This window comes from Coregonus clupeaformis, unplaced genomic scaffold, assembly GCF_020615455.1.
Source record: "Coregonus clupeaformis isolate EN_2021a unplaced genomic scaffold, ASM2061545v1 scaf0263, whole genome shotgun sequence".
In the NCBI taxonomy this organism is placed as follows: domain Eukaryota; kingdom Metazoa; phylum Chordata; class Actinopteri; order Salmoniformes; family Salmonidae; genus Coregonus; species Coregonus clupeaformis.
Genome location: NW_025533718.1, coordinates 187,364 through 258,664, shown reverse-complemented (window position 1 = coordinate 258,664; position 71,301 = coordinate 187,364). Strand labels below are relative to the sequence as shown.

General features: G+C 44.8%; 4 protein-coding genes across 6 annotated transcripts in view; 2 read left to right on the top strand and 2 right to left on the bottom strand.

Annotated features, from left to right (window-relative positions):
• Positions 1-4,151, bottom strand: part of LOC121556141 (ubiquitin carboxyl-terminal hydrolase 7) — a 46,004-nt gene extending 41,853 nt beyond the window's left edge. For 2 of the 3 annotated variants that reach the window (XM_041870028.2, XM_041870029.2), the window contains exon 1: positions 2,921-4,151. In XM_041870028.2, the coding sequence (XP_041725962.2) occupies positions 2,921-3,002 (82 nt within the window). In that variant the 5' untranslated portion in view covers positions 3,003-4,151. Of the gene's footprint in view, positions 1-2,570; positions 2,661-2,920 lie in introns of those variants that run through there. The other variant, XM_041870030.2, reaches the window with a different exon arrangement.
• Positions 4,152-12,801: 8,650 nt separating this feature from the next.
• Positions 12,802-29,894, top strand: LOC121556131 (UPF0472 protein C16orf72 homolog). Its single transcript, XM_041870021.2, has 4 exons — positions 12,802-13,174; positions 14,474-14,557; positions 15,298-15,588; positions 24,983-29,894. The coding sequence occupies exons 1-4, from the start codon at positions 12,979-12,981 to the stop codon at positions 25,243-25,245; spliced, it is 834 nt and encodes a 277-aa protein (XP_041725955.1). The 5' UTR covers positions 12,802-12,978; the 3' UTR covers positions 25,246-29,894.
• A 3,443-nt stretch (positions 29,895-33,337) lies between these two features.
• LOC121556130 (enoyl-CoA delta isomerase 1, mitochondrial) lies at positions 33,338-47,588 on the top strand. Its single transcript, XM_041870020.2, has 7 exons — positions 33,338-33,441; positions 37,010-37,135; positions 38,904-39,031; positions 39,128-39,274; positions 39,414-39,535; positions 39,704-39,882; positions 47,342-47,588. The coding sequence occupies exons 1-7, from the start codon at positions 33,399-33,401 to the stop codon at positions 47,506-47,508; spliced, it is 912 nt and encodes a 303-aa protein (XP_041725954.1). The 5' UTR covers positions 33,338-33,398; the 3' UTR covers positions 47,509-47,588.
• A 1,813-nt stretch (positions 47,589-49,401) lies between these two features.
• Positions 49,402-66,423, bottom strand: dnase1 (deoxyribonuclease I). Its single transcript, XM_041870023.1, has 9 exons — positions 66,312-66,423; positions 59,257-59,398; positions 57,562-57,650; positions 57,340-57,426; positions 56,296-56,411; positions 55,651-55,763; positions 51,242-51,396; positions 50,971-51,064; positions 49,402-49,569 (listed from the first exon to the last, which is right to left on the bottom strand). Exons 2-9 carry the CDS (start codon positions 59,395-59,397, stop codon positions 49,504-49,506), a joined length of 861 nt encoding a protein of 286 aa, XP_041725957.1. The 5' UTR covers position 59,398; positions 66,312-66,423; the 3' UTR covers positions 49,402-49,503.
• Between the last annotated feature and the right edge of the window lie 4,878 nt (positions 66,424-71,301).

Genomic DNA, 71,301 nt, shown 5'->3' with positions numbered 1-71,301 from the left:
TTGAGAGGGGGTCAAATACTTCTTTCCCTCATTAAAATGCAAATCAATTTATAACATTTTTGACATGCGTTTTTCTGGATTTTTGTTGTTGTTATTCTGTCTCTCACTGTTCAAATAAACCTACCATTAAAATTATAGACTGATCATGTCTTTGTCAGTGGGCAAACGTACAAAATCAGCAGGGGATCAAATACTTTTTTCCCCTCACTGTATAAATGTGATCATAATTGACTATTTTTACTCACAAATGTAAGTGAAATGCTCACACTGTGGAGCCTTGACCTCCCGACAACGTGGCTGGTGAAATAGACATCTTACCTGCCAATGCCAAAATCTACCCGCATTTGGCAGGTGTTAATTTTAGGCCCTGGACGGGATGGACAGAGTAGCTGGGGGGGGCGTTCTATAACAGTTATGACTGAAAACACAATGTATAACGTATAAGTACTATCTATCTAGATGTAATGTATATCAAAATACTTTATTCTTGCTATGTAATTACTGAAAAAATAAAGTGCCATGTATGTAAAATGTGTGTAGAATGTACGTGACAACAAAATAAAAAACTGTAATAAAGTTTATATTGTCCTCCGAAAAGATTTTGTTTTTGCCATTTGGGACTCAGCCGTAGCTAGAGCTAGTAGACCACTTCCTGTCCCGCATCTCAGAGTAGGAATGCTGATCTAGGATCAGGTTGGCATGCATCTCAGAGTAGGAATGCTAACCACCGGTGTTAAGTTAAGTACATTTAGTAAGATGGATGCAATTAAAATGTTATACGAATGACAAGGTGCCAATGTAAACCACCTGGTTGTAATGTATGGCTATTACAGTGAAAGGCCTCTTGTCCATGCACCTCAGCTAGACTTGAATCTGCTGATCCAAACACCAGTTGTGTAAATAAATCAAACAAAGAATCTATCAATTGGTCTGATGCACCTGTGGTAATGATGAATTATGTGTAATCTCAATTTTATCATATGCATTACAATTTATCATAATGCTAAAGAGCATGCTATTGACGAAAATATTGCTAAACGGTCAGACATGTTGTTGACTGTCCCAACAAATGGGGATAATTAAAAATGGCGAGCCACGCGCGTTGTGTCTTCAAACAATGAAGCAGCAAATCCACGCGCGCTGGCTGTGTCGATGCAACATAAACCCTGCACTGCCACCAGCCTCGAGTTCCCATGTTGGCTAAATCCTAAACGTGGCTAAACACAACATAGCTAGCTGTGCTCCAATAAATATTTCCGGCCATCTTTTGGGCACTGGTGCTTATTTCACTAACTTTCGTTCGCTATCTAGCTTAGACTATAGTTGATGTGTGGCAAAACAAATTGACGCATCTGTGTTGATTAACTGAATTGTTAGCTAGCTAGTACCTCTTTGCTAGCTAATGAAATAGGTATTTGAGCTTGCTATCACCACTGCTAAATTAGTTATCCATCTAGTTAGCTACATTATTATTTCCTGTATCGCTAGCTCGTTTGATCATCACAGAAATGACATGCGAGTCTAAATAACGATGATGCAAACCCTTCCTTTATAAACCGTAAACAAACATGTAAGGCCTTGCTTCAAATTGATCGCTGCAAAATACTAGCTAGCTAAGTATCCACCATCTTGGAATATAATCGCCACACACCCCCGTCCACCGAGAGGCCTATGACGTTAGCTAAGATCTAGCTAACGCGAACAATTTTCAGTTAACAATGATAATAAAGTAAAACAATATTACCAATAAAAGTTATTAAATTATACATATATTGTTTACAACAAAACTGAGTTACGCGATTAATGTGGACCACTGACTGGTCTCATCTTGCTAGTTAGCTACTGTAGCATGGCTAACGTTAGCTGATTCGCGGCTAAGTAGAGCTGACGTTAGTTAGCTAATTACAAATACATTACCTACTCGGGTTGACTAGCTAGCAAGCAAAATAGTAAATGCACAGTAGCCATGAGAACTGTCAAATACCTAACTATCAATTGGTCAGTCGAAAGTGTAAGTAAATAGCAGCAACATTTGCCTAATACTGCTGGGTCATTAATTGTCATTGTTAAAACTGCATGCGTAGGCTCAAGAGTCAAGTGAAACAAGCTAACTTTAGCTAGGTGGGCTAGTGTTTACAAACATGAACGGGGGATGTAACATCCAGACTAAAATTGTGATAACGTAACCCTTGTGACCGTGCACAAACGATCGATTTTGTAGCGGGAGTGAGCTATTGAGTCGGTTTATTTGGCAACTAGCAGGTTGGCTAGCTAACCGAGATGAATGAATGATAAATGCTACTGCAAACTAGCCAACTGATCAAAATATAATCAATGTATCTTGTTAGCTTGTTAGGTGACAGTCAATATATGGCGGTCGTAAATATACTGTACAATATGTGGTGAATGTAATCTTTCACTCAAAAGTTGGATTACGTTAAACCAAAACGGATGTTTTGACCATCGGTAGCCACCAAGTTGACTGCGCCACGTTTATCACGCTAACTTGGCTAGCTAGCTAACGTCAGACAGTGAGAGTGCAATAAATCAGACATTGTTAATGCGCTAACCTGCCAGTTGCATGTGGGATGTAGCTAGCAAGCCTCAGCTAGTTACCGGGTTGTACAACGTTACCTAACTAGCTACATCAATGACGCTTGTAGTTGTCAACAACACTAGCTAGCTAACGTTGGCTACTGGCTAAACGAGCGAACGAGGTCAGCAGTACCGATGATGCTGCAATGGACGCATCATCAGCAAAATTACAGTTATGAACAGACTGGCAGGCCTTGATGTTTACAGTAACGATAGATCAATTCACGCTAGCTAGATTACCACGGCCATGCACTTTGCCAACTATATAAAAAAAAAAAAAAGATTAAATTGTTTTTTTCGTCTCTGCCCGTGGCTTTTTTCTTACCTTCCATCTCCATATCCTCGGGCTCGCTAAGTTGTTGCTCGCCGGCTTTCTGCTGCTGTTGCTGAGTGTGGTGGTGGTTCATGTTGGCAACTGTTGTGATGGGATGATGCCTGTTGTCTTTGTTCCCCTCGAACGTGTCTGTTGCTGGTTCCGTGGGGAGCCGGTTTCTGGGTTGTTGGTGAGGTGTTTGAAGGTGAGGAGGTGGGATAGACAGGTCGAGCCTTGGCGGCTGGGCCTGTTCTAAAACAACCTCGGCCTTTTCTCCCGTCAGCGCCGGGGATTGAGGGGGAGAGTTCGGAGGGGGCGCAGGCAGAGAAACGCGGACGTATTTGCTTGCTATTCGCCCAATCTCGGCGCCTTGATGGGTGCAAGTCGCTGACTGTGGTGGTGACTACGGCTCCAAAAAAGGGAGACCCGTTGAATTAAATAAATCCGACTTTACCCCAGGTAACTGTTAACATGGAGCAATTGGCGAAGTGAGAAAGACAACTCACGACCTAGAGCCGGAGAAACAAATACTGTTGCCCTGTTTTAAAGCCAACTGGCACAATGCAGCCAACTAACGAAATTAGGGAAAACAAAGGTTCATAAACTATCGATACACACTGAAATACAACTTTCTCTTAGATATTCCCAGTCCGTGTGTTCCTCCGATTGTCCCTCGTCTGGGGGAGAGTAGAGAAAAAAGCTATCCATTCAAACCTGCTTCTAATTTGGAATCGCACTAATTTAGAAGTTTAGGGTGATAGCGATGCCACAGCCCGATATCGACTTTCCAACACATTAAACCACCGTATTACTATTAGCAACAAAATTCTGCACCTTGTCGCATTTCAAACGTGTGTTCAATTAAGAAATGTGCCCGGTCACAGCCAGAGCTTCTCACCCGCTCCCTTGGTTTGTGATGTTGAGTTTGAGGTAAAACTCAAAATGGCGGTCGCGCTCTTCTCTGAAATGTCACATCCGCATGGAGATCTAAACACTCCGCACACAGCACAATGCTCTCTAGCTGGGTCGCTCGCTGATTGACTGTGGATATTCATTCATCGATATACTGCTCAGCAATCATAGGCTACAACTCATGGCAGCAAAAAATAGAATTCTAGCTAATATTATACGTTAGTTGGTATAACGGGTTATAGCAGAGGTGTCAAACTCTATTTGCTCCGGGAGCCGCATTCGGTCTTCAACGAGGTCGGGAGGGCCGCACTGAAAATTGGTTATATTTCCTCGCCATCAAAATGTGCAAAAAAATTGTCCTCTATCCATCGTTTTTGGAATTTTCGATGCTCCCTGACTGTCTAGCTTCCATTTAGCTGGACACAGTCAAGAAACTGTATGAATGTAGGTCCATTACAATTTACACAAAGTTTCGATTTGGTTTTAGTAATTTTAAAGTAAGCCTATATTGAGCCCCCCCCCCCCCAAAAAAAAAGCACACATAGGCCGGATTTTGACCCCCCATGGTTATAGCATTTGCCAGAAATAGGAGTGAACTGGACGCACTTAAAGGGACCATTTTATTTTCTAAAATGTGCAACAAGACACTGCAAACACAACATTAATTTTATTCTCCAGTGCTGTGGATATGAGTTGTGTAAATTGTATTATTTTCCCCAGCTTTGGAGTATATTCTGTTTTAAGGATATATGATGAGGCAATAACGCAGTGTAATACTGAGTGAAAGGGCCCAACATCATTTTTGTCTCTAAACTTCAATTTTCCAATCCAAAGAAATTCTCTGGTACATAACTGGACAACTGAACATTGCAACATTCTGACACAATAGGCTGATACAAAACTGGTGTTCGCTGCACCGTTTACTGCATTATTATGTGACTGTTGTAAAATGCAGTGAACTTGAAAGGTTCACAGGAATGAAATTATATCTCAAGCCTCGTAGTGGACCCACACACTCATACTGAATTTGTTTAGGAAGTTTTGAATACATAGCTATTATGTTTATTATTGTTGGAGCTATTAGCTACAATATGAAGAATATCCTTCCCTCCTATCATGGATGAAGCAAAATGAACTGAGTGATGAGAGATGTGCTGTTTGTAGGAAAATAGTGCCCTCTAGTGGAAAGATATGAGAAGGGCTTGTCCTGCGCTGAAAGTTGCTGTGGTTTGGTCCCACAGCTTTTCAGCTGACTCATCCGAAGCTATTGGAACGTCTTGTTCACCCCCCTCCACCCTCCACCCCGGCCGCCCCCACACATGAACACACACACACACACACTGGCCTAAACCAGTCTTGACCAACAAGCTGCCATGATTACCATAGACATCATACCAGACACATCACTGGTAATGTCCTGCTGTTTAAGGAAAGTGGCCTGTTAAATTACTCTATAGCCACGTTGTGAAGAAGTTCCTTAAACTTTTTCTTGTTAACATAGCTGAGCTCCTAAAGGTTTTAATTAATTCACTTAACACTCGGTCCATGTTGTTACACAAACTGGGGTTTCCTTTACTTGAGGACAGGTCCCCTAGCAGTTCCTGAGTGGCGCAGTGGTCTAAGGCACTGCATCGCAGTGCTAACTGTGCCACTAGAGATCCTGGTTCGAATCCAGGCTCTGTCGCAGCCGGCCGCGACCGGGAGACTCATGGGCGGCGCACAATTGGCCCAGCGTCGTCCAGGGTAGGGGAGGGAATGGCCGGCAGGGATGTAGCTCAGTTGATAGAGCATGGCGTTTGCAACGCCAGGGTTGTGGGTTCGATTCCCACGGGGGGCCAGTATAAAAAAAATGATGTATTCACTAACTGTAAGTTGCTCTGGATAAGAGCGTCTGCTAAATGACTAAAATGTAAATGTAGTAGCTCAATTGGTAGAGCATGGCGCTTGTAACGCCAGGGTAGTTGGTTCGATCCCTGGGACCACCATACGTAAAAATGTATGCACACATGACTGTAAGTCGCTTTGGATAAAAGCGTCTGCTAAATGGCATATTAACATATTATTCACACCTGTCTGTCTCCAGCCTTGAAGGTGGTCAATCAGCAATGAGCTCAGCCCTGGGTCATGTTCATTACACACCAAACAGAAGGAAACAGGGAGTGCAGAGAAAATGTTTTAACCCCTTAGGATTTTCACATTTCAAACCTAAAATGTTATTAGATCTTAATCTAATAATAGATAAAGATTTAACAAATTGCACAAAAACATGATACTTTTAAAACATTTATTTATCCACAAATAATTCAACGTTCAATATCCCTGTGTGAAAAAGTATGTGAACCTTTAGATTCAGTAACTGGTGGCACCCCCTAAGTGTTTCCTGTAACTGCTGGCTGGTGTGTTAACGGACATATTCAATCTCTCCCTTTCCCAGTCTGCTGTTCCCACATGCTTCAAGATGGCCACCATTGTTCCTGTACCCAAGAAAGCAAAGGTAACTGAACTAAATGACTATCGCCCCGTAGCACTCACCTCTGTCATCATGAAGTGCTTTGAGAGACTAGTCAAGGATCATATCACCTCTACCTTACCTGTCACCCTAGACCCACTTCAATTAGCTTACCGCCCCAATAGATCCACAGACGATGCAATTGCCATCACACTGCACACTGCCCTATCCCATCTGGACAAGAGGAATACCATGTAAGAATGCTGTTCATTGACTATAGCTCAGCATTCAACACCATAGTACCCTCCAAGCTCATCATTAAGCTTGAGGCCCTGGGTCTTAACCCCGCCCTGTGCAACTGGGTCCTGGACTTCCTGACGGGCCGCCCCCAGGTGGTGAAGGTAGGAAACAACATCTCCACTTCGCTGATCCTCAAGGGTGCGTGCTCAGCCCCCTTCTGTACTCCCTGTTCACCCATGACTGCGTGGCCAAGCACGCCTCCAACTCAATCATCAAGTTTGCAGATGACACAACAGTAGTAGGCTTGATTACCAACAATGACGAGACCGCCTACAGGGAGGAGGTGAGGGCTCTGGGAGTGTGGTGCCAGGAAAATAACCTCTCACTCAACGTCAACAAAACAAAGGAGATGATCGTGGACTTCAGGAAACAGCAGAGGGTGCACCCCCCTATCCACATCGACGGGACCGCAGTGGAGAAGATGGAAAGCTTCAAGTTTCTTGGCGTACACATCACTGACAAACTGAACACATCACTGAAATGGTCCACCCACACAGACAGTGTGGTGAAGAAGGCGCAACAGAGCCTCTTCAACCTCAGGAGGCTGAAGAAATTTGGCTTGGCACCTAAAACCCTCACAAACTTTTACAGATGCACAATTGAGAGCATCCTGTCGGGCTGTATCACCGCCTGGTACGGCAACTGCACCGCCCGCAACCGCAGGGCTCTCCAGAGGGTGGTGCGGTCTGCCGAACGCATTACTGGGGGCAAACTACCCGCCCTCCAAGACACCTACAGCACCTGATGTCACAGGAAGGCCAAAAAGATCATCAAGGACATCAACCACCCGAGCCACTGCATGTTCACCCCGCTATCATCCAGAAGGCGAGGTCAGTACAGGTGCATCAAAGCTGGGACCGAGAGAATGAAAAACAGCTTCTATCTAATTTTATTTGAACTGGTGGCACCTCCTAAGCGTTTCCTGTAACTGGTGGCAGCCCCTAAGAGTTTCCTGTAACTGGTGGCACCCCCTAAGCGTTTCCTGTAACTGTTGGCACCCCCAAAGCGTTTCCTGTAACTCGTGGCACGCCCTAAGCGTTTCCTGTAACTGGTGGCACCCCCTAAGTGTTTCCTGTAACAGGTGGCACCCCCTAAGTGTTTCCTGTAACTTGTGGCACCCCCTAAGTGTTTCCTGTAACTAGTGGCACCCCCTAAGCGTTTCCTGTAACTGTTGGCACCCCCAAAGCGTTTCCTGTAACTTGTGGCACCCCCTAAGCGTTTCCTGTAACTGGTGGCACCCCCTAAGCGTTTCCTCTAACTGGTGGCACCCCAAAAGCGTTTCCTGTAACTGGTGGCACCCCCTAAGCGTTCCCTGTAACTGTTGGCACCCCTTAAGCGTTTCCTGTAACTGTTGGCACCCCCTAAGCGTTTCCTGTAACTGGTGGCACCCCCTAAGTGTTTCCTGTAACTGGTGGCACCCCCTAAGCGTTTCCTGTAACAGGTGGCACCCCCTTAGAATTTCCTGTAACTGGTGGCACCCCCTAAGCGTTTCCTGTAACTGTTGGCACCCCCTAAGCGTTTCCTGTAACTGGTGGCACCCCCTAAGTGTTTCCTGTAACTGGTGGAACCCCCTAAGTGCTTCCTGTAACTGGTGGCACCCCCTTAGAATTTCCTGTAACTGGTGGCACCCCCTAAGCGTTTCCTGTAACTGTCAGTCACATCGGTTTTGAGGAATTTTGCCCCATTCCTCCTTACAGAACTGCTTCAACTCTGTGACATTTGGGGGCTTCCCTGCATGGATAGCTCGCTTCAGGTCAGGTCCTGCCACAACATTTCCATGGGGTTTAGGTCCAGACTTTGAATATAGGCCCTGATAGAGAAAACCTACAAGAGTTTGGAAATGAGGCCTACTTCTCGAGAGAAGCACACCTATATCGAGGAGTGATGTGCAGCAGATTCCTTCTATGAAAAACCTTTAGGAAATAAAAAGCAAAAGGTCGCAAAAGTGAGAATGAAGTTAGAGAGTGACTTTTAACTCAAATTGTTTTTGTTTTACATGCATTCAGTAGCAATGACTTGCAGTAGCATAGCAAAAATGGTGCCAGGTGTTTCTCTCTCTATCAAACTCCCAAAATAATTGTAATCATTATTTAAATCATTGTATTTTTGCTATGTTACACTACTATACTGAACTGGCACATCATTATATAGCTAGCTATGTGAATATGACTGCTTTGAACAGTAAGAGCTTGGTCGTCACTAGCTTCTATAGCCACAAAGTCACAATTATGGCTAAACCCCGCCTGTTTCTACAATTTATCTTATTAAAATGTGATTTTAAATCTAACCCTAACCTTACCCCTAACCTTAACCACACTGCTAACCTTATGCCTAACCCGAAACTTAAATTAAGACCAAAAAGCTAACTTTTGCTTTCATGAATTTTTAAGATATAGCCCATTTTTATGGAAGCCAATTCCCGCCACCCCAAATAAATGTCAATGTTGATACAATCTAAAAAAATTGAGATACTATCACTTTTTTTTTACATAGTAATAAATCAGCTGTAAAATAGTTTTATATGGGCTATGATGGGACCAGAGTTTTTCTAATCATGGTTAAACGAAAACTAGACAACAACTGTGATTGGACAATAGAACTAACAGGGCTGAGCTGGCTGTATGCAGGGTTGCATCATGTAGGCCTTTGCATCTGTAATTAAAAAGTCACTCACATTGTATGTCATCACTGTGTTGATTGATTAATTGATAAGGGATTGATAAGGTCTAGGTAGCCTACCCACCCGAAGTTTGAATATAATTTTTTTTCTCTTAACACAAATAAATAGGCCTATTTTAGGCTATAAATACATGACGTTACCGCTTTCTTTCCCCTGGCCACAGGGAATCAGAGCTCATAGGCTTCTCCAGGCTACCCGGAGCTGTGGTTGTAGCTTCTCTAACATCAGATATGTACAGTGCGGTGTCCATCCGGGCAGTTGCCTTGGGCCGTTACTCTTCTCAATTTTTACAAATGATTTAGAGCATGGCGCTTGCAACGCCAGGGTTGTGGGTTCGATTCCCACGGGGGGCCAGTATGAAGAAAAAAAATATGTATGCACTCACTAACTGGAAGTCGCTCTGGATAAGAGCGTCTGCTAAATGACTAAAATGTAAAATGTTGTTATCAGTAGGCTACAGTTGATCAGACTTTAGCACAGATTTATTGTGCACGAGTTGACAAATCATGAGGCAAATTAGTCTAAACAACAGTACTTTGTCCCTCTTTTCAACACTTTTCTGTTAATATTTTTTTATCCCATATTTTGGGGCAAAGGCCAGTTTACTACACATTTGCCAGCAGCCCTGCAGTGCTGATCTCTGCAACGTGGGTATATGGAAACCGCCATATAATGCTACAAATGAAGAAACATATCCTATATGTATGTTCTACTATCTCGAAATGTCGAGTTAGTATCTCGAATTATTTTGAGTTAGTATCTCGAAATGTTGACTTACGTATCTGGAAATGTTGACTTAGGTATCTAGAAATGTTGACTTAGTGTCTTTAAATTTTGAGATAGCATCAAAAAAAAAATTGATAGCATCGAAAGAAATGTAGCTAGTTTTTATTTAATTTTTTATTTTTCATTTATTTAACTAGGCAAGTCAGTTAAGAACATATTCTTATTTACAATGACGGCCTACACCGGCCAAACCCGGACGACGCTGGGCGAATTGTGCGCCGCCCTATGGGACTCCCAATCACAGCCGGTTGTGATACAGCCTGGTATCGAACCAGGGGGTCTGTAGTGACGCCTCAAGCACTGAGATGCAGTGCCTAGTAGCTCGAAATGTTTCGAAAGTATCAACATTTTAAAATGTTTTTGGTGGCGGGAATGGGCTTCCATAAATTTTGACTGGCTATAAATTCTAGTGGAAACCTAACATGCTGACCAAACTGCAAAATAAATGTACACATACATGTTTTTCAATCATTGTACCCACAGCGGTCGCGCACGTCATTGAGCGTCTGTGTAGCCAGGCGCTAAAATAGAACTTGGTTCTAAAAGAGGGAGATGGTTTGTTAAAGAAGAATGGTAGAAAGTATAAGCAGAGTGAGCTGAAGACAGGAGGAGAAATGGAAGTGAATGAGGGCGAATTATCGGAGGAGGTAGGTGTGGTAAAGTTCTTGGAGCCCGAGGCTAGCACCGAGGGTCAGGATAAAGATGAGTCTGTGACAGTTGGAGTGAAGTTTTTGGAAAAGGTGGAACCTTGTCTTTTGGCTGATCCATTTTTGGTTTCAGGGTGGGTGAAAACAGAGTTGGGTGCTGTGGAATCGTTGAGGGTAACCAGAAGTGGTCTTGTGATAATTGTTTGTGTTTCTACTCGTCAGAGGGAGCAGGCGCTCCGCTTTAAACGAATGGGGGCAAGACATGTGAATTGTTTTGCGCTCAAGAAAAGGCTGCCATTGAAAGGAGTGTTTACTGGGGTAGCAGTAAATGTAAAAGTTGACCAACTGAAGGGGAAGATTCCCGGTGTTTGTGATGCTCGTCGTTTGTTGCGACGCAGACAGGGCGGCGTGAGTGGTGAAACAGAAGAGTCATTGTCTGTTCTTTTGAGTTTTGATGTTGAGTCTTTGCCCGACAAAGTAATGTTAGGATATATAAGTTATCCTGTAAGAGCTTTTGTGCTGAATACATTACGTTGTTACAGGTGTCAAGCTTATGGGCATGTGGCAGCAGTGTGTAGGAGGGAGGTTCCTAGGTGTGAGAAGTACGCAGAAGGGCATGAGACAAAGGAATGTGTAGCATTGGTGAAAGTAGTGGTATGTGTTAATTGTAGGGGTGCCCATGGGGCTGGGGATCAGAAATGTCCTGTGTGAGAGAGGCAGGTTGAGGTTTACAGGGTAAGAGTAGTGCAGAAGTTGTCATATGCTGAGGCAGTGAAGAAAGTAGAGGAAGATGGGTCAAGGGGGAGGAGTGGTGTGAGTAGTAGATCTGTACCAGTACCAACAAACCAACAAGTGATATATGTTTCAGTAAGATTGGATGTTTAGCATTTATAGCAGTGGGTATCAACTGTACTGCAGGGATGGAACGTAAGTCGCAGCAAATTGAGGTTGTGGTGGCAGCTGCAGAGAGGTATTTGAGTGTGCGAGACTTGACATCATAAGAGTTACAGGGTGTGTAAGTGGTGGTGTCCCATCCTTTCAGGTTGTTGGCCTGAGGTAGGACTAAATAGATTTAAATAGTGGAGTAGGGTGGTGTTATTTCATTATTATTATTATGACTTTTTTTGTGAGTGTAGTGTTAGATGGTAGGGTATTTTTTTAGTAAAAGTATAAGGGAGTTTAGTGTCAAAGTATACCCCAAGGAACCTGAAGGACCCCAACCCCTCCAAGTTTCTCCCATATAACCTCAAGCATACCTCATCTCCCACCTTCCTCCTGGTAAAGAACACTGTTTGAGTTTTCTCTACAGAGAACCTGAAACCCCATATTAATGCCCACCGCTCTACCTCATCAATTGCTTCCTGTACCTTCCTGACTATGTATGGCACATTTCTTCCCCTCTTCCATAAGGCCCCATCATCTGCAAATAACGACCTCCCTATATCCTGCTGTACCTGAGAGTAAACATCCCTGATCATGATTGAGAACAACAGAGGACTAATCACGCTCCCCTGTGGTGTACAGTTATCCACCAAGTAGCTGCCTGATAAAGACTTCCCCACCCTCACCTGGATAGACCTTCCAAACAGGAAATCCTTTATCCAGTTGTATGTTCTTCCTCCTACCCCCATAATCAAACTTGATTAACAACCCCTCCTTCCACATCATATCATACGCCTTCTCCACATCAAAAAAGACAGCTACAACAATGTACTTGTTCACCTGAGCCTTCCTGACCTCTGCTTCTAAGCAGAGCACTGGATCCATAGTTCCCCTACCCTTCCTGAACCCACTCTGATGTGGCGTTACAAGCCCTCTGCTCTCCGGGAAGTAAGTTAGCCTCTCGGTAATGATACGTTCCATAATCTTACATACATGTGATGTTAAAGCTATTGGCCACAGCTTTTTACTTCTCACACAAGCTTAAGTTGCTAAGAATTTTCGTGGCGTTCCTTTGTGTCATTTCTGTGACAGATGTTTCTGTGGTCCACTGACATTTTCAGCACAAAACCGAAGCCACGCCCCCATCGCCATACTAGCCAATCACTGCTGACTATTTCAAATAGAGGCGGAGTAGAAACGACAACACGGTAGTATGACTTTTATATAGGCGGACGTCGGCAACGTCAAAAAAATAGTTGCAGAGTCTTTTCAGACTGGAGTAGTTGGTTTGAGAAACAGCTACCAAGTAATAACAAAATTAATGAATTTACTAACGGATATTTATTCGCATCGCGAAGTAATTTATTAATCGGCATACTAAAGCTGTAATCTACCTGAGGTTTTAGCGTGGTAAATGGAGGAGAAGAAGAAAGACGGAGACCCAGAGATTCAGGAACACGGACCCGAACATTGGTTCTCAAAATGGGAGCGGCAGTGTTTGGCCGAAGCCGAGCAAAGGGAGTCAAACGAGGAGGAGGCCGATAATGACCAGGATAAATTGTGGCATCTCTTCCAGAATTCCGCCACTGCTGTGGCTCAGCTCTACAAAGGTCCGAGACAAGACCAGAACTAGCTACCTAACTTACGTTAGTCGGCTGCCACCCCTGCGCCTTGTTACTTAGCTTGCTATGTTAGTCAGTCACTGTTAGTGGCGGTGGGAACTAGCTAATGTTAGCTACCTAGCTAGTAGCTAACTTAGCTAACTAGCTAGTTTACCAGCTCAGCTGATCAGCTGGTTAGCTAGCTACTGTTGCGTTGCCACTGTTTGCCATCTAAGTCAAGACAATCCGTAATTATAGATAGTTTGCTCGTTTTTTGTGTTAGTAAAACAGATCATCTAAATGTATATTTATGAAAATAAATGATTGCTTAACGTTACAGTAGTTTGCTTTGGCTGTTGTTCGCCGACGTTTACCTCTTAGCTACTACCGTTAGCTAACGATAGCTGCCAACCAACAAAACCAGCCAACAAACTTTTGGTAGATAAGTTAGTTGAATAGCTAACTAACGTTAATCCAGTCTTTAAACTAATATGGTTTATGGTGTTAGTAAGTTAGTTAACCATCTGGTTAGAGAAACTGCGAGTCCGACAATGTCAGTGAACAAGTAGCTAACGTTAAACGCTGTTGAGTGCATGTATTAAAGAAACAAAATGGCGATGGAAACAACAATCATCGCTACGCGACATTACCCTGTGACAGATTGCATCTTTCAGTGTTTTATTTTTGTTAGGTCTGTGGGGCTAATATTACTTTCCATAGATATACATTAAAGTTATATAATACATTTCGTTGCAGTTTTGGTTTAAGTCTACAATCAACGAATAGTCCGAGTTGTTTTATCAATGCATACTGAAAATTTAACAAAATGGCGAAGATTTACTATATTGGCTTTGGGGTTATTGAGAATTCTTACCTGCTACTGTAATACTTCTCATAGATATACTGAACTATCGTAACAATTTCTTTAGCCAGTGTTTCTAATTTACGACTGCAACGTTCCTGCTGAAAGGGCAATTTAGTTGGTGCGTTATGCACTCGTGCTTCTAAACTGTCGAGTTGGCCATCTAGCGCTGGCTGACAGTTATTTATATTCCAAAGCCCGCCTGCAGCTCTAGATGCAAGACAAAATGGCGAATGAAAGTATCCTGTAATCAAGAAGCTTTCAGTCTCAGATGTGTTGCCATATTACCATATAACGTGCCTTGTATCATGTACTAAAGTGTACTACAAAAGTGGGAATACTGTTTGAATTGGGGTCTAACTTGCTATTTATGTAAACTGTTGTCAACCAGGCTATCTATTCCAACAAACCTGTAATGTTTTTGGTGGTGTGTGTTGTCTCGACAGACCGAGTATGTCACCAACAGGGGGGGCTTTCTTTGTGGGTGCCGTTTCAAAACGCTGCCACAGCCGTAACCAACCTGTACAAAGGTAGGTGTCAGGGATACTCGAAGTGTTTTCAGTTTCTTCTGTCTTCTCACCTGCACCAACAATATAAGATCGGACAGTATAGGATCATCATAACAGTCCATAGGCTTTTTCTTTATCATTCTGCTGTAGTCTAAATGTGTATTGGTTTGCACAGTAGCTGTCAAGGTACTTGGCCTATCCACAGGGGGTAGGGTACTTGAGAAGACTCATTAGAGGATAGTCCGGACAGAGCAAAATGTACAGTAACCAAAAAAGGTTGAGAACCAAAGGCTCATCATAAAAGTCCAAAGGATTTCCTTTGTCATTCTGCTGTAAATGGGACATGTATTGATTAGTAGATCGATAGAAACTTGTAAACAATCATGGGCCTCTTCTAGTCACATGAATATTGACAATCTCACAGTTTACAGCCATCCTCTCCAGTTCTGGTCCTGGAGTGCACAGCAGGGTTTGACTCTCAAACTCTAGGCAGCATTCTGCCTTCTCCCTACAAATTTCATATAGTTCTGTAGTGAACTGTCAGCTGTTAGTCACACATTTCACTCAGGCTACACAAAGGAACCTTCAACCAAGTCTCCATCACACGTTTCTCTCTCTCTCTCTCACACACACACACTTTCTCTCTCACACGTACTCACTCACTGTCAGACGTACAGACTCTCTCACACACACTTTCTCTCTCCCACGTTCTCACTCACTGTCAGACGTACACACTCTCCTTCCTCTCTTTCTGCCCCCAGAGTCTGTGGAGGCTCACCAGCGTAGCTACGACCTGGGTTTACAGATCAGCCACCAGCGTCGCAACAAGGATGTGCTGGCCTGGGTGAAGAAAAGGAGGAGAACCATCCGGCGGGAGGACCTCATCAGCTTCCTGTGTGGCCGGGCCCCACCCCCCCGGAGCTCCAGAGCCACCCTCACCCCAGGACACAGACTGACCATGGTTTCCCCTAACCGGCCTCCCCCGGCCCCAGAGACTGACTCCTCTGTGGAGGCTGACCTCCAGCCCTTCAGAGAGGCCATCGCACTGCATGGTAAATACACAGATATACAGTGGTTTCCAAAATTGACAACCTTGATAAAGGTGAGAAAAAATGACTGTATAAAATCAACAATTTGAATACTGAGCTATATTATATGGTTTAGGAAATTATATAATTTTATTCTAATACAATTGTGCAGAGAGATTTTATTCAACAAGTAATTGTTTTCTCTCAGGGGTCAAAATTTGACACCCCTGTTTTCTATACCTTTCAATACCTCGCCTTGCGAGGATAACGAAACTGAGCCTTTTCCTGATATGTTTTATGAGTTGGGGTACACATTGGGAGGGATCTTAGACCATTCCTCCATACAGAATCCTTCCAGATCCTTTATCCTTCATCTGCAATTATGGACTGCCCTCTTCAATTCAAAGCACAGGTTTTCAATGGGTTTCATATCCGGTGACTGAGATGGCCATTGCAAAATGTTGTTGATGTGGCCATTCAACCATTTCTTTGTGGATTTAGATGTGTGCTTGGGCTGTAACTTGGCTGCAAGTCAAATCAGTCAAATACAATTTTATTCATCACATGCCTAAAGTCACTATGCATACAGTGGGGAGAACAAGTATTTGATACACTGCAGCTTTTGCAGGTTTTCCTACTTACAAAGCATGTAGAGGTCTGTACTTTTTTATCATAGGTACACTTCAACTGTGAGAGACGGAATCTAAAACAAAAATCCAGAAAATCACATTGTATGATTTTTAAGTAAAACATTTGCATTTTTTATTTCATGACATAAGTATTTGATACATCAGAAAAGCAGAACTTAATATTTGGTACAGAAACCTTTGTTTGCAATTACAGAGATCATACGTTTCCTGTAGGTCTTGACCAGGTTTGCGCACACTGCAGCAGGGATTTTGGCCCACTCCTCCATACAGACCTTCTCCAGATCCTTCAGGTTTCGGGGCTGTCGCTGGGCAATATGGACTTTCAGCTCCCTCCAAAGATTTTCTATTGGGTTCAGGTCTGGAGACTGGCTAGGCCACTCCAGGACCTTAAGATGCTTCTTACGGAGCCACTCCTTAGTTGCCCTGGCTGTGTGTTTCGGGTCGTTGTCATGTATGGAAGACCCAGCCACGACCCATCTTCAATGCTCTTACTGAGGGAAGGAGGTTGTTGGCCAAGATCTCGCGATACATGGCCCCATCCATCCTCCCCTCAATACGGTGCAGTCGTTCTGTCCCCTTTGCAGAAAAGCATCCCCAAAGAATGATGTTTCCACCTCCATGCTTCACGGTTGGGATGGTGTTCTTGGGGTTGTACTCATCCTTCTTCCTCCAAACACGGCGAGTGGAGTTTAGACCAAAAAGCTCTATTTTTGTCTCATCAGACCACATTACCTTCTCCCATTCCTCCTCTGGATCATCCAGATGGTCATTGGCAAACTTCAGACGGGCCTGGACATGCGCTGGCTTGAGCAGGGGGACCTTGCGTGCGCTGCAGGATTTTAATCCATGACGGCGTAGTGTGTTACTAATGGTTATCTTTGAGACTGGGGTCCCAGCTTCTTTGCACCCGGACAATGCAAATAGTCCGGGTAGCCATGATTAGCTTTTCAGGAGTCTTATGGCTTGGGGGTAGAAGCTGTTTCTAACAGCTAATCATGGCTACCCGGACTATTGGACCTAGACTGTTGGACCTAGACTTGGCGCTCCGGTACTGCTTGCCGTGCGGTAGCAGAGAGAACAGTCTATGACTTGGGTGAAGTCTTTGACAATATTTAGGGCCTTCCTCTGACACCGCCTGGTATAGAGGTCCTGGATAGCAGGAAGCTTGGCCCCAGTGATGTACTGGGCCGTACGCACTACCCTCTGTAGTGCCTTGGGGTCGGAGGCCAAGCAGTTGCCATACCAAGCGTTGATGCAGCCAGTCAAGATGCTCTCAATGGTGCACCTGTAGAAGATCTGAGGGCCCATGCCAAATCTTTTCAGCCTCCTGAGGGACCATCATCGTGTTGTCGGCAAACTTAATGATTGCTTTGGAGTCGTGCCAGGCAACGCAGTCGTGGGTGAACAGGGAGTACAGGAGGGGACTAAGTTTTGAGGGTCAGTGTGGCAGATGATGTTGGCTACCCTCACCACCTGGGGACGGCCCAGCAGGAAGTCCAGGATGCAGTTGCAGAGGGAGGTGTTTAGTCCCAGGGCCCTTTGCGATGAGTTTGGAGGGCACTATTGCATTGAATGCTGAGCTTTAGTCAATGAACGGCATTCTCACATAGGTGTTCCTCTTGTATAGGTGGGAAAGGGCAGTGTGGAGTGCAGTAGAGATTGTGTCATCTGTGAATCTGTTGGGGTGGTATGTGAATTGGAGTTGGTCCAGGGTGTCTGGGATGATGGTATTGATGTTAGCCATAACCAGCCTTTTCAAAGCATTTCTTAGCTACAGATGTGGGTGCTACAGGGCGATAGTCGTTTAGACAGGTTACCTTGGCATTCTTGGGCACAGGGACTATGGTGGTTTTTATTTTTATTTTTTATTTCACCTTTATTTAACCAGGTAAACCAGTTGAGAACAAGTTCTCATTTACAACTGCGACCTGGCCAAGATAAAGCAAAGCAGTGCGATAAAAACAACACAGAGTTACATATGGGGTAAAACAAAACAAAGTCAAAAATACAACATAAATATATATATATATATATATATACATACAGTGTGTGCAAATGTAGCAAGTTATGGAGGTAAGGCAATAAATAGGCTATAGTGCAAAATAATTACAATTAGTATTAACACTGGAATGATAGATGTGCAAGAGATGATGTGCAAATAGAGATACTGGGGTACAAATGAGCAAAATAAATAACAATATAGGGATGAGGTAGTTGGGCGGGCTAATTTCAGATGGGCTGTGTACAGGTGCAGTGATCGGTAAGGTGCTCTGACAACTGATGCTTAAAGTTAGTGAGGGAGATAAGTGTCTCCAGCTTCAGAGATTTTTGCAATTTGTTCCAGTCATTGGCAGCAGAGAACTGGAAGGAATTGCGGCCAAAGAAGGTGTTGGCTTTGGGGATGACCAGTGAAATATACCTGCTGGAGCGCAGACTACGGGTGGGTGTTGCTATGGTGACCAATGAGCTAAGATAAGGCGGGGATTTGCCTAGCAGTGATTTATAGATGGCCTGGAGCCAGTGGGTTTGGCGACGAATATGTAGTGAGGACCAGCCAACAAGAGCGTACAGTTCACAGTGGTGGGTATTATATGGGGCTTTGGAGACAAAACGGATGGCACTGTGATAGACTACATCCAATTTGCTGAGTAGAGTGTTGGAGGCTATTTTGTAAATGACATTGCCGAAGTCAAGGATCGGTAGGATAGTCAGTTTTACGAGGGCATGTTTGGCAGCATGAGTGAAGGAGGCTTTGTTGCGAAATAGGAAACCGATTCTAGATTTAACTTTGGATTGGAGATTCTTAATGTGAGTCTGGAAGGAGAGTTTACAGTCTAACCAGACACCTAGATATTTGTAGTTGTCCACATACTCTAGGTCAGACCCGTCGAGAGTAGTGATTCTAGTCGGGTGGGCGGGTGCAAGCAGCGTTCGGTTGAAGAGCATGCATTTAGTTTTACTAGTGTTCAAGAGCAGTTGGAGGCTACTGAAGGAGTGTTGTATGGCATTGAAGCTCGTTTGGAGGTTTGTTAACACAGTGTCCAATGAAGGGCCAGATGTATACAAAATGGTGTCGTCTGCGTAGAGGTGGATCTGAGAGTCACCAGCAGCAAGAGCGACGTCATTGATATACACAGAGAAGAGTCGGCCCAAGAATTGAACCCTGTGGCACCCCCATAGAGACTGCCATAGGTCCAGACAACAGGCCCTCCGATTTGACACATTGAACTCTATCTGAGAAGTAGTTGGTGAACCAGGCGAGGCAGTCATTTGAGAAACCAAGGCTATTTAGTCTGCCAATAAGAATGCGGTGGTTGACAGAGTCGAAAGCCTTGGCCAGGTCAATGAAAACGGCTGCACAGTACTGTCTATTATCGATCGCGGTTATAATATCGTTTAGGACCTTGAGCGTGGCTTAAGTGCACCCATGACCAGCTCGAAACCGGATTGCATAGCGGAGAAGGTACGGTGGGATTCGAAATGGTCGGTGATCTGTTTGTTGACTTGGCTTTCAAAAACTTTTGAAAGGCAGGGCAGGATGGATATGGGTCTGTAACAGTTTGGATCTAGAGTGTCACCCCCTTTGAAGAGGGGGATGACCGCGGCAGCTTTCCAATCTCTGGGGATCTCAGACGTTACGAAAGAGAGGTTGAACAGGCTAGTAATAGGGGTTGCGACAATTTCGGCGGCTAGTTTTAGAAAGAAAGGGTCCAGATTGTCTAGCCCAGAAGATTTGTAGGGGTCCAGATTTTGCAGCTCTTTCAGAACATCAGCTGTCTGGATTTGTGTGAAGGAGAAGCGGGGGGCATGGGCAAGTTGCAGCGGAGGGTGCAGAGCTGGTGGCCAGGGTAGTGGTAGCCAGGTGGAAAGCATGGCCAGCCGTAGCAAAATGCTTGTTGAAATTCTCGATTATTGTAGATTTATCGGTGGTGATAGTGTTTCCTAGCCTCAGTGCAGTGGGCAGCTGGGAGGAAGTGCTCTTATTTTCCATGGACTTTATAGTGTCCCAAAACTTTTTGGAGTTAGTGCTACAGGAAGCAAATTTCTGTTTGAAAAAGTTAGCCTTTGCTTTCCTAACTGCTTGTGTATATTGGTTCCGAACTTCCCTGAAAAGTTGCATATCGCGGGGGCTATTTGATGCTAATGCAGTACGCCACAGGATATTTTTGTGCTGGTCAAGGGCAGTCAAGTCTGAGGAGAACCAGGGGCTATATCTGTTCTTAGTTCTGTATTTTTTGAATGGGGCATGTTTATTTAAGATTGAGAGGAAATTACTTTTAAAGAACAACCAGGCATCCTCTACTGACGGAATGAGAAATATATCCATCCAGGATACCTGGGCCAGGTCAATTAGGAAGGCCTGCTCGATGAAGTGTTTTTGGGAGCGTTTGACAGTGATGAGGGGTGGTCGTTTGACCGCGGACCCGTTACGGACGCAGGCAATAAGGCAGTGATCGCTGAGATCCTGGTTGAAGACAGCGGAGGTGTATTTAGAGGGTAAGTTAGTCAGGATGATATCTATGAGGGTACCCATGTTTACGGATTTAGGGTTGTACCTGGTAGGTTCGTTGATAATTTGTGTGAGATTGAGGGCATCTAGTTTAGATTGTAGGATGGCCGGGGTGTTAAGCATATCCCAGTTTAGGTCACCAAGCAGTACGAACTCTGAGGATAGATGGGGGCAATTAATTCACATATGGTGTCCAGGGCACAGCTGGGGGCTGAGGGGGGTCTGTAGCAAGCGGCAACAGTGAGAGATTTATTTCTGGAAAGGTGGATTTTTAGAAGTAGAAGCTCAAACTGTTTGGGCACAGACCTGGATAGTATGATAGAGCTCTGCAGGCTATCTCTACAGTAGATTGCAACTCCACCCCCTTTGGCAGTTCTATCTAGACGGAAAATGTTATAGTTGGGGATGGAAATTTCAGAATTTTTGGTGGCCTTCCTAAGCCAGGATTCAGACACTGCTAGAACATCAGGGTTGGCGGAGTGTGCTAACGCAGTGAATAACTGTGCAAGGTCTGCTTGAAACATGTAGGTATTACAGACTGGGTCAGGGAGAGTTTGAAAATCTTAGTGGAGACACTTGCCAGCTGGTCAGCGCATACTCTGAGTCCAAAACAGCTGGTGCTCTCATGCATGGTTCAGTGTTGCTTGCCTCGAAGCGAGCATAGAAGGCATTTAGCTCGTCTGGTAGGCTTGAGTCACTGGGAAGCTCGCGCCCGTGTTTCCCTTTTGTAATCTGTGATGGTTTGCAAGCCCTGCCACAACCAACAAGCGTCAGAGCTAGTGTAGTAGGATTCGATCATTGTCCTGTATTGATGCTTTGCCTGTTTTGATGGTTAATTATGCGAGAAATGGTGGTGAAACGCCTTAATGCGCAAATATTTATATAATAACCATCATATCGAAGTTAACTTGGAGTCACGCGATGATATGATACTCCGGAAAAGCATTCAGTTTATTAGGCTACCAATGAAATACGTGATGAATTTCACAGGGTGGTGAAAGTGCACGGTGATGAGCTTGATGCTCCTTTCCAATAAATATTGAGGTTCTTATTCTGGTGACATGATGATCGATGCTTGACTGCCATTCGACAAAAAACAACAACCGCACTCTTATCCATAAGAATCTCATGTAGACGAGCCTCACAGCCTAACTGCACTGTATCTACAGAACCAAAACAACAACAAATGTGTCGCTGTCCAAGTACTTCTGGACCTCACCATATGTTTTACATGTAGAGGCCATTGCACTGCAAAGTAAATACACAGCTATATCTGTAGTTCTAATGGTTAGGGTCAGAGAGGACAAAGCACTGCACAGTAAATACACAGCTATATCTGTAGTTCTAATGGTTAGGGTCAGAGAGGCCATAGCTCTTCATGGTAAATACACAGCTATATCTGTAGTTCTAACGGTTAGGGTCAAAGGCCATAGCACTGCACAGTAAATACACAGATACAGTGCATTCGGAAAGTATTCAGACCCTTTGACTTTTTCCATATTTTGTTACGTTACAGCCTTATTCTAAAATGGATTAAATAATAAATTGTCCTTATCAATCTACACACAATACCCCATAATGACAAAGCGAAAACAAGTTTTTATATAAATTTTATTTTATTTATTTATTTAAAATAAAAAACATACCTTTATTTACATAGCCTAAGTATTCAGACCTTTTGATATGACTCAAAATTGATCTCCAGTGCATCCTGTTTCCATTGATCATCCTTGAGATGTGTCTACAACTTGATTGGAGTCCACCTGTGTTAAATTCAATTGATTGGACATGATTTGGAAAGGCACACACCTGTCTATATAAGGTTCCACAGTTGTCAGAGCAAAAACCAAGCCATGAGGTCGAAGGAATTGTCTGTAGAGCTCAGAGAGAAAGGGTACCAAAACGTTTCTGCAGCATTGAAGGTCCCCAAGAACAAAGTGGCCTCCATCATTCTTAAATGGAAGAAGTTTGGAATCACCAAGACTCTTCCTAGAGCTGGCCGCCTGGCCAAACTGAGCAATCTGGGGAGAAGGGCCTTGGTCAGGGAGGTGACCAAGAACCCGATGGTCACTCTGACAGTGCTCCATAGTTCCTCTGTGGAGATTGGAGAACCTTCCAGAAGGACAACCATCTCTGCAGCACTCGACCAATCAGGCCTTTATGGTGGAGTGGCCAGACGGAAGCCACTCCTCAGTAAAAGGCACATGACAGCCCGCTTGGAGTTTGCTAAAAGGCACCTAAAGGACTCAGACCATGAGAAACAAGATTCTCTGGCCTGATGAAACCAAGATTGAACTCTTTGGCCTGAATGCCAAGCGTCACGTCTGGAGGAAACCTGGCACCATCCCTATGGTGAAGCATGGGGGTGGCAGCATCATGCTGTGGGGATGTTTTTCAGCGGCAGGGACTGGGAGACTAGTCAGGATCGAGGGAAAGATGAACGGAGAAAAGTTCAGAGATCCTTGATGAAAACCTGCTCCAGAGTGCTCAGGACCTCAGACTGGGGCGAAGGTTCACCTTCCAACAGGACAATGACCCTAAGCACACAGCCAAGACAACGCAGGAGTGGCTTCGGGACAAGTCTCTGTATGTCCTTGAGTGGCCCAGCCAGAGCCTGGACTTGAACCCAATCAAACATCTCTGGAGAGACCTGAAAATAGCTGTGCAGCGACACTCCCCATCCAACCTGACAGAGCTTGAGAGGATCTGCAGAGAAGAATGGGAGAAACTCCCCAAAAACAGGTGTGCCAAGCTTGTAGCTTCATACCCAAGAAGACTCGAGGCTGTAATCGCTGCCAAAGGTGCTTCAAGAAAGTACTGAGTAAAGGGTCTGAATACTTATGTAAATGCGATTTTATTTCTAATACATTTCCCCAAAAAATTTAAAACTTGTTTTTACTTTGTCATTATGGGGTATTGTGTGTAGATTGATGAGGGGGGAAAAACAACATTTAATCCATTGTAGAATAAGGCTGTAACGTAACAAAGTGGAAAAAGTCAAGGGGTCTGAATACTTTCCGAATGCACTGTAATAATAATAATAATAATATGCCCTTTAGCAGACGCTTTTATCCAAAGCGACTTACAGTCATGCGTGCATAAATTTTTTGTGTATGGGTGGTCCTGGGGATCGAACCCACTACCTTGGCGTTACAAGCACCGTGCTCTACCAGCTGAGCTACAGAGGACCACCTGTAGATACACACCTGTCCTCTGGCAGAGCAGCTCTGCAAAATAGGCGTGTGTATGTTTGCGTTTTTCTTTGTGTGAGGGCCTCTGAGCTTTGTTAGTGGACCACATTTAGTTGAAAACCATACTTCCCAAATGCCACGATGCTGGTATCGTCACAGCCCTACTTTTGACTAGACCCCTACGAACCCTGCTCAAAAGGATCAGCATTCGTCATTCAGAGGCCGTGTCCTAAATTGCACCTTATTCCCTACATCAGGGTGGGGGCCAAAACAAATCTGAACTCGTCATGAGGGGCCGCAGTTTCTCGCTGGTCTTCGTACCCATATCAATATCCCCTCACACACACAATTCTATACTTTGCCCATGGGGGTGTAGAATTTTTTTTGTCTTTTTAAAGCAAGTTTACTGCAGTTCTACACATTTTGCCATGGGGTTTTCATAATATATTTTGAGTAATTCGACCATGATAAGTTTAGGTAGCTGGCTGCAAACTAGCTTAGCAATAAATAAATAAATAAAAATTGTAGCTGACATGGTCTAATTGACTCAGTGACTTACATAGCAAGAGAAAAATGGCTGATGCACAATCACATTTTGAAATTGCACGTTGTGTATTCTACTATTCTAAGTTGAGATCCTTAATTTGTTGTTGATCCGAGGGCCTTCATGTGGCCGGAGGGCCGCCTGTTGCCCATCCCTGCCCTACATGGTTCACTACTTTTGACTAGAGCCCTATGGATCCTGCTCTAAAGTAGTGCACTATATAGGGAATAGGGTGACGTTTGGGGGATGCACAATTGTGCCCCATGGCCTAAATGAGTCTGGGGGGGAGACGACTTGTCTTCTGAGTTGAGTCTGGGGGGAGACGACTTGTCTTCTGAGTTGAGTCTGGGGGGGAGACGACTTGTCTTCTGAGTTGAGTCTGGGGGGAGACGACTTGTCTTCTGAGTTGAGTCTGGGGGGAGACGACTTGTCTTCTGTTTGACCTTGTGGTGATCTTTTTCTTTCCTCCCCCCCCTCTCCAATCTGTCCCCTCCTCCTCCTCTCCAATCTGTCCTCTCTCCAGGTCTAAGTGGGGCTATGGCCAGCATCAGTGTCCGTTCCGGTACCCCAGGCTCTCCTACCCACGTGGGGGGTGCTGCTGGCGGTGGGGGTGGGTCGACCCCGGTGGGGCGTCGGCGTAACGGCCTCAACGATGTGGACCTGAACACTTTCATCGCTGACGAAATGGCCCTGCACCTGGACGCTAACCCCAGGAAACGCAGCTCCGCCCAGTGCAATGACGTCATAACAGACTCCCCCACCCATAAACGCAACCGGATGATCTGATTGGCTTGCGGCCCAGCCCCAGGGAGGGCTAAGAGCCTTTTGTGGGAGGGGGTGTGTTCTTGAGACAGACTGACTGAAGGATTTATGGCTGTGGAGTGAACCGGCGTTGAGGACTGAGGAGGCCTTCCATTTAGTTGAGTGGGTGGTGTTCTCCTGTCCTTGCCTCCTTTCGTAGTTGAGAGCACTGGTCTAAAATGAAAGCATGCGTGTTGGAAACCTGTCATCAATCCTTCACAACCCCATTAGGCTGCATTTACACAGGCAGCCTAATTCAGATATTTTTCCACTAATTAGTCTTTTGACCAATCAGATCAGTTCTTTTGCCAATAATTGGGCAAAAGAACAGAATTAGGCTGCCTGTGTAAATGCAGCCTTAGTGATCAGCGCTCGTGACCGAGAGGATGCGAGGACAGAAAGGCATCAAGGAGGTTGGGACGCAGCCCCCTTTCAGAGGAGAAATGCACTGTGCTGATTTTGAAATCAATAAAAAAAGCCACTTGATCCTCTACACTTGTCGCCCCACCCTCTCTCCTCTCCCATCCTCACCCATCCTCCCTTCCTAATGAAACGAGGGTCATGGAAAACATCTGTCTTACTCAGTGAACTAGAGAATGGTTGATGCCGGAAGTAGTTCTGTTGGAGAGACTACAACTCATTTCTTTCTGTTATTCATCCTGCTCAGTGGACATTGATGCTGTCTGTGATGAAGATGAGGAGGAGGAGGACACCCCTCACTGGAGCTTCCCCGTCTGTGTCCCAAATGGCACCCTACTATATTACCACATAGGGCCCTGTTCAAAAGTGGTGCACTATATAGGGGATAGGGTGTTATCTGGGAGCAGCCCCGCTGTCTCCTGTGTCTAGTTCCATGGCTGTGGGTCTGATGGTTGATTCCCCCCAATAGCAGGCTGTTGATGTTTGATTATGTAGGCTACCTTCTGTCTGACAACTGTGCTTCAACGGTCATTTTAAGTTTGAGTTGCAAGTGCAACCACCCCGCAGGGTTAGCGTCCCAAATCGCGCACACTTCCCTATATAGAGTGCCCTAATAGGGCACTCTGGTCAAAAGTAGTGCACCATGTAGGGAAGAGGGTGCGATTTGGAGCACTAACCCCAGTGTTCATTTTCAGGTTACAATGCCTCTGCTACAGTTAGTTCATTTATTCACCACCTTGCTTTTTGTGTTGGGCTATTTAAAAGTTCAGGAACCACTCAGTGATACCAACTGCTTGGTTAATATCTGACTGTTGCCAGACTGACCCCCCCCCCCAGTCAGTGATGTAGTGTGAAAACAGTCAGTGTTACCTACTGCTTGGATAATATCTGACTGTTGCCAGACTAACCCCCCAGTCAGTGATGTAGTGTGAAAACAAATAGGAAGGTGAACTCTGATCCCAGTGAGTAAAGTAACACTCCCTGTACTTTCAATGCGTATTTCTGCAGAAGGTGTGACAGGTAAACGCTCAAGCAACATAAAGTGTGAACGGCGTTAACCTGCGTTTCTCGTCTTCTATTCTGTATCTGCTGCTGTTCTGTGGGGTTGTGTGATGACCATATTACCAGAGTTGCAATAAGGATGTTGCACTTAAGCTTCTTTCACATCTAAACTCATGCAAGTTGATCTTCCATCAGAACCAACTAGGCAGTCGATCCTCCACCTAAGGTATTCAATCAAACACCACCACCTTCACCTCCCCACCCCCTGGAAACTGGGTGGTGTTAATCCGCCACCAAACGGAAGAGGAACATACTTTAATGTTTTGCTACGGTGTGCCGTAATGAACGTGCCCCAAACCAGAAGAGAAACTTTGTTTTGTTTGTTTTAAGTTGCCAAATGTTTTGCTATGCTGTGCCGTACTGAACACCACCCAGATGAAGAGACGTGGGAGGAGCGAAGGTGGACCTCCCGGAAACAAACTATCACAGAATTGTTCTTTCAGTTGCCGAGGGCCTAACATCCCAATGTCCACACGACTGTTTAGTATGCCGTATGCATGGCCAATCCAGTGCATCGCTCCATACTAACAGGTGATATTGTGACGTAGCCTCAGTCTTCTAATGGGTGTGCGTTAATGAGTTGATGTGAAAAGCTGCAGTTGGCTGACTATTAAAACTGAAACGGGATAGTTTACCCAAATTATAAAATGCCATTGGTTTCTGTACCCTGTATAGACAAGGAATACAGCAATCCATGCTTTGGTTTAGTTTACCTGTGCTGCGTTTTAGTACATAACGTAATAGAATGTTCAATTGAACTGAGACAGTGCTGTACCAGTTTCCAGTTGAAAAACAGGGAGTGTTTTGGTTGTGGGTTCAAAATCCCCTGCTGCCCTTTAAATACGTGACTCATTGCTTCAAGCCACACCCCGGCACACCCAACGAACACAGTAAACCTATCGCAAAGTCTGTTCAAGAACGTAAAAGTACAGTACAAACCGTTCCACAACACCGGAAACGTTCAAGTGAACTGAACTCCCCACTGGCCGTGGTCTCCAAATGCTAACTTTTGTAGCATTTTTGTCCAAACCCAATGCAAGCAAGTCATTATCCCTGATATTAGCATTTTTTACATTTCATGTCGGACAGATTTAGTAATTTGGGTGAACTATCCTTTTAATGACACAGATTGAGGTTGTACCAACGCTCTGATCTAGGATCAGCTAACATTAACCACAGTTTTAACCCTAATACAGGGCTCTACAGTGCCACCATTTTACTCGCATATGCGCCTATATATTTTGCTGTGCGACCTGGATTTTTTTTATTTAGGAGCACCAGTGAGCATTAAAAAAAAAATAGATTCTAGCTTCATTACCTAAAATATTTTTGATTGTGCTCCTAAATTTCTTTGTGTTCGCCTACATTTTTCAACTTAAGCGCATATGTGCTCCTTGTAAAAAAAGGTCAGCTTAGAGCCCTGGCTTAACCAATAGGAGGTCAGAAAGCAGGACCTGTATTCACAAAGTCAGAGTAGGAGTGCTGATCTAGGATCAGTTTGACCTTTCAGATCATAATGGATACGATTCTAGAGACTGGGGGGCGTCTGATCGTAGATCAACACTCATGCTCTGAGACACGTTGTGAATACAGAACCTGATCAGAGATCAGTTCTTAGGGCCACTTCATCCTATCCTGGTTGCTTATTCAAACCAAGAGGGAGCACAGTTAGTGTGTATCCCAAATGTCACACTATTCTCTTTGACCAGGGCCCATGGGGAGGTAGATATGGTCGAAGAACTACCTTTTGACCAGAGCAAATGGGGAGGTAGATATGGTCTTAGAGACATTTTGGACGTAGGTATGGGGTGGTCGCGCCCCAATAATATCTCCTTTCTCTTGAAGTGCACGCTCGTTCACTCCCTTCCCACAAATATAAAAGCATTGTACTGGTGGAGACATGGGCTAGTGGGAGATTCCACCATATTTCTTATACCAGTCATTTCCTTTCAAATCAGTGAAGTGAACAAGTGCACACTGGGAGGAAGGAGAGATAATTGGGACATAACCATGGGCAGAATCTCAATTGTTTTTCCTTCATTCTTCGTATCCTCCCCTCTCGCCGCCTTCTCGAACCCCATTTGGATGAGGAATCAAGGAAATGCAATTGAGATTGTCCCCATGTTCTCCTGCCATGCAGACTAGGAGGTCCTTCTGTAAAGCTCTGTACGTTACAGTTCTCCCTGCGGCGTTCAGCCCGCTGAGTAGACCTCTTGACATTAGAATGTAGACCGGTTGACGTCAGAGCCCAGTACACTAACGTCCCACATAGCACCCTATCCCCTAAGTAGTGCCGTATATAGTGAATAGGGTGTAATACTTTGAGGGCTCTGGTCAAAAAGCCTTATGTAGGGAGCAGCGTGCCATTTGGGACAGGTCTTATTCCCGGAGGCATTTCTTGTAGAGCTGAAAGAATGTGATCGGTAATACATTTACAGCATATTGCTTACACCTATCCAATCCATTCAGCTCAACACAAGTGTTTTAGAGGTGGGGTGTATTCAGTGAAGGGGAAACGCTCTAAATGGTTCAGATAGAAATAGAATGAATAGAGCTGACACGATTCCCTATTTCTATCTGACAGAATCAATCCTATCCGAACGCGCCGTTTTACGTCCTCCTGAACTGCTGTCTGGGCGGGGGGCCGAAGTTCTGTCAATCTACCAATGAACGGCATCCATCCTTACACCCCGCATCACGTGACTAGAGAACCCTATGGCTGCGTCCCAGATGGAATCCTATTCCCTGTGTAGTGCAGTATGTAGGGTGCCATCTGGGATGCAGGTCCCCCAAGTCGGCTGCCTCTTGTGGTCCATCTCTATAGAGCCAACACTACTATCAAATGTTTCCTGATACTTGATGAATGGCTACTCTATATAGTTAACATGTAGGTGTTGGTATGATCCCTGTGGTTCACATGACTCTATATAGTTAACATGTAGGTGTTGGTATGATCCCTGTGGTTCACATGACTCTATATAGTTAACATGTAGGTGTTGGTATGATGCCTGTGGTTCACATGACTCTATATAGTTAACATGTAGGTGTTGGTATGATGCCTGTGGTTCACATTGGAAAAGGAATACAATAAATCTTTCAAATGCAATTGATGTACTACGTTTCATAAAAATAAATAAACACACATGCTTTTACATTTTGGGTATTCTCTCTTTCTCAAGGTATCCTTCAAGTTTAATGTATTTCCCATTTCTAAGTCTTAGATGAGCTCAATTGTGAAAAGGTTACATTTGGAAAACTCCAAGCGGGCTGTCATGTGCCATTTACTGAGGAGTGGCTTCCGTCTGGCCACTACCATAAAGGCCTGATTGGTGGAGTGCTGCAGAGAAGGTTGTCCTTCTGGAAGTTTCTTCCATCTCCACAGAGGAACTCTAGAGCTCTGTCAGAGTGACCATTGTGTTCTTGGTCACCTCCCTGACCAAGGCCCTTCTCCCCCGATTGCCCAGTTTGGCTGGGCGGCCAGCTCTAGGAAAGTATTCAGACCCCTTGACTTTTTCCACATTTTGTTACATTACAGCCTTATTCTAAAATGGATTAAATTAAAACAATTCCTCAGCAATGTACTGAAACGGAAATACCTTATTTACATAAGTATTCAGACCCTTTGCTATGTGACTTTAATTGAGCTCCGGTGCATCCTGTTTCCATTGATCATCCTTGAGATGTTTCTACAAATTGATTGGACATGATTTGGAAAGGAACACACCTGTCTATATCAGGTCCCACAGTTGACCGTGCATGTCAGAGCAAAAACCAAGACATGAGGTCGAAGGAATTGTCCGTAGAGCTCCGAGACAGGATTGTGTCGCGGCACAGATCTGGGGAAGGGTACTAAAAAATGTCTGCAGCATTGAAGGTCCCCAAGAACACAGTAGCCTCCACCATTCTTAAATGGAAGAAGTTTGGAACCGCCAAGACTCTTCCTAGAGATGGCCGCCCGGCCAAACTGAGCAATCTGGGGAGAAGGGCCTTGGTCAGGGAGGTGACCAAGAACCCAATGGTCACTCTGACAGAGCTCTAGAGTTCCTCTGTGGAGATGGAAGAAACTTCCAGAAGGACAACCATCTCTGCAGCACTCCACCAATCAGGCCTTTATGGTAGTGGCCAGACGGAAGCCACTCCTCAGTAAAAGGCCATGACAGCCTGCTTGGAGTTTTCCAAAAGGCACCTAAATGACTCTCGGACCATGAGAAACAAGATTCTCTGGCCTGATGAAACCAAAATTGAACACTTTGGCCTGAATGCCAAGCGTCACGTCTGGAGGAAACCTGGCACCATCCCTACGGTGAAGCATGGTGGTGGCAGCATCATGCAATGGGGATGTTTTTCAGGGACTGGGAGACTAGTCAGGACCAAGGGAAAGATGAACGGAGCAAAGTACAGAGAGATCCTTGATGAAAACCTGCTCCAGAGCGCTCAGGACCTCAGACTGGGGCGAAGGTTCACCTTCCAACAACACAATGACCCTACGCACACAGCCAAGACAACGCAGGAGTGGCTTTCGGGACAAGTCTCTGAATGTCCTTTGTGGCCCAGCCAGAGCCCGGACTTGAACCCGATCTACCATCTCTGGAGAGACCTGAAAAGAGCTGTGCAGCGACGCTCCCCATCCAACCTGACGGATCTTGAGAGGATCTGCAGAGAAGAATGGGAGAAACTCCACAAATACAGGTGTGCCAAGCTTGTAGCGTCATACCCAAGAAGACCTGAGGCTGTAATCGCTGCCAAAGGTGCTTCAACAAAGTACTGAGTAAAGGGTCTGAATACTTACATTTCCTTTTTTTTTTTTATACATTTGCAAACATTTCTAAAAACCTGTTTTTGCTTTGTCATTATGGGGTATTGTGTGTAGATTGATGAGGAAAAAATAATTGAATCAATTTTAGAATAAGGCTGTAACGTAACAAAATGTGGACAAAGTCAAGGGGTCTGAATACTTTCCGAATATTCTGTATACTAAATAAATACAGTATCTGATAGTAGGCAACGTCAATATATACTACATAAATACTTTTTCCCTGACAACCAAAAGTACTCGTTCAATTTTGAGTGCTTAGCAGGACAGGAATATTGTCAAATTCATGCACTTATCAAGAGAACACGTGGTCATCCCTACTGCATCTGGCCTGGCGGACTCACTAAACACAAATGCATCTTTTCTAAATAATGTCTGAGTGTTGGAGTGTGCCCCTGGCTATCCATACATTTTAAAAACAAGAAAATGATGCCATCTGCTTTGCTCAATATAAAGAATTTTAAATGATTTTTACTTTTACCTTTGATACTTAAGTATATTTTAGCAATTAGTTACTTTTGATACTTAAGTATATTTAAAACCAAATACTTTTAGACTTTTACTCAAGTAGTATTTTACTGGCTGATTTACACTTTTACTTGAGTAACTTTCTATTAAGGTATCTATACTTTTACTCAAGTATGACAGTTGGGTACTTTTTCCACCACTGCCTTTAGCCTTTATCCTGAACTTGGCATAACAGTTAAGGTGATGGCTTGACAGTCTTTGAACCCGGGTTCTAGTCCCGTTCGGGGATACCCACCAAATTCGCTACAATATAAATAACTTCCATGGGGGGTGCCGCTATCATTGTATCTCCCCTTTAAAGCTGGAATCCTTAATTGAAACAACAACAAAGCGGCCACCCCACCTGTGTTTTGGTAAAAAGCTGAGGGATGGGCCTGGAGAAATGTAGCCACTCTTAATAAATTCAAAGCAAGAGCTATGTATGCATGATATAGGATCTCCCGAGTGGCGCAGTGGTCTAAGAGATCCTGGTTCGAATCCAGGCTCTGTCGTAGCCGGCCGCGACCGGGAGACCCATGGGGCGGCGCACAATTGGCCCAGCGTCGTCCAGGGTAGGGGAGGGAATGGCTGGCAGGGAGGTAGCTCAGTTAGTAGAGCATGGCGTTTGCAACGCCAGGGTTGTGGGTTCGATTCCCACGGGGGGCCAGTATAAAAAAATAAAAATAAAAATGTATGCACTCACTAACTGTAAGTCGCTCTGGATAAGAGCGTCTGCTAAATGACTAAAATGTAATGATATCAAAATGATAGTTTTAACCATGTTTTTAGGATATACAGTGTTTGTTTCCATTGACTTTTTGACAAACATTGGAGTATAACAAGCTGATATTTGGGGTTCAGATGGGGAACGACAGTTGAACCAATAGTCAAACATACATTAGTATCTAACTATGTACAACGACTGACCTTAACAAATACAACAAGTCATCAGTCCTTGACCCTTTAGGACAGTGTCCTCGAAGTAACCTGTAACCAATCCCTGTCAAGCAACCCCCAGTTTGTCAGTGGGCAAGTTCGTTTTGCATGGCCCGGTGCCCCGGGTTGGTAGAGGTTTTTTAAGGACTAATGGAATGGTCTAAAATGTGCAAACTCCGCACCCAGGGCACCGGGCCTTGTTAAACGAACTCGCCCAGTGTGGTTGATAGTCCGGCAGTCTGATAGGGGGAAACACGTTTTTAACACCCACAATCCACCTACAGTCACGGCGTTCAGATCCAATCAGATACAAATACTGATATGTTGGCCACGCCTCCTTTGTAATGCCTCATCCAAGGCAGAAGACAAGCTGCAGTGTGTGTCAACTTGACGAGACGAGATGGCAAATGCGTTGAGAAATTCCGCAAAATTCGGCTTTTCAGGTATGTGAACTTAACTGCCATTGAATAAGAACAGCAGGAAGAGTTCAATGGCTAATTCTCATGAGTGCTGATGGCCCATTTCGCGAACAAACAAGAATATCAGTGGTTAGCTTGCATGGCTAAGTAGTTGCCTAGCTAGCTAGCCTGCCCTTCGCTGGCCAAAACTTTCAGAAACTAGAGCAAAGTTCACGGAACGCTTGAGTCTGTCCTTATGTCGCGTAATGACACCTTATGTCAGTTTGCGTGGGCTATCTAGGAACTATCAAGTAGCTAACAATATCAACTAACTAATATATCGTAGAGCGGTGTTGTTGTATAAGAACATCTCTAACATGATTACAGAAGCACAAATATCATACCACCCACCCAAGAAAAATGCTAACCTACCCTGTTATTGTAATGGTGAGAGCATGTCTTGGGGGTGTGATATTTGTGTCTAACTTTCTCACTCATTATTCACGCTTCATTCAGGACTATCCATAATCATGGTAGCATCCACATGAATGTAGAAGTGTTTAAAAACAATATATTCTTATTTACAGTAAAAGTGACTCCAAAATGGCTCAATACATTTTTTAAACTTTTATTTAACTAGGCAAGTCAGTTAAGAACAAATTCTTATTTACAATGACGGCCAAACCCGGACGACGCTGGGCCAATTGTGCGCCGCCCTATGGGACTCCTGATCACGGCCGGTTGTGATACAGCCTGGAATCGAACCAGGGGGTCTGTAGTGACACCTCAAGCACTGAGATGCAGTGCCTTAGACCGTTGACTCGGGAGCCCAAGTATTTACCATTCATTTCTATTGGGCACAAAATAATCTGAAACACAACCTAAACAAACAGCAAATGCATCCAACAAGTTTGTAGAGTCACAAGCTTGATTTGGTCCTTGCGTGCTATGAATATGGGACCAAATACTTTTCACATATAAGTGAATTTGTACCAATACTTTTGGTCCCCTAAAATGGGGGGGACAGTGTACAAAAAGTGCTGTAAGTTCTAAACGGTTCACCCAATATGGATGAAAATACCCTCAAATTAAAGCTGACAGTCTGCACTTTAACCCCAAAGTAATTTTATAATTTCAAATCCAAAGTGCTGGAGTACAGATACAAAACATAAACTGCCACAATACTTTTGGAGCTCACTGTATATAGTGAGTAGGGTGCCATATCAGACACAGCCGTCTTCTTATAATACAGGGTCACAATGTCAACTCAGGGGTGTAATCATTAGTCCAAAACGTTTTGCAACGGAAACCGTTTACTCCAAACGGAAAGAGTTTTGCACAGAAAACAAGAGTTTATTAGGACAAATTCAGGTAGGTCCCTCCCTGTTTCATTCCGTTTTTGGTTCAGTTTGGTTCCTAGTGAGGCTGAAAGTAGGTTTCATTTCTTCCCGGTATCGGGACCTCCTATGTGTGTATGTGCTTTTTTAAAAATGTGCCTAATCATAGAATTACATATAGAATCCCTATTAATTTAATAGGATCTCTATGTGCCTAATCATAGAATTACATATAGAATCCCTATTAATTTAATAGGGTCTCTAGGTGCCTAATTATAGAATTACATATAGAATCCCTATTCATTTAATAGGATTTCTATTATAATAATAATAATAATAATATGCCATTTAGCAGATGCTCTTATCCAAAGCGACTTACAGTCATGTGTGCATACATTTTTACGTATGGGTGGTCCCCGGGATCGAACCCACTACCCTGGCGTTACAAGCGCCATGCTCTACCAATTGAGCTACAGAGAACCACATGGGCCTAATATTAAAGATTTGTCGTTTAACTTTACATTTATTAGCCTACATTTTAATGTGGTATAAATACAACCAGTCATGATGTTTATCTGATTGTTACATAATTACTTCAAAATGCTAATGTAGGCTTCCTGCGCATGTTACTCAGGGATGGCTGAACGATGGGCAAAAAAAAAAAAAAAAGTTTTTAACACTCATTTAGATATTTTTCTGCTTATAATTTCTGACATTTAGTAGGCTAGTCAACTTATCTATAATTAAAAACATGCAGCTGATCTGTCATTGCTTGATGCTTGTCTAGAATATTAGATAAAGCCTAGCTCACCAGAATGATGTCATAAATTGATAGAATGAATGCATCATCAACAATCTAGTTGACATTGGTAAAGTCTACATTTCTGCTTCGGTCATAGAGCGAGGACGTTTAGGGACCAGGGAGATTTCCAAATGACATCAGTTTGACCAGTTTAAAGGAAATGAAAAGCTGTGAAAACAATCCAACATGTTTCTGATAGTATTTCAGTTTGTCTTGGATGCATATTTTATGTGGTTGAAAATTAAATACTGTCAGCTTTTATGTCGCTGTCAGAAATTGCGCATTTAGGCTACACAACAGGTCCCTAAGCGTGCAATCGCATTCTCTCAAGATGCTGAAAGAAAAATAAATCCTATTTCTCCACACCTGTTCCCGAGACCTGCGGTCAGTGTTCAGACTTCAGTTAATATTATAATAGGCTACATGAGGCCTGTGTTCAGACTTCAGTTAATATTCCAACTATTATGCTACTCCGGCATCCATACAATGACATTTGATACAGTTGTTAGCAAACTATATTTTCGGCAAGTCGGTTAGACCATTACTAATTATCACTTGTTAACCATCAGTTATTCACATTACTTTAATACAATATTTTAGTTGTTGGGGCGGCAGGTAGCTTAGTGGTTAAGAGCATTGTGCCAGTAACCGAAAGGTTGCTGGTTCTAATCCCCGAACCGACTAGGTGAAAAATCTGTCTGTGCCCTTGAGCAAGGCACTTAACCCTAATTGCTCATGTTAGTGGCTCTGGATAAGAGCGTCTGCTAAATGACGTAAATGTTGTGTATATTCCATTAGTTTTATTTGATCATCTCATCTCTATAGAGCAGCTGCCTATGCTGTCTGAAGTAAATAAGGCATACTTTTATGACTGCTGAATACCAATACCTCACGAAGCAACTTCTTTCTATGTATCCCCTCTTGATCACGCATTCTTCTCTCTTCTGTAGCAGGCGTAAAAGAAACACAGAGCGGACAAGTAGCTGCGCAATGGATTATGGTCATTGTAGTTAATTATCACGTTTTTCTGCGCTAAACTATGTAGAAAGTCTGTTGGAAACTACAAGTCCCTACTACATTGCACAGTTCGGGCATGATCTGATTTATCTCTAGAGAAACTGCCGCTCAATGACAGAACGAAAATGGAATTCAAATAATTGAACCGACGTCGGTCAATTCGTTTTTTTAAAGCTGAAAAATAACCGATATTTCGGTTAATCGCTGTAGACATGAGTGTGTTATATTGTTATATATTGTTATATTATATTTTTATTGTTTTATACCATGGCATTGTTGAATACTCCTTTCTGATTGGCTTGAAGGGCATTCTAGAGTGTGCATTATTCCCTATAACGCACTTTATATTGTTATGTTATATTATTATAATATTGTTAGTGTTATAATATGATATTGTTATTGTATTGTTATAATATGATATTGTATTGTTATATTATTAAATGGTTGTTCTTGGCAGGTGTGTTGTCCCAGTTGTCCAGCCACAGTAGAAATGGGAGAGTGTGTGTGTCACCGTGCTTCTCTCTGCAGCGGAGGAACAACTCTACCTCACCTAAGATCAAGGTGGATCTGGACAGCAGTACAGGTAAACCCCTGCAGAGCGTCTTTCACCTGTCCCAAATGGCACCCTATCCACTACATAAGGGGAAGACAACCCTGGTCCTGGAGGGCAACAGGTACTGTCTACATCAGGGGTAGATAGCCCTGGTCCTGGAGGACAACAGGTACTGTCTACATCAGGGGTAGATAGCCCTGGTCCTGGAGGACAACAGGTACTGTCTACATCAGGGGTAGATAGCCCTGGTCCTGGAGGGCAACAGGTACTGTCTACATCAGGGGTAGATAGCCCTGGTCCTGGAGGGCAACAGGTACTGTCTACATCAGGGGTAGATAGCCCTGGTCCCGGAGGACAACAGGTACTGTCTACATTTTACATTTACATTTACGTCATTTAGCAGACGCTCTTATCCAGAGCGACTTACAAATTGGTGCATTCACCTTATAACCAGTGGGATAACCACTTTACAATTATTATTATTATTATTATTATTATTATTTATTTATTTTTTAAGAGGGGGGGGGTAGAAGGATTACTTTATCCTATCCCAGGTATTCCTTAAAGAGGTGGGGTTTCAAATGTCTCCGGAAGGTGGTGAGTGACTCCGCTGTCCTGGCGTCGTGAGGGAGCTTGTTCCACCATTGGGGTGCCAGAGCAGCGAACAGTTTTGACTGGGCTGAGCGGGAACTATGCTTCCGCAGAGGAAGGGGAGCCAGCAGGCCAGAGGTGGATGAACGCAATGCCCTCGTTTGGGTGTAGGGACTGATCAGAGCCTGAAGGTACGGAGGTGCCGTTCCCCTCACAGCTCCATAGGCAAGCACCATGGTCTTGTAACAGATGCGAGCTTCAACTGGAAGCCAGTGGAGTGTGCGGAGGAGCGGGGTGACGTGAGAGAACTTGGGAAGGTTGAACACCAGACGGGCTGCGGCATTCTGGATGAGTTGTAGGGGTTTAATGGCACAGGCAGGGAGCCCAGCCAACGGCGAGTTGCAGTAATCCAGACGGGAGATGACAAGTGCCTGGATTAGGACCTGTGCTGCTTCCTGTGTAAGGCAGGGTCGTACTCTCCGAATGTTGTAGAGCATGAACCTGCAGGATCGGGTCACCGCCTTGATGTTAGAGGAGAACGACAGGGTATTGTCCAGGGTCACGCCAAGGCTCTTCGCACTCTGGGAGGAGGACACAACGGAGTACATCATCAGGGGTAGATAGACCTGGTCCTGGAGGACAACAGGTACTGTCTACATCATCAGGGGTAGATAGCCCTGGTCCTGGAGGACAACAGGTACTTCATGGTTTTGATTTAACCGACCTGGAAGACCAGGGGTGTGGAATTTAGGCAATCACTGAACTGATCAATTATTTATATTGTTGTGCACTTGCATTAAAGGGTAACTACACCCATAAATCTACATTTCTTAGATTTTTCCCAGACCTCAAAAGTGGTCTCCTGATGTTGTTTAAGCATTGTGGACTTCCAATTGTGTTGTTTTTCTATAAAAAAAAAAAAAAAGTGATTTTAAGAGTGAACCTGAAAAGACGGAAACCTGGAAAAACAAAAATGGAATCAGTCAAAAAATAAAACCTATTTTTATAGGGCCCTACACCCTATTCCCCACATAGTGTACTATTTTTGACCAGAGCCCTATGACCAAGTCTGCATCCTAAATGTCAGCCTGTTCTCTATGTAGTGCAGGACATTGAGAACAGGCTGCCATTCGTTGTCTCTCTCTCCCTCTCCCCTCATCCCCCTCTCCCTCCCCTGCATCTCCCCCACCACCTCCTCCCTCTCTAGGTGTAGCAGTGTTGAAGATGCAGAGTCCCCCTGTCAACAGTCTGAGTCTGGAATTCCTCACTGAGTTCTGTATCAATCTGGAAAAACTAGAGATGGACAAGAGTTGTAGAGGCCTAATCCTCACCTCGGTCAGTACACACACACACACACACGTCCTGTCACAAAAACATGATCGACACCATAAATGTGTAACTCACCCCGTGTGTGTCTTTGTGGCGTTCCAGACCCTCTCCAAGGTGTTCTCTGCAGGGCTGGACATCATGGAGATGTATGGGACAAGTCCGGAGCGCTGTGGAGAGTTCTGGAAGGCTGTTCAGGAGATGTGGCTCAAACTCTACGGATCCAACATGGTTACCATAGCTGCCATCAACGTGAGTCAGCACACCCAGCCGTGTGTGTGGTTCCATGTGGCTCAAACTCTACGGTTCCAACATGGTAGCTGTCCTGTCTATTGGACGTTACTATAGGATCATGGTTGATAACCACCTCTATCTCTCTCTATATATATAGGGCTCTAGTCCAGCAGGTGGTTGTCTCATGTCTATTGGATGTGACTATAGGATCATGGCTGATAACCCTCGCTACAGCATCGGACTCAACGAGACTCAGCTCGGCATCGTAGCTCCCTTCTGGTGAGAGACACACACACACACACACACACACATACTGTATATACACACTAATACGTACACACACTAATACACACCGCTTTTATGTTGTACTGGTCTGAGTGTCGATGTGTTGAATCTGCGTGTGAGAGGTGCTGAATGTGGTTCTGTTATGGTCATGTTGCGGTCCAGGTTTAAGGACACGTTGGTGAACACGGTTGGTAACCGGACAGCGGAGCTGTCGTTGGAGCTGGGTCAGTTGTACAGCGCTCCTGAGGCCCTGAAGATCGGACTGGTGGACCAGCTCGTACCTCAGGACCAGGTCCTCTCCACTGCACAGGACACCATGTCCAAGTGGCTGGCTATACCAGGTCAGAACACTGTGTCTCACACACACACACACACAGTTGTACAATATACATTATAGTTTATCATCCTAGATATCTTTCTCCTGCCCCCAGACCATGCTAGACAGATCACTAAGTATCTTGTAGAACATAACTATCTATATACATTATCCTAGATCTCTCTTCCAGTCCATGATGTGAAAAGATCTATCTCACTGTCCATACATTATCCTATATGTTATCCTGTATTTAAACTAATATATACATTATCGTATATGTATAAACTAACCTATAGATTATCCTACATATACACTGACATATACATTATCGTGTGTATGTGTGTATATATATATATATATATACAGTGGGGAAAAAAAGTATTTAGTCAGCCACCAATTGTGCAAGTTCTCCCACTTAAAAAGATGAGAGAGGCCTGTAATTTTCATCATAGGTACACGTCAACTATGACAGACAAAATGAGAAAAGAAATTCCAGAAAATCACATTGTAGGATTTTTAATGCATTTATTTGCAAATGATGGTGGAAAATAAGTATTTGGTCAATAACAAAAAAGTTTCTCAATACTTTGTTATATACCCTTTGTTGGCAATGACACAGGTCAAACGTTTTCTGTAAGTCTTCACAAGGTTTTCGCACACTGTTGCTGGTATTTTGGCCCATTCCTCCATGCAGATCTCCTCTAGAGCAGTGATGTTTTGGGGCTGTCGCTGGGAAACACGGATTTTCAACTCCCTCCAAAGATTTTCTATGGGGTTGAGATCTGGAGACTGGCTAGGCCACTCCAGGACCTTAAAATGCTTCTTACGAAGCCACTCCTTCGTTGCCCGGGCGGTGTGTTTGGGATCATTGTCATGCTGAAAGACCCAGCCACGTTTCATCTTCAATGCCCTTGCTGATGGAAGGAGGTTTTCACTCAAAATCTCACGATACATGGCCCCATTCATTCTTTCCTTTACACGGATCAGTCGTCCTGGTCCCTTTGCAGAAAAACAGCCCCAAAGCATGATGTTTCCATCCCCATGCTTCACAGTAGGTATGGTGTTCTTTGGATGCAACTCAGCATTCTTTGTACTCCAAACACGACGAGTTGAGTTTTTACCAAAAAGTTATATTTTGGTTTCATCTGACCATATGACATTCTCCCAATCCTCTTCTGGATCATCCAAATGCACTCTAGAAAACTTCAGACGGGCCTGGACATGTACTGGCTTAAGCAGGGGGACACAGCAGGATTTGAGTCCCTGGCGGCGTAGTGTGTTACTGATGGTAGGCTTTGTTACTTTGGTCCCAGCTCTCTGCAGGTCATTCACTAGGTCCCCCCGTGTGGTTCTGGGATTTTTGCTCACCGTTCTTGTGATCATTTTGACCCCACGGGGTGAGATCTTGCGTGGAGCCCCAGATCGAGGGAGATTATCAGTGGTCTTGTATGTCTTCCATTTCCTAATAATTGCTCCCACAGTTGATTTCTTCAAACCAAGCTGCGTACCTATTGCAGATTCAGTCTTCCCAGCCTGGTGCAGGTCTACAATTTTGTTTCTGGTGTCCTTTGACAGCTCTTTGGTCTTGGCCATAGTGGAGTTTGGAGTGTGACTGTTTGAGGTTGTGGACAGGTGTCTTTTATACTGATAACAAGTTCAAACAGGTGCCATTAATACAGGTAACGAGTGGAGGACAGAGGAGCCTCTTAAAGACGAAGTTACAGGTCTGTGAGAGCCAAAAATCTTGCTTGTTTGTAGGTGACCAAATACTTATTTTCCACCATAATTTGCAAATAAATTCATTAAAAATCCTACAATGTGATTTTCTGGATTTTTTTCTCTCAATTTGTCTGTCATAGTTGACGTGTACCTATGATGAAAATTACAGGCCTCTCTCATCTTTTTAAGTGGGAGAACTTGCACAATTGGTGGCTGACTAAATACTTTTTTCCCCCCACTGTATATGTGTATACAGTGGGGAGAACAAGTATGTGATACACTGCCGATTTTGCAGGTTTTCCTACTTACAAAGCATGTAGAGGTCTGTACATTTTATCATAGGTACACTTCAACTGTGAGAGACAGAATCTAAAACAAAAATCCAGAAAATCACATTGTATGATTTTTAAGTAATTAATTTGCATTTTATTGCATGACATGAGTATTTGATCACCTACCAACCAGTAAGAATTCCGGCTCTCACAGACCTGTTAGTTTTTGTTTAAGAAGCCCTCCTGTTCTCTACTCATTACCTGTATTAACTGCACCTGTTTGAACTCGTTACCTGTATAAAAGACACCTGTCCACACACACACTCAATCAAACAGACTCCAACCTCTCCACAATGGCCAAGACCAGAGAGCTGTGTAAGGACATCAGGGATAAAATTGTAGACCTGCACAAAGTTGGGATGGGCTACAGGACAATAGGCAAGCAGCTTGGTGATAAGGCAACAACTGTTGGCGCAATTATTTGAAAATGGAAGAAGTGCAAGATGACGGTCAATCACCCTCGGTCTGGGGCTCCATGCAAGATCTCACCTCGTAGGGCATCAATGATCATGAGGAAGGTGAGGGATCAGCCCAGAACTACACGGCAGGACCTGGTCAATGACCTGAAGAGAGCTGGGACCACAGTCTCAAAGAAAACCATTAGTAACACACTACGCCGTCATGGATTAAAATCCTGCAGCGCACGCAAGGTCCCCCTGCTCAAGCCAGCGCATGTCCAGGCCCGTCTGAAGTTTGCCAATGACCATCTGGATGATCCAGAGGAGGAATGGGAGAAGGTCATGTGGTCTGATGAGACAAAAATAGAGCTTTTTGGTCTAAACTCCACTCGCCGTGTTTGGAGGAAGAAGAAGGATGAGTACAACCCCAAGAACACCATCCCAGCCGTGAAGCATGGAGGTGGAAACATCATTCTTTGGGGATGCTTTTCTGCAAAGGGGACAGGACTACTGCACCGTATTGAGGGGAGGATGGATGGGGCCATGTATCGCGAGATCTTGGCCAACAACCTCCTTCCCTCAGTAAGAGCATTGAAGATGGGTCGTGGCTGGGTCTTCCAGCATGACAACGACCCGAAACACACAGCCAGGGCAATTAAGCCGTAAGAAGCATCTCAAGGTCCTGGAGTGGCCTAGCCAGTCTCCAGACCTGAACCCAATAGAAAATCTTTGGAGGGAGCTGAAAGTCCGTATTGCCCAGCGACAGCCCCAAAACCTGAAGGATCTGGAGAAGGTCTGTATGGAGGAGTGGGCCAAAATCCCTGCTGCAGTGTGTGCAAACCTGGTCAAGACCTACAGGAAACATATGATCTCTGTAATTGCAAACAAAGGTTTCTGTACCAAATATTAAGTTCTGCTTTTCTGATGTATCAAATACTTATGTCATGCAATAAAATGCTAATTAATTACTTACAAATCATACAATGTGATTTTCTGGATTTTTGTTTTAATTCCGTCTCTCACAGTTGAAGTGTACCTATGATTAAAAATGACAGACCTCTACATGCTTTGTAAGTAGGAAACACTGCCGATGCAGATTGTTCTCCCCACTGTGTGTGTGTGTATATATATATATATGTATATGTATGTATGTATATGTGTGTGTACGGTACCGGTCAAAAGTTTGGACACCTACTCATTCAAGGGTTTTTCTTTATTTTTAATATTGTAGAATAATAGTGAAGACATCAAAACTATGAAATAACACATATGGAATCATGTAGTAACCAAAAAAGTGTTAAACAAATCAAATATATTTGAGATTCTTCAAAGTAGCCACCCTTTGCCTTGATGACAGCTTTGCACACTCTTGGCATTCTCTCAACCAGCTTCATGAGTTAGTCACCTGAATTGCATTTCAATTAACAGGTGTGCCGCCTTAAGTTAATTTTGTGGAATTTCTTTCCTCCTTAATGCGTTTGAGCCAATCAGTTGTGTTGTGACAAGGTTGGGGGAGTATAAAGAAGATAGCCCTATTTGGGAAAACACCAAGTTCATATTATGTCAAGAACAGCTCAAATAAGCAAAGAGAAACGACAGTCCATCATTACTTTAAGACATGAAGGTCAGTCAATCCGGAACATTTCAAAGTTTCTTCAAGTGCGGTCGCAAAAATCATCAAGCGCTATGATGAAACCGTCTCTCATGAGGACAGCCACAGGAATGGAAGACCCAGAGTTATCTCTACTGCAGAGGATAAGTTCATTAGAGTTACCAGCCTCAGAAATTGCGGCCCAAATAAATGCTTCACAGAGTTCAAGTAACAAACACATCTCAACATCAACTGTGTGAATCAGGCCTTCATGGTCGAATTGCTGCAAAGAAACCATTACTAAAGGACACCCATAAGAAGAAGAGACTTGCTTGGGCCAAGAAACACGAGCAATGGACATTAGACCGGTGGAAATGTGTCCTTTGGTCTGGAGTCCAAATTGGAGATTTTTGGTTCCAACCGGCGTGTCTTTGTGAGACGCGGTGTGGGTGAATGGATGATCTCCACATGTGTATTTCCCACCGTAAAGCATGGAGGAGGAGGTGTTATGGTGTGTGGGTGCTTTGCTGTTGACTCTGTGATTTATTTAGAATTCAAGGCAGACTTAACCAGCATGGATACCACAGTATTCTGCAGCGATACGCCATCCCATCTGGTTTGGGCTTAGTGGGACTATCATTTGTTTTTCAACAGGACAATGAACTAACACACTTCCAGGCTGTGTAAGGGCTATTTTACCAAGAAGGAGAGTGATGGAGTGCTGCATCAGATGACCTGGCCTCCACAATCCCCTGACCTCAATCCAATTGAGATGGTTTGGGATGAGTCGGACCGCAGAGTGAAGGAAAAGCAGCCAACAAGTGCTCAGAATATGTGGGAACTCCTTCAAGACTGTTGGAAAAGCATTCCAGGTGAAGCTGGTTGAGAGAATGCCAAGAGAGTGCAAAGCTGTCATCAAGGCTGTCATCAATGTATGTAGTTCTGTCCTTGAGCTGTTCTTGTCTATTAATGTTCTGTATTATGTCATGTTCCATGTTCTGTGTGGACCCCAGGAAGAGTAGCTGCTGCTTTTGCAACAGCTAATGGGATCCTAATAAAATACCAATACCAAGGCAAAGGGGGGCTACATTGAAGAATCTCAAATGTAAAATATTTTGTTTTGTTTAACACTTTTTTTGGTTACTACATGATTCCATGTGTTATTTCATAGTTTTGTTGTCTTCACTATTATTCTTCGATGTAGAAAATAGTGAAAAATAAAGAAAAACCCTGGAATGAGTAGGTGTGTCCAAACTTTTGACTGGTACTGTATGTAAATGTTATATTTCAGTTTATTTTTATTTTATAAATTTGCAAGAGTTTCTAAAAACCTGTTTTTGCTTTGTCATTATGGGGTATTGTGTGTAGATTGAGGAGGGGGAAAAAACAATTAAATCAATTTTAGAATAAGGCTGTAACGTAACAATGTGGAAAAAGTCAAGGGGTCTGAATAGTTTCCAAATGCACTGTGTATACACTGACCTATACATTATCCTATATATACACGGACCTATACATTATCATATATACACTAACCTATACATTATTGTATATATACACTGGCCTATACATTGTCCTATATATACAGTGACCTTTACATTATCCTGTATATACGCTAACCTATACATGATCCTGACCTATATATTATCCTATATACATTAACTTATACACTATCCTATATATACACTAACCTATACATGATCCTGTATATAACCTATATCTCTGCTCTCCTTCCAGACCATGCCAGACAGACAGACCATTGTGTTATATCTGTATGTTTATATATACAGTGGGGAGAACAAGTATTTGATACACTTTCAATTTTGCAGGTTTTCCTACTTACAAAGCATGTAGAGGTCTGTAATTTTTATCATAGGTACACTTCAACTGTGAGAGACGGAATCTAAAACAAAAATCCAGAAAATCACATTGTATGATTAAGTAATTGATTTGCATTTTATTGCATGACATAAGTATTTGATACATCAGAAAAGCAGAACTTAATATTTGGTACAGAAACCTTTGTTTGCAATTACAGAGATCATACGTTTCCTGTAGGTCTTGACCAGGTTTGCACACACTGCAGCAGGGATTTTGGCCCACTCCTCCATACAGACCTTCTCCAGATCCTTCAGGTTTCGGGGCTGTCGCTGGGCAATACGGACTTTCAGCTCCCTCCAAAGATTTTTTATTGGGTTCTGGTCTGGAGACTTGCTAGGCCACTCCAGGACCTTGAGATGCTTCTTACGGAGCCACTCCTTAGTTGCCCTGGCTGTGCGTTTCGGTCGTTGTCATGCTGGAAGACCCAGCCACGACCCATCTTCAATGCTCTTACTGAGGGAAGGAGGTTGTTGGCCAAGATCTCGCGATACATGGCCCCATCCATCCTCCCCTCAATCACGGTGCAGTCGTCCTGTCCCCTTTGCAGAAAAGCATCCCCAAAGAATGATGTTTCCACCTCCATGCTTCACGGTTGGGATGGTGTTCTTGGGGTTGTACTCATCCTTCTTCTTCCTCCAAACACGGCGAGTGGAGTTTAGACCAAAAAGCTCTATTTTTGTCTCATCAGACCACATGACCTTCTCCCATTCCTCCTCTGGATCATCCAGATGGTCATTGGCAAACTTCAGACGGGCCTGGACATGCGCTGGCTTGAGCAGGGGGACCTTGCGTGCGCTGCAGGATTTTAATCCATGACGGCGTAGTGTGTTACTAATGGTTTTCTTTGAGACTGTGGTCCCAGCTCTCTTCAGGTCATTGACCAGGTCCTGCCGTGTAGTTCTGGGCTGATCCCTCACCTTCCTCATGATCATTGATGCCCCACGAGGTGAGATCTTGCATGGAGCCCCAGACCGAGGGTGATTGACCGTCATCTTGAACTTCTTCCATTTTCTAATAATTGCGCCAACAGTTGTTACCTTCTCACCAAGCTGCTTGCTTATTGTCCTGTAGCCCATCCCAGCCTTGTGCAGGTCTACAATTTTATCCCTGATGTCCTTACACAGCTCTCTGGTCTTGGCCATTGTGGAGATGTTGGAGTCTGTTTGATTGAGTGTGTGGACAGGTGTCTTTTATACAGGTAACGAGTTCAAACAGGTGAAGTTAATACAGGTAATGAGTGGAGAACAGGAGGGCTTCTTAAAGAAAAACTAACAGGTCTGTGAGAGCTGGAATTCTTACTGGTTGGTAGGTGATCAAATACTTATGTCATGCAATAAAATGCAAATTAATTACTTAAAAATCATACAATGTGATTTTCTGGATTTTTGTTTTAGATTCCGTCTCTCACAGTTGAAGTGTACCTATGATAAAAATGACAGACCTCTACATGCTTTGTAAGTAGGAAAACCTGCAAAATCGGCAGTGTATCAAATACTTGTTCTCCCCACTGTATATATATATATTATATTAACTCTAACCTATACACCTCTCCCCTCCCTCCAGACCATGCCAGGCAGATCACCAAGTCCATGATGAGGAAACAGACCATTGACAAGCTGCTGTCCAACAGGGAAGCTGACATCACCAACTTTGTGAGCTTCATCACTAAAGACTCCATCCAGAGGTCCCTCCGCATGTACCTGGAGATGCTCAAGAGTAGAAAAGTCTGAGACCCAAACTGCACCCTATTCCCCACAGGGCTTCTAACTGCACCCTATTCCCCACAGGGCTTCTAACTGCACCCTATTCCCCACAGGGCTTCTAACTGCACCCTATTCCCCACAGGGCTTCTAACTGCACCCTATTCCCCACAGGGCTTCTAACTGCACCCTATTCCCCACAGGGCTTCTAACTGCACCCTATTCCCCATAGGGCTTCTAACTGCACTGCTATTGATCAGGGTTCTGTATAGGGAATAGGGTGCTACGTCCCAATTATCTCTCCTTTCTCCCGTGTGAACTTGTTCACTTCCCTTCATAGATTTGAAAGGACATTTGTGGGGAGTGCACGCTTCAGGAGTTAAGGAGAGGTTATTGGAACGCAGCCATCCTTGAAGAGGATGCCTTCTGATGCCCAGGCACACATGTGAAAGTAACCTGAGGGTGAGTCTCAATAGTCTGAAGTGGATCCCTCGTCTCCAGCCACTATTGAGAGACACCCCCCGGTTGCATCCCAACTGGCACCCTTTTACCTATAGAGGTCTATGGGTCCTGGTCTAAAGTAGTGCACTACGTAGGGAATAGGGTGCCAGTTGGGACACTACCCAGCCTCAAGCCATTAATTATGGGGGAAGTGAACCAGCCTTGTCACTCTTACAGTGGGTGGGAACAGTGACTGGATCCAGCCAATGACAGCTCACTCCCCTCCACTTTTAAAGAGTTTCCATTGGTCAGCTCAGTGTGTGATTGACAGTATATGGTTTTCCCACCCATTGCTGGATTAAACACGGGGTCTGTTCAGGAGGATATAACGTTACAGGACGTTGAAATAGAAATGTAATGTGTAGAAAATAAATTATTTCTGTCATATATAATAGGACATTTTGTCGCTATTTCATTCTATTTCTGTCTGCAACCTTCAGAACGTTTCATGTCACTGAATACACCACAGGGGTGTGTTCGTTAGTGCAGACTGTAGCGAAACATAGTGCAACAGAAAACGAAAACAAGCGTTTCTTAATGGACAAAATCAGGTAGTCTGCTCCCAGTTTTGGCCCGTTTGGTTCCTAATGAACACACCCCCGGCCTTATTCCCCCTGCCACAACTTTTGACTGAAACACACAGCGCTGTTATGATGTCGGCGATTGTACAGTTATCGTGCTCTTGCCTTTGTCTGTGAACATAATGTTTGTTTTCGTATGATCTTTTCCTGTACTGTTGGTTTGCAAGTAAACATCTTTAAAATACCTTCCGTGGAATGTGTGTGTTGAGTTTCATGTTCCATGATGTCACTGGTTTAGGGCAGGATTTCCCAAACTCTCTTTTTTTAAATATACTGTATATTTGTAAGTCTTTGTTTATTGGATAGAGAGAGGAGAGTGATGGAAGAGCGCTAGGCTGGATTCCAACCCATGCTGGCAGCGGTACATTGTTCATGTGCTCCAGAGGCAGCGGTACATTGTACATGTGCTCCAGAGGCAGCTGTACATTGTACATGTGCTCCAGAGGCAGCGGTACATTGTACATGTGCTCCAGAGGCAGCAGCTTGGACCGCTAGATCACCCCAAGCCACCTTTTTAGATTGTTGGGACAGACAAAACCTGTAGAGAAGAAATCTTATAACCTTCAAATGGTGGTCTGGGTTTAATTGATCAAACTGTAGCCATACGTGTTTAATAGGTGTATCTGGTTGGATTTGACATCATTCCACTGATATCTCAGCTGTTACTGAGGGGCTTACAGAACGAAACTCCAAAAGGAATATAGAATTCATTGCAAATCATATGCGCTCTTCCATCTCTTATAAAGCACTTGTTTCAGCTTGAATGTTGGACACAAACAATAAACAGGAGCACAGTTTGAGTTTTATTGAAACAGGTCATGTTGATGATACTCAACTGGCACCCTATTCCCTATATAGTGCACTACTTTTGACCAGTGCACTATAGAGCGAATAGGGTGCAATTTGAGTGTCTGAACCGTCTGAACACTTCCTGGAGGCGTGGTCAGGCAGCAGGGGCGTGACCAATCAGCTTCACCTCAACAGGGTAGTGGTCGCTGACAGCCAATGCCTGAGAGAGTAGAGATGTACCAGTAAGACACTATTACTCAGGGGTGTCAATTGGGTATGGCGACTCTACCTAGGTCAACACCAACAATTTAAAATAGGCTACTAAAATCATTCCAATCCCGATTAGAAGGCAAATGCAGTTTAGCGGATTAAAGGGCAGACTTTAGGACCATGCGGACGCCTGGTAGTGGGAGGGAAGGCTGTTTGTATGGCTGGCTGGCTTTATGAAGAGCAGAGATCTGTATATAATGACGAGATATTCATGTCTCCACCCTGACAACGGGAGTCGTCCCAAAGGTGGGAAGGCTGGCGACAAAATAAACCCAAATTAAGCCCATTACACGCATTGGTTTCTTTTGGACAGATTGTGGTGACAGTGAAACCTCATTTTTTATAATAACGCTGTGTTCAAAACAACTGGGAACTCGGAAATCTCCAACTTCCGACTTCAGTGCGTTCAAGACAACTGGGAACTTGGAAAAAACTTGTTCTGACTGGTAAAAATATTTTTGAATGGTCATCCGACATGGAATTCCAAGTCGGGAACTCTGGCATCATTTTCGAGCTCTGACTTTACGACCTGAAGATCACTGACGTCATGATTTGACCTCGTTTTTTGTTGTTGTTCCCAGTTGTCTTGAAAGCACCATGACCATCAGATGCAGGTACCATCAGTTCAGTAAAATTTAAAAGCTAATTATTTGCAAATTACCTACACCAACTGATCTATTTTGTTATCAAAGCTCGAGTTTTGAAATATAATATGGTCTGAGAATAACAATATTGTCAGGCCAGGCATATAGCCAATATGCTGTGATAATGTATTAGGCCTACGGCACAAACCTCATTACTACACAACTGTTTTTATTAGGTTAACGTTACATTTTATAAGTCATGTTTAAAAAAAAAAAAAAATCTGAGCGGTATATCTCCGCTTGCTTTTTAACTGCGAATGTGATCTTGACTCAGAAAAGGTTGGTGATAACTGGGTTAGAGTGTTGGACCGGTAACCGAAATGTTGCTGGTTCGAATACCTTAGCTGACAAGGTGAAAAATCTGTCGATGTGCCCTTGAGCAAGGCTTTTTTAACTTAATACCTTTTTTATTTTACTTTTTTATTTAAAAAACTGCATTGTTGGTTAAGGGCTTGTAAGTAAGCATTTCACTGTAATGTCTACACCTGTTGTATTCGGCGCATGTGGCAAATAAAATATGATTTGATTTGATATACATACATATAAATACATAAATATATATACATATCCTTTTTTAATTTCCCTTTATTACTTTCCAACCCCACCACCTCTTCCCTAATTTGAGTAAACTAGTGAACAACAATGCTTAGGCCTCTACTTCCAGCTTATACATACTATATACATCTTTAAGGGTTAAGAGTCGTTACCATGCTGTGGCTGAGCTTCAGTTGTGTCATGTAGTTGAACACCTCAGCCGACCCAGGGACCACTGCTCTCATCATCTCAGTGGTAGCCACAATCCTTCACAACCAGACCAACAGTTAGTCTGCGTGCGTGTGAGTGTGTTTGTGTGTGAGTGTGTGAGCGTGTGTCTGCTAGGTCTGACCTGTCGTGGGGGCAGTTGGTGTGTGTGTGTTGAACATGTGTGCGTAAATGTGTGTGTGGATGCATGGGTATACGTGCATGTGTGTCTCTGACCTGTCGTAGGGACAGTTGGTGCTAGAGACGGTGGTGTCAGCGTGGTCAGGTATCAGCCAGTGGTATCTGCTGTCTGTGAAGAGGCGTATCTGCTGCCAGTCTGATCTACTCACATAGCTACAGCCTGCGTTGAAGTCCCCCAGCAGCACTATGTCCTGCCAATCAATTCATCAATCAACCAATCAATCAATCAAGTTTTAATGTTATGTGCACAAGTACAGTGAAATGCCTTTTTTGTAAGCTCTAAACCCAACAATGCAATAATCAATATCAATGTAGCACTATACTGAACAAAAATATAAACGCAACTTGCAACAATTTCAAGTTCATATAAGGAAATCAGTCAATTGAAATAAATGAACCTGTACCTCTGCACATTGACTAGGTACCGGTACCCCCTGTATATAGCCTCGTTATTGTTATTTAATTTTTTACTTTAGTTTATTTAGTAAATATTTTCTTAACTCTATTTCTTGAACTGTATTGTTGGTTAAGGGCTAAAAAACAAGCATTTCACGGTAAGGTCTACACCTGTTGTATTCAGAGCATGTGACAAATAAAATTTGATTTGAAATTCATTAGGCACTAATCTATGGATTTCACATGACTGGGAATACAGTTATGCATCTGTTGGTCACAGATACCTTAATAAAAAAGGTAGGGGCGTGGATCAGAAAACCAGTCAGTATCTGGTGTGACCACCATTTGCCTCATGCAGCACGACACATCTCCTTCGCATAGAGTTGATCAGGCTGTTGATTGTGGCCTGTGGAACGTTGTCCCACTCCTCTTCAATGGCTGCGCGAAGTTGCTGGATTTTGGCGGGAACTGGAACACGCTGTCGTACACGTCGATCCAGAGAATCCCAAACATGCTCAATGGGTGACATGTCTGGTGAGTATGCAGGCCATGGAAGAACTCTGTCATTTTCAGCTTCCAGGAATTATGTGCAGATCTTTGAGACATGGGGCAGTGTATTATGGAGACACTCAAGTTTTTTAATCCTGTATCTCTCGACACATTCATGAAAATAGTAATGGCCTCTAAACCTTCAAGCTGCATACTGGACCCTATTCCAACTAAACTACTGAAAGAGCTACTTCCTGTGCTTGGCCCTCCTATGTTGAACATAATAAATGGCTCCCTATCCACCGGATGTGTACCAAACTCACTAAAAGTGGCAGAAATAAAGCCTCTCTTGAAAAAGCCAAACCTTGACCCAGAAAATGTAAAAAACGATTGGCCTATATCGAATCTCCCATTCCTCTCAAAAATTGTTTTTAAAGCTGTTGCGCAGCAACTCACTGCCTTCCTGAAGACAAATAATGTATATGAAATGCTTCAGTCTGGTTTTAGACCCCATCATAGCACTGAGACTGCACTCGTGAAGGTGGTAAATTACCTTTTAATGGCGTCAGACCAGGGCTTTGCCTCTGTCCTCGTGCTCCTAGATCTTAGTGCTGTGACAGAGCCTGGACTCGAACCAGGATCTCTAGTGGCACTGCGATTCCTTAGACCACCACTCAGGAGGCCCTCTGACAATTAATCTTGATGGTTCGTCTCAAATAAAACTGGGAAGGACCTCGGCGTTACTCTGGACCCTGATCTCTCTTTTGACGAACATATGAAGAATATTTAAAGGACAGCTTTTTTCCATCTTCGTAACATTGCAAAAACGCAGGTCTCCTTATTGTCCCTAGAATTTCTAAGCAAACAGCTGGAGGCAGGGCTTTCTCCTATAGAGCTCAATTTTTATGGAATGGTCTGCCTATCCATGTGAGAGACGCAGAGACGACCTTTAAGTCTTTATTGAAGACTCATCTCTTCAGTAGGTCCTATGATTGAGTGTAGTCTGGCCCAGGGGTGCGAAGGTGAACGGCAAGGAACTGGAGCGACGAACCACCCTTGCTGTCTCTGTCTGGCCAGCTCCCCTCTCTCCATTGGGATTCTCTGCCTCTGACCCTATTACGGGGGCTGAGTCACTGGCTTACTAGTGCTCTTCCATGCCGTCTCCAGGAGAGGTGCGTCACTTGAGTGGGTTGAGCCACAGACATGATCTTCCTGTCCGGTTTTGCGCCCCCTCAGGGTGTGCGGTGGAGGAGATCTTTGTGGGCTATACTCAGCCTTGTCTCACGGTAGTAAGTTGGTGGTCTGTTGATATCCCTCTAGTGGTGTGGGGGCTGTGCTTTGGCAAAGTGGTGGGGTTATATACTGCCTGGTTGACCCTGTCCGGGGGTATCGTCGGACGGGGCCACAGTGTCCCCCGACCCACCCATGTCTCAGCCTCCAGTATCTATGCTGCAATAGTCTATGTGCCGGGGGGTAGGGTCAGTCTGTTATATCTGGTGTAATTCTCCTGTCTTATCTGGTGTCCTGTGTGAATGTAAGTATGCTCCCTCTAATTCTCTCTCCCTCCCTCTCCCTCCCCTCCCGGAGGACCTGAACCCTAGGACCATGCCTCAGGACTACCTGGCCTGATGACTCCTGGCTGTCCCCAGTCCACCTGGTCGTGCTGCTGCTCCAGTTTCAACTGTTCTGCCTGCGGCTATGGAACCCTGACCTGTTCACCGGACGTGCTACCTTGTCCCGGACCTACTGTTTTCCACTCTCTCTCTCTACCACACCTGCTGTCTCGACCTCTGAATGCTCGGCTATGAAAAGCCAACTGACATTTACTCCTGAGGTACTGACCTGTTGCACCCTCTACAACCACTGTGATTATTATTTGACCCTGCTGGTCATCTATGAACGTTTGAACATCTTGAAGAACAATCTGGCCTTAATGGCCATGTACTGTTATAATCTCCACCCAGCACAGCCAGAAGAGGACTGGTCACCCCTCAGAGCCTGGTTCCTCTCTAGGTTTCTACCTAGGTTCCTGCCTTTCTAGGGAGTTTTTCCTAGCCACCGTGCTTCTACATCTGCATTGCTTGCTGTTTGGTGTTTTAGGCTGGGTTTCTTTATAGCACTTTGTGACATCTGCTGATGTAAAAAGGGCTTTATAATGAAATTTGATTGATTGATATTATCATGCTGAAACATGAGGTGATGGCAGCGAACGAATGGCACAACAATGGGCCTAAGGATCTCGTCACGGTATCTCTGTGCATTCAAATTGCCATTGATAAAATGCAATTGTGTTCATTGTCAGTAGCCTATGCCTGCCCATACCATAACCCCACCGCCACCATGGGGCACTCTGTTCACAACGTTGACATCAGCAAACCGCTCACCCACACAACACCATACACGCTGTCTGCCTTCTGCCCAGTACAGTTGAAACCGTGATTCATCCATGAAGAGCACTTCTCCAGCATGCCAGTGTCCATCAAAGGTGAGCATTTGCCCACTGAAGTTGGTTACGACGGCGAACTGCAGTCAGGTCAAGACCCTGGAGAGGACGTCGAGCATGCAGACGAACTTCTCTGAGACGGTTTCTGACAGTTTGTGCAGAAATTCTTCGGTTGTGCAAACCCACAGTTTCATCACCTGTCCGGGTGGCTGGTCTCAGACGATTCTGTAGGTGAAGAAGCCTGATGTGGAGGTCCTGGGCTGCGGTTGTGAGGCCGGTTGGACGTACTCCCAAATTTTCTAAAACGACGTTGGAGGCGGCTTATGGTAGAGAAATTAACATTAAATTATCTGGCAACAGCTCTGGTGGACATTCCTGCAGGCAGCATGCCAATTGCATGGTCCCTCAAAACTTGAGACATCTGTGGAATTATGTTGTGTGACAAAACTGCACATTTTAGAGTGGCCTTTTATTGTCCCCAGCACAAGGTGCACCTGTGTAATGATCATGCTGTTTAATCAGCTTCTTGATATGCTACACCTGTCAGGTGGATGGATTATCTTGACAAATGAGAAATGCTCACAAACAGGGATGTAAACAAATGTGTGCACATAATTTTAGAGAAACATGCTTTTTGTGCCTATGGAACATTTCTGGGATCTTTTATTTCAGCTCATGAAACATGGAACCAACACTTTACATGTTGCGTTTATATTGTTGTTCAGTCTGATTTCCTTATATGAACTGTAACTCAGTATAATCTGTGAAATTGTTGCCAGTTGCGTTTATATTTTTGGGTCAGTTCTAATACCATATTTACAATGTGCAGGGACACTGGAGTGATAGAGGTAGATACTGTATGTATATGGGTAAGGTGACTAGGCATCAGGATATATGATAAACAGAGTAGCAGCAGTGAGTGTACAAAACATTTCCATGACAGACTGACCAGGTGAATCCAGCTATGATCCCTTAATGATGTCAATATTAGGAAGGTTCTCTTAATGTTTTTTACACTCATTGTATATGATGGTGTGTGCGTGTGCGCACGTGTATCTACGTGTGTGTGAGTGCACGTGCGTGCCTGTGTGTGTGTGTGTGTGTGTGGTATAGTCACATTGGTGTTCCAGCGAGCTCTGACGTCAGTGGCCACATCGAACAGAGCGTCAACCTCCTTCACTGCCGAGTCTGGAGACGTGTGTTGAGGAATCAGAACAAAGTTTCTCACAGCTATAAGAAGAGAGAGAAAGAGAGAGAGGGGAGGGAGGGAGAGAGGGGAGGGAGGGAGGGAGGGAGAGAGAGAGAGAGAGAGAGAGAGAGAGAGAGAGAGAGAGAGAGAGAGAGAGAGAGAGAGAGAGAGAGAGAGAGAGAGAGAGAGAGAGAGAGAGAGAGAGAGAGAGAGAGAGAGAGAGAGAGAGAGAGAGAGAGAGAGAGAGAGAGAGAGAGAGAGAGAGAGAGAGAGAGAGAGAGAGAGAGAGAGAGAGAGAGAGAGTTTGCTTCTTGAAATTCCAATATCTTGAAAACTTGCCTGCTGACATGCAAAACTTCTTGGGACTGTATCAACAGAGGACTAATGAAAAAAAATACACAAATATGTTTTTTGAATGAATTATTTTTTTATGTAAAGGAACCACATATTTTCTCTCACACACACACACACACACACACACGGAATCTCTCTCTCTCATTCCCCCTCTCCCTCCCCCCTCTCTCACACCTCTCCCCATTACCCTCTCTCCCCCATCACCCCCTCCCTCTCTACCTGTGTAGTTAGAGGAGAACATGACAATGAAGGGTTCTCTGATGAAGGCATCTGTACCGCAGGGCTCACAGCCGTCATCGTACGTGTAGTTCTTAGCCACAGAGACCGTCTCCTCTCTATCATATAACAGCAGAAACAAGCTTTAGGAGATGGTTTCAGTGTTTAGTACAGAACAGAGCAGAACCGAACAGAACCTGTACAGGTAGAGGTATCTCTCTGTATATTACCTGTACAGGTAGAGGTATCTCTCTGTATATTACCTGTACAGGTAGAGGTATCTCGCTGTATATTGCCTGTACAGGTAGAGGTATCGCTCTGTGTATTACCTGTACAGGTAGAGGTATCTCTGTATATTGCCTGTACAGGTAGAGGTATCTCTCTGTATATTACCTGTACAGGTAGAGGTATCTCTCTGTATATTACCTGTACAGGTAGAGGTATCTCTCTGTATATTGCCTGTACAGGTAGAGGTATCTCTCTGTGTATTACCTGTACAGGTAGAGGTATCTCTCTGTATATTACCTGTACAGGTAGAGGTATCTCTCTGTGTATTACCTGTACAGGTAGAGGTATCTCTCTGTATATTACCTGTACAGGTAGAGGTATCTCTCTGTATATTACCTGTACAGGTAGAGGTATCTCTCTGTATATTGCCTGTACAGGTAGAGGTATCTCTCTGTGTATTACCTGTAGAGGTATCTCTCTGTATATTACCTGTACAGGTAGAGGTATCTCTCTGTGTATTACCTGTACAGATAGAGGTATCTCTCTGTATATTACCTGTACCGGTAGAGGTATCTCTCTGTGTATTACCTGTACAGGTAGAGGTATCTCTCTGTATATTACCTGTACAGGTAGAGGTATCTCTCTTTATATTACCTGTACAGGTAGAGGTATCTCTCTGTATATTACCTGTACAGGTAGAGGTATCTCTCTGTATATTACCTGTACAGGTAGAGGTATCTCTCTTTATATTACCTGTACAGGTAGAGGTATCTCTCTGTATATTACCTGTACAGGTAGAGGTATCTCTCTTTATATTACCTGTACAGGTAGAGGTATCTCTCTGTGTAGGTACTGCGGCCCAGTTCCTCACTGACAATGTGACGGTACCTATAGGGAGACAAGCCTCTGACAACGAACAAAACATACATTACAATATCATTATATAGTTATTAGAAAACACACATTACAAAGTCTTCACATTGGGAGGGCTGTCATTGGTTAGTGGATGTAATATTGTTTCAGGGCTGTGATTGGTCTTACTTGTTGACGTGTTGCATCAGTTTGTTGGTTGCTGATAGGTCGGTGTCTCTCACTTCCTGGATCAACACGATATCATAACGGTGCACTATCTAATACATAAAAAAATCATAATATAATTTAATAACAATTAAGCATTTATTGTGGCTGGTTTCCCGGACACAGGCTATTCTTGGACGAAGAAGTACTTTCAAATGGAGAATCTACAAACGCTTTTAGGCCCAGGACTAGTGTTTAATAAGACCATCTGATGCTATGAGACATATTATAGATGATGATGCTATGAGACATAGTTTCAAATACCATATTGTTATGAGATAAAGCTTTATTGTTACACACCGGATAGGTGCAGTGAAATGTGTTGTTTTAGAGGGTCAGTCATAATAGTATGATAGGTGCAGTGTAATGTGTTGTTTTACAGGGTCAGTCATAGTAGTATGTTAGGTGCAGTGTAATGTGTTGTTTTACAGGGTCAGCCATAGTAGTATGATAGGTGCAGTGAAATGTGTTGTTTTAGAGGGTCAGTCATAGTAGTATGATAGGTGCAGTGTAATGTGCTGTTTTACAGGGTCAGTCATAGTAGTATGATAGGTGTATTGTAATGTGTTGTTTTACAGGGTCAGTCATAGTAGTATGATAGGTGTAGTGTAATGTGTTGTTTTACAGAGTCAGTCATAGTAGTATGATAGGTGTAGTGTAATGTGTTGTTTTACAGGGTCAGTCATAGTAGTATGATAGGTGTAGTGTAATGTGTTGTTTTACAGAGTCAGTCATAGTAGTATGATAGGTGTAGTGTAATGTGTTGTTTTACAGGGTCAGTCATTGTTACGCCCTGATCGAGAGAACTCTCGTTGGTTGGGTCAGGGTGTACGTTTTCTGTTGAGATCTATGTTAGTGTATTTCTATGTGGTAGATCTAGGTTGTATTTCTATGTTTGGCCGGGTGTGATTTCCAATCAGAGACAGCTGTCGCTCGTTGTCTCTGATTGGGGATCATACTTAGGTAGCCTGGTTGCCTACCTTAGTTGTGGGATCTTGTTCCGTTTAGGCTTGTATGTGTATAGCCTGAGGACTTCATGTTACGTCTTGTTTTGTTTTATGTTTATTGAGTTAATAAACATGTACGCTTTTCATGCTGCACCTTGGTCCGACCCGTCTCTCAACGATCGTGACAGTCATAGTAGTATGATGGTGTAGTGTAATGTTTGTTTTACAGGGTCAGCCACAGTGGTATGATAGGTGCAGTGAAATGTGTTGTTTTACAGGGTCAGTCATAGTAGTACGGCGCCTCTGGATCAAATGAGGGTTAAGTGCTTTGCTCAAGGGCACATTGACAGGTTTTTCACCTTCTCGGCTCGGGTATTCAAACCAGCGACCTTTCGGTTACTGGCTCAATGCGCTAACCGCTAGGCTACCTGCTTCCCCCTACCTGCTACCTACCTACCTGCTTCCCCCTACCTGCTACCTACCTACCTGCTACCTACCACCTGCTATCTATCTACTTGCTTCCCTCTACTTGCTACCAACCTACCTGCTACCTACCTACCTGCCGCCGTTGCATTATGATGTTATGAGGTAAAGCGTTGCATTATGATGTTATGAGGTAAAGCGTTGCATTATGATGTTATGAGATAAAGCATTACATTATGATGTTATGAGATAAAGCATTACATTATGATGCTATGAGATAAAGCATTACCTGAGTGATGATGTCCATGAGGGTCGAGTTGGAGGACTTCTTGTCTCCGAATGACTTGATGTTGAAGGCTCCTAGCAGCAGACAACCTCCCAGCTGCACCAGGGCCAATAGGAACAGCACTAACGGACAGGCCACACGCATCCTGGAGGTCAGGGGTTAGAGGTCGGGGGTTAGAGGTCAGGGGTTAGAGGTAAGATATTACAGGCCACACGCATCCTGGAGGTCAGGTGTTAGAGGTCAGAGGTTAAACTTCACCAGGGCCAATAGGAACAGCCCTAACGCACTGGCCACACGCATCCTGGAGGTCAAGGGTTAGCGGATTAGAGGTCAGGGGTTATAGGAACAATCTAAAGATACATTGAAACAGCACTGACTGATATCCAGACAGCTGAGTTCTCCTTATTCTATCTGTGGAGATCTGTAGAGAGAACTTCAGCTTTCTACTCTCCCTCTAGTGACAAATTAACCCAGTAACACCTCTCTATCTCACAATTCAAGGAGAATCTAGCTGGTGCCAAATCACTCCCTACCCTTCACTCTTGTCCCTAGCCCTTGGTTCAGGCCCGGCTCCAGGCATAAACAACATAAGTGGTCGCTCGGCCAGGGGCCCCCGACCAAAAAAAAGGAGCTCAGTTCTCTGGGAACTCAGAAGTGGTCTCAACTTACAGTACTGTTGAGAGTTAGAATAGTAGAATACACAAGGTGCAAGTTCAACATTTGGTTGTGCACAAAGCAGTTTTTCTCTTGTTTTGTCATTCACTGACAATCACTCAATTTGCCATGTCAGATATCTATTTTTAAGTTAGTCTAACCTGTTATCTAAATTCGTTGTAATCATGGCCGAATACAGACTGGCATGCAGGGTGATAGGCGGAGTCAGGACTTCCACTACTTCCTGCTGGTTATCTGGTGTGAGGCGGAGTCAGGACTTCCACTACTTCCTGCTGGTTATCTGGTGTTAGGCGGAGTCAGGACATCCACTACTTCCTGCTGGTTATCTGGTGTTAGGCGGAGTCAGGACTTCCACTACTTCCTGCTGGTTATCTGGTGTTAGGCGGAGTCAGGACTTCCACTACTTCCTGCTGGTTATCTGTTGTTAGGCGGAGTCAGGACGTCCACTACTTCCTGCTGGTTATCTGGTGTTAGGCGGAGTCAGGACTTCCACTACTTCTTGCTGGTTATCTGGTGTTAGGCGGAGTCAGGACATCCACTACTTCCTGCTGGTTATCTGGTGTTAGGCGGAGTCAGGACTTCCACTACTTCCTGCTGGTTATCTGGTGTTAGGTGGAGTCAGGACATCCACTACTTCCTGCTGGTTATCTGGTGTTAGGCGGAGTCAGGACATCCACTACTTCCTGCTGGTTATCTGGTGTTAGGCGGAGTCAGGACTTCCACTACTTCCTGCTGGTTATCTGGTGTTAGGCGGAGTCAGGACTTCCACTACTTCCTGCTGGTTATCTGGTGTTAGGTGGAGTCAGGACGTCCACTACTTCCTGCTGGTTATCTGGTGTTAGGTGGAGTCAGGACATCCACTACTTCCTGCATAACATGTCACGGTGGAGGGTTCTTTCTGGCCCATTGGCGCTCTTGGACTTCACCACAAACATTGGGATGTCATCTGATATCTTCCGCACCACAATGTGCACTTCAGACTCCAAGCTTTCAGATAACTTGAGTTTCCCTCGAATGCACTTGTTCCTGACCAGCACTCTGTCACCTTCAGTGATTGTAGAAGCTGTCACTTTTTAGTCCCATTTGTATTTGTTGGCCATCTGACTCTTCTCTGCAGATTTCACAGCCAACTCGTAAGCGTACTTCAGTCGTCTTCTTAGCTGTTTAGTGTAGTTCTGATGCGTGGTTGCATTATTGCCAGCAGGACTCACATAATACCTCCACTCCACTAGGGGTTTCACATAATGCCTCCACTCCACTAGGGGTTTCACATAATACCTCCACTCCACTAGGGGTTTCACATAATGCCTCCACTCCATTAGGGATTTTACATAATAACTCCAATCCATTAGGGGTTTCACATAATACCTCCACTCCATTAGGGGTTTCACATAATACCTCCACTCCATTAGGGGTTTCACATAATACCTCCACTCCATTAGGGGTTTCACATAATGCCTCCACTCCACTAGGGGTTTTACATAATATCAAATCAAATCAAATCAAATCAAATCAAATTTTATTGGTCACATGCGCCGAATACAACAGGTGCAGACATTACAGTGAAATGCTTACTTACAGCCCTTAACCAACAGTGCATTTATTTTAAACAAAAAAGTAAGAATAAAACAACAACAAAAAAGTGTTGAGAAAAAAAGAGCAGAAGTAAAATAAAGTGACAGTAGGGAGGCTATATATACAGTAAAATAAAGTGACAGTAGGGAGGCTATATATACAGGGGGGTACCGTTGCATAGTCAATGTGCGGGGGCACCGGCTAGTTGAGGTAGTTGAGGTAATATGTAATATGTAATATCTCCACTCCACTAGGGGTTTCACATAATCCCTCCACTCCATTAGGGATTTTACATAATAACTCCACTCCATTAGGGGTTTCACATAATACCTCCACTCCACTAGGGGTTTCACATAATGCCTCCACTCCATTAGGGGTTTCACATAATGCCTCCACTAGGGGTTTCACATAATGCCTCCACTCCACTAGGGGTTTCACATAATGCCTCCACTCCATTAGGGGTTTCACATAATACCTCCACTAGGGGTTTCACATAATACCTCCACTCCACTAGGGGTTTCACATAATGCCTCCACTCCACTAGGGGTTTCACATAATGCCTCCACTCCACTAGGGGTTTCACATAATGCCTCCACTCCACTAGGGGTTTCACATAATACCTCCACTCCACTAGGGGTTTTACATAATACCTCCACTCCATTAGGGGTTTTACATAATACCTCCACTCCATTAGGGGTTTTACATAATACCTCCACTCCATTAGGGGTTTCACATAATGCTTCCACTCCACTAGGGGTTTCACATAATACCTCCACTCCACTAGAGGTTTCACATAATACCTCCACTCCATTAGGGGTTTTACATAATACCTCCACTCCATTAGGGGTTTCACATAATACCTCCACTCCATTAGGGTTTCACATAATACCTCCACTACATTAGGGGTTTCACGTAATACCTCCACTAGGTGTTTCACATAATGCCTCCACTCCACTAGGGGTTTCACATAATATCTCCACTCCACTAGGGGTTTCACATAATGCCTCCACTCCATTAGGGGTTTTACATAATACCTCCACTCCACTAGGGGTTTCACATAATACCTCCACTCCACTAGGGGTTTCACATAATACCTCCACTCCACTAGGGGCTCCACTGTTCTTTTCTCTTGACACTCAGTATGCCTAACATGTCCTATGGAAGCGCTCAACAGGATTACCATGAGGGTGGTAAGGGGGTTATTCGTGATTTGACACCAGTAATGGAGCATATTTCCGCTATCAACAGACTTAACGTTGACCACTTGGTCATTATGCATCCTCTCAGGAAATCCATAATGTACAATCCAGTTGTCCCAAAGTGCTCTGGCTACTGTCTTTGCAGTTTGGTCTTTAGTCCGGATAGCTAAAGAGTATTTTGTCAAGTGATCTGACATTTTTGTTGTGTCTGAACTGTTAGGTTCAAGTGAGATCAAATCTATACAGACTAGCTCTGGTGGACGGTTTGATATTCACGAGGTCAACACAATACTCTACCCTTGTAGAGTTACAACACAACAGTCTACCCTTGTAGAGTTACAACACAACACTCTACCCTTGTAGAGTTCCAACACAACACTCTACCCTTGTAGAGTTACAACACAACACTCTACCCTTGTAGAGTTACAACACAACACTCTACCCTTGTAGAGTTACAACACACTACCCTTGTAAAGTTACAACACAACACTCTACCCTTGTAGAGTTACAACACAACACTCTACTCTTGTAGAGTTACAACATAACACTCTACCCTTGTACATCACCTCAGACATTCTCTACACTTCTTGTTCACTTGGAACGCCATTCTAGGCCAGTAGAAGAGGGCCCTTGCCAGGCCATTCTAGGCCAGTAGAAGAGGGCCCTTGCCAGGCCATTCTGGGCCAGTGAAAGAGGGCCCTTGCCAGGTCATTCTAGGCCAGTAGAAGAGGGGCCATGCCACATCTGATACAGGGCTGCACCAAGGCCTGAGGTGCTGGCTTCAGTATGGAGCATATATGGAATCCTCCAACCTGCAAATGCAAGAACAGGTGCAGAGGTGAGCCTCTCAAGGACGGTCTCAAAAGTGATCTGGCAACAATCACCACATTGTCCTGCAAGTAGTGGGCTCCTCAGGGGCCTCTTCAGTTTCCCTTTCTTCTTCACGGAGGAATCTCAGACTAGAAGATAATTCAGTGGCCTGACAATCCTTGAATAATTCTGAACAAACCTTCTGTAATATCCAGAAAAACCAAGGAACGCCCTAACTTCCTTTGTAGTCCTTGGATTATCAGATTCCTCGATGATGTTGGCTTCAATTAGCTCATAAAAGTGCTGCTTCAGATCGTTGAAATCGGCCGGGGACACACGACGAGTGTGCTCCTTGAAAGGCACATCAGTTGACACTTTGATCCTATGTTTCACTCCAGATATACACTGAGTGTACAAAACATTATGAACACCTGCTCTTTCCACTACATAGACTGACCAGGTGAATCTAGGTGAAAGCTATGATCCCTTATTGATGTCACTTGTTAAATCCACTTCAACCAGTGTAGATGAAGGGGAGGAGACAGGTTAAAGAAGGGTTTTTAAGCCTTGAGACAATTGAGATATGGATTGTGTATGTGTGCCATTCAGAGGGTGAATGGGCAAGACAACATATTTAAGTGCCTTTGAACAGGGTATGGTAGTAGGTGCCAGGTGCACCGGTTTGTGTCAAGAACTGTAACGCTGCTGGGTTTTTCATGCTCAACAGTTTCCTGTGTGTATCAAGAATGGTCCACCACCCAAAGGACATCCAGCCAACTTGACACAACTGTGGGAAGCATTGGAGTCAACATGGGCCAGCATTCCTGTGGAATGCTTTCGACACCTTGTAGAGTCCATGCCCCGACAAATTGAGGCTGTTCTGAGGGCAAAATGGGGGGTGAAACTCAACATTAGAATTCACCGGAGACTTCAACAGGTTTCCCTTTGAGAACAGAGACAAGCTTGCTGTTGTTCACTAGTAACTGCCCTATCGGTTCATCCATGAAAGAAGCAGTGACTCAATGACAAACAGCTCACAGTACATGGGCAAAGTCTTCTTGAATAGTGAGTTGGTCACAATCACTTTCACACTTGGAAACCCCTGCTTTAGCAGTTTGATCACTGACAGTTAGCTTGCCAGATTATGCAAATGCTCTTCTTTTTTTTAAAGAAGCCTGCTAGTAAAATAGATGCTGGTGTAAAAGAAGCCTGCTAGTAAAATAGATGCTGGTGTAAAAGAAGCCTGCTAGTAAAATAGATGCTGGTGTAAAAGAAGCCTGCTAGTAAAATAGATGCTGGTATAAAAGAAGCCTGCTAGTAAAATAGATGCTGGTGTAAAAGAAGCCTGCTAGTAAAATAGATGCTGGTGTAAAATAAGCCTGCTAGTAAAATAGATGCTGGTGTAAAAGAAGCCTGCTAGTAAAATAGATGCTGGTGTAAAAGAAGCCTGCTAGTAAAATAGATGGTGGTGTAAAAGAAGCCTGCTAGTAAAATAGATGGTGGTGTAAAAGAAGCCTGCTAGGAAAATAGATGGTGGTGTAAAAGAAGCCTGCTAGGAAAATAGATGGTGGTGTAAAAGAAGCCTGCTAGTAAAATAGATGCTGGTGTAAAAGAAGCCTGCTAGTAAAGTAGATGGTGGTGTAAAAGAAGCCTGCTAGTAAAATAGATGGTGGTGTAAAATAAGCCTGCTAATAAAATAGATGGTGGTGGGGCGCTGGTCTAAAGTAGTGCACTATGTAGGGAATGGGGTGCCATTGTATTTGGGACAAATCATTCACTAAACCCTAAACCTCAATTAAATCTTGTAATAAATAATGTGGAAATTGAGCAAGTTGAGGTGACTAAACTGCTTGGAGTAACCCTGGATTGTAAACTGTCATGGTCAAAACATGTTGATACAACATTAGCTTAGATGGGGGGAGTCTGTCCATAATAAAATGCTGCTCTGCCTTCTTAACAACACTATCAATAAGGCAGGTCCTACAGGCCCTAGTTTTGTCGCACCTGGACTTCTGTTCAGTCCTGTTGTCAAGTGCCACAAAGAGGGACTTAAGAAAATTGCAATTGGTTCAGAACAGGGCAGCATGGCTGGCCCTTAAATGTAAACAGAGAGCTAACGTTAATAATATGCATGTAAATCTCATATGGCTCAAAGTGGAGGAGAGATTGACTTCATCACTACTTGTTTTTGTAAGAAGTGTTGACAATCTGAATGCACCGAGGTGTCTGTTTAACCTACTAGCACACAGCTCGGACACCCATGCATACCGCACAAGACATGCCACCAGAACAGACTATGGGAGGCGCACAGTTCTACATAGAGCCATGACTACATGGAACTCTATTCCACATCAGGTAACTGATGCAAGCAGGGAATCAGATTTGAAATAAACTGATAAAAATACACCTTATGGAACAGCGGGGACTGTGAAGAGTCACACACACAGGTACATACACACGCATACGCACACAAGCGCTAGCACACACACTCTACACACACATACATTGTAATATTGTTGTATGGTGGTATTATACATTTTGCATTGTAGATATGTAGTGGTGTAATAATGTTATATGATGTACTGTCTTATCTTTTGTTTTATGTGTGATGTAAGTGCTTTAATGTGTTTGGACCCCAGGAAGAGTAGCTGCTGCCTTGGTAGGAAGTAATGAGGATCCATAATAAACCCCAGGAAGAGTAGCTGCTGCCTTGGCATGAACTAATGGGGATCCATAATAAATACTAATGTGGGACGTAACCATAGTGAAACATGCTAGGGTAGAAGAAGAGTAACTTACCTGCTAGTGTTGGTTGGTTCAATATAGTGTGGGTCCCCTGCCTCAGTCTGAAGGGAGAGGAAGCCTGCTATTATAGAGAGAGGACAGAGCTCTCTGTGTGTCCGATCTCACAGTCTACTGTAGTACCTTTGATACAGAAGCCACTATCTGGTCCCCCCCACCCCCCCACCCCCCACCCCCAGCTTATATTCACCTGGGCTGGAGGCTGGGACTGTGGGAAAACATCACGTTTAACCAGTTAGGTCCACGGAGGGAGGAGGGGGAGGGGAGGGAGGGAGGGGTGAGGGGGAGGGGGGGAGGGGGGAGGGGGGAGGGGAGGGAGGGGTGAGGGAGGGAGAGGGAGAGGGAGGGGGGGTGGAGGGGTGAACCCATATTACCTCATGATGTTGTCACCACATGTACTCTACTGTAGGCTACAAGACACACATACAGACGACTATAACTGAGATCAGTTGAACCGTACAGGACACTGTGACGTCACGAGAGGCTACACAGCTTTCAGCGGGATTGCTCAAGTAGTGCAAGGAGACAAGGTTCAAACAAAACAAGGATTTTATTATAGGTCTTGGGAAATTAACGAAAATATAACAAAATTCTGTTCTCTTGTGGCTCTTTAAGGGTTAACAGTTCAGGGATGTCTCTTCCACATCCAGAATCATAATTCTCACTCGCTCAGATAACTTTTCCCCAGCCTTACTGTAGTCCACGTTGCAGCTAGTGGCCAACCCAGCAAAAAGTCCTTCCAAATGTCTCTCACGTATTTCCACAGGTGCATATATCCAAAGGTGAGTATTTCCCAAAGGTAAGTATCTCCAAATCCTTATATTCCTCATGGAAGTGGACGTGCAGCACTCTTGTCCTCCAGAGAGCCCAGCTTGGAGACCGTGTCTCTTCCCTTCCCAAACCTTCAGCTCATCAGCTCCTCATTTGTTCCAGCTGCGTGGGAAGATTGGCCATAGAGGGGTGGAGTTCCCGACCATACCAGCAGATGGAGCCATAGCTGTCTGGGTTTGCAGCCACCTCAGGGGATGTAACGTCCCTCCAGGACACAGCCTCTCGTGACATCACACATCCCCCTCCTCGGGACCGACGTCCTCGTCGGGGTAAAGGCAGCGAAGAAGGCATCACGCCGGGAGAGGGCGTCCGCATTGCCGTGGTGCTTGCCAGACTGCTCTCTCTTCAACTCCTCCAACTCTAGGACCAGGGACTCCGCCTCCTGTTGTCTCTCCTTGAGTTTCTTACTGAACGCATCAGCCTTGGTTTTAGCAGAGTTTAGCTTCTGTTGAGCAGCTTTCAGTTCCTTCTCTCTCTCTGCCTCCGCATTCTTCATCTTGTTCTCCAACACCTTGTACTTCTCCTCTGCCTTCTTCTGGACCTCCTTACTACTGCGCAGGGTCTCCTCACACTCCTCGATGGTCCTGCGCAGCCTCTCCAGCTCCTCCTGTTGCTTAGGGAAGGAGCTCTGTTGGAGTTTAGCCTGGAGGATATCTAACTCTTCTGTCTTCATGTCTAACTGTTGCTTTAACAAACGATACCTCTCAGCGGTCCCCTTCAGACCAGACAGTTCTTTGTCCAGATTCTGTAGCTCCGTCTCTGTGTCGGTCTGGGCACCTGCCATCCCTATCAGAGCCCGGGCGGGAGTGAGTAACTCGGAGGATTGCACCGGAGCCTTCCCAGGATGAGTCTTGCCTCTCCGTTTCCGAGGTACTCGGGTTATCCTCTCCTGAGACTCTCTCCAGAGTGGGTAAAAGGCTGGGCAGTCTCGTCCAATTAGGACAGGGACGGGGAGGGAATCAACCACCCCCGCCGTCGTGTGTATGGTTCCCCGTGTGCTGGTCATTGTAAGTTCAGTAATGGGGTATTCTCTGGTGTCCCCATGGACACAGGAAACTGGGAGGACTTTCCCCGGGGTCAGACACGTTGGGCCCACCAAATCCTTACGCACCAGGGTGGCCCGGCTACCAGAATCCAGTAAGGCCTCCACATCATGGTGATTCACAGTTACCGGGCAGGTGGGGGGTCGATCTGGGCCGCCATCTACGACTCCCAAGAGCGAGGCAAAACGGTGTGTGGGTGCTGAGCTGGAGGACTCCGCAGTGGGCATAGGTTCATCGGCTGGTTTCCCACACTGCCAGGAGATATGTCCCATCTCCCCACACCGGTAACACTGTCGAGTTTCCCCCCTCCTGGTGTACTCTTCTTGGACCCGCCTGGTTTCTGGCTCCCCCTGGAGCCGGGATAAGTCCTGACGTGGCTGGGTTCGAGACCTTGGGGTCCTTTGGACGGGTTCTTCCCATTTGTGGTGGGGCCGCACTCCTGGGGTCTTTTCGGGAAGCATTCAGCATCTCCGCTGTGGCCTGGTACTTTTCCACAGCTTCCACGGTCAGATCAGCCGTGGTCAAGGCCTGTTGACTGATGAACCGTTTTGCATCATAAGGCAGGGCGCGTAGGTAACGATCCACCACAACGGCCTCCACCACCGCCGCTGCTGTATTCCTCTGCGGATCCAGCCATTTCCTTGCGATTCGGACAAGTTCATGCATCTGCGCCCGAGGAGGTTGGTCTGGTTGGAAGGTCCAGCTGTGAAAGCGCTGGGCCATACCAAACTTTGTGAGTCCATATCTGCTGAGGATCTCAGACTTCAGGGCATCATAGTCAGTAACCTGGTCAGGGCCCAGGTCCCGGACAGCATTCAGCGATTCCCCGGTTAGAAAGGGGGCTAACAGACCAACCCACTGTTGCTTGGGCCAGGCTTCCCTAGTGGCCGTGGCCTCAAATGCATGCAGGTATGCCTCAATGTCATCGGTAGCTCCCATCTTAGATATAAAGTCACTTGCCTTTATTGGGCGGGTATTTTGGACAACCCTCTGTCTCTGCAACTGCAATTCCTCTGCCTTCAGAAGGTTGGCTTTCTTTTGCTCCTCCAAGAGAGCCACGTTTGCTTGCATCTGGGCTTGCTGGCCAGCAACAAGGGCTTTCAATATGTCCTCCATATCAGTCGGCGGGGAGCCTACGGCCAACTTGGAAAACTGGGTGATCTGTAACGATCCCGGCAGTCTGAGTCGGGTCCTGTCTGTGGACTAGTTTTTCTGCTCGTGATCTCCAGTTTCCCGAGGGTTCTGGAACGCTCCGGGGAGCTCTCTTGATTTCCGCACCTGCATCCCATCAGCAATCTGCACACCTGGTCCTGATCATCACCCTTCTTAGGCTCTGGCCTAACATCCATTCCCTGCCGGATCGTTAGCCATGAACAGTAGGTTTACCAGAGTATCAGTCGTAGAGCTTCTAGCGTTAGTTTTGTTGTTTTGCACTTTGTTGACTTGTTGGTTACTTACCTCCGTTTTGTTCCATCTGCAGTCACTCGTCCGGAACCTTCATCCAACCTCTGCCTGGTGGTCGGCGGCTGCCGAGCCATGATCGGATCAACCACTGCACCCCCAACAACTAATCAACGCCGCCCGCTCTGTTCCCTGGATTATTCAGCATCACTCTTGAACTTGTAAATAAACACTCACCTTCGTTTCAACTTACCTTGTCCTGGTCTGCTTCTGGGTTCTGGCTTTGTAACTCGTGACAGAACGATCCGGCCAGTAATGAACCCAGCGGACCTGGACTCTGTTCGCCATGCCATTACCCATCAGGAGAAGATGTTGGGCCATCATAGCACGGAGCTACAGGAGATCGCGTTGGCAGTTCGAACCTTTCTACCGGGTCTGACGGAGGTCCAGAACCAGCGCGAGTTTCCGGTGGAGGATCCACTACCGGTTTCACCCATCTCGCCTGCCGCGTCTGGAGCGGTGTCCTTCCGTGAGCCCAAGGTTCCGACGCCGGATAAATATGAGGGGGAGCTGGGAAGATGCCGTTCTTTCCTTATGCAGTGTGGGTTAGTGTTCGATCTACAGCCCTACTCTTATGCCACAGACAAGGCTAGGATAGCCTTTGTGATTGAGTTGCTGCGTGGTCGAGCGCTGGAGTGGGCTTCAGCCGTTTGGGAACGACAAGACCCCTGCATGGCTTCATACCCGGGGTTCACGGCCGAGCTGAGGAAGCTTTTCGACCATTCCGTCCGAGGGAGGGACGCAGCTAGGCGCCTGTTTTCGCTTCACCAAGGAACTGCAGCGTGGCCGACTTCGTGATCGAGTTCAAGACGTTGGCTGTGGAGAGTGGGTGGAATGAGGAGTCTCTGCAAGCGGCCTTCTACCAGGGTCTGTCGGAGCAGCTCAAGGATGAGTTGATCTCCTATCCGGAGCCTAGTGACCTGGACAGCTTGGTAGCCTTGTCTATTCGGGTGGATAATCGAGTCCGAGAGCGAAGGAGGGAGAAGCAATGGGGTCCGTCCAATCGATCAGCTTCTCAGGTTCCAGTCGGGTCGGGATTGGACCAGAATACGTCGATCATCGTCCACCACACAGGATTAGTGGAGAGGTCCTGTCTCCCGATTCGGAACCAATGCAAGTAGGGCGGCACGGGTTAACCAAGGAGGAACGCCAACTCAGACGTAGGACTAACTGTTGCCTCTACTGTGGTGGTTCGGGACATTACCTCGCCACCTGTTCCCGGCGGTCGTCAAACTGCGCGGCTCGCTAAAGTTGGGAGGACTTTTAGCGAGCCAGTTTCGACCTCTCAATACCTCTGTCAGACCCCGTTTCCGGCTACCCTTGTGAACAGGAATCAGAGCTTAGCGATTAACGCTTTTATCGATTCAGGTGCCGATGGAAGCTTTCTTGATGCCGAGTTGGTGGAACAGCTGGGGCTTTCCAAGGAGCAATTGCCGGAAGCCATTGAAGCGACCACTCTGAACGGCAGTAGGCTGGCACGTATCACGATGAGGACTGAACCGGTTAAGATGCTGTTGTCGGGGAATCATTCGGAGATGATTTCATTCTTCATTCTGCCGTCTTCCCATGTTCCTCTGGTCCTTGGATACCCCTGGCTGAAGGAACACAATCCCACGTTCGATTGGGTGACGGGCAAGGTAACGAGTTGGAGC

What these genes read in the sequence shown, in the direction of transcription:
- LOC121556131 (XM_041870021.2), top strand. Translation starts at nt 12,979, where the DNA reads ATGGAGGAGAAGAAGAAAGACGGAGACCCAGAGATTCAGGAACACGGA. An exon ending in CGTAACCAACCTGTACAAAG is followed by an intron (nt 14,558 to 15,297) that starts GTAGGTGTCAGG and finishes TTCTGCCCCCAG; the next exon opens with AGTCTGTGGAGGCTCACCAG. An exon ending in AGAGGCCATCGCACTGCATG is followed by an intron (nt 15,589 to 24,982) that starts GTAAATACACAG and finishes TCCTCTCTCCAG; the next exon opens with GTCTAAGTGGGGCTATGGCC.
- LOC121556130 (XM_041870020.2), top strand. Translation starts at nt 33,399, where the DNA reads ATGGCAAATGCGTTGAGAAATTCCGCAAAATTCGGCTTTTCAG. An exon ending in GAGGCCTAATCCTCACCTCG is followed by an intron (nt 39,032 to 39,127) that starts GTCAGTACACAC and finishes GTGGCGTTCCAG; the next exon opens with ACCCTCTCCAAGGTGTTCTC. An exon ending in TTACCATAGCTGCCATCAAC is followed by an intron (nt 39,275 to 39,413) that starts GTGAGTCAGCAC and finishes CTATATATATAG; the next exon opens with GGCTCTAGTCCAGCAGGTGG.
- dnase1 (XM_041870023.1), bottom strand. Translation starts at nt 59,397, where the DNA reads ATGCGTGTGGCCTGTCCGTTAGTGCTGTTCCTATTGGCCCTGGTGCAG. An exon ending in CTGATGCAACACGTCAACAA is followed by an intron (nt 57,427 to 57,561) that starts GTAAGACCAATC and finishes GTTCGTTGTCAG; the next exon opens with AGGCTTGTCTCCCTATAGGT. An exon ending in GTTCTCCTCTAACTACACAG is followed by an intron (nt 55,764 to 56,295) that starts GTAGAGAGGGAG and finishes CTCTTCTTATAG; the next exon opens with CTGTGAGAAACTTTGTTCTG.